Consider the following 72089-nt stretch of genomic DNA (forward strand, 5'->3'; position numbering starts at 1 on the left):
TTGACATTATTGATGCTTGTATTGTTGAAAGATTCAATGAGGTATTTTATATTACATATATTTAATGAAAAACATGTAAATTATTGTTTTAACATGTAGTTGTTTAATTTATTATATGTTTGAACTTGCAGATATTCACAGACACCTCATCATATGAAAAAGAGTCAATTGATCACATCCGACAACTTTGGGCTCAATTCTTTTTGCAAAAGGTTGAAGAGCAAGAGAACCAGGAAAAGAAAGATTTAATGACAAAACAGAAGCGATTAAAAAAAACTTATATATAGATATATTTTTGTTCCATGAATGATTTATTGGTACAAGTTACATGAACAAAGTGGTTGAATTTTTTTCTTACATGAATACAATTTTTGTTGATGTATGACTTGGTGCAAGATTCTAAAGATTAGAGAAATGTTTGTTTTGGTTATTTTTGTTTTTTATTGAATATCCAGGAATATATAAAAATATTTGGTTTAATGAAATTTCAAATAAAATATTTTTAAAAAAATTGAGATATTTTACACCCTTCATACACAAAATAGGGTGTAAATGTGTTAAAATTAAATGTAATTATAAGATATTTTACATTTGATATATCAAAAATAGGGTGTAAATATTTGTCACTTTACACCCGTTTGAATTATAATAGGGTGTAAATTCGTTTAACTTCAATGTATGTAGGTGACAATTTACACCCGTTTTATATTAAATAGGGTGTAAATGTCCTAAAATTCAATGTATATATCTACCAATTACACCTTTTTTTATCTAAAACAGGGTGTAATAGGTGACAATTTACACCCGTTTTATATTAAATAGGGTGTAAATGTCTTAAAATTTAATGTATATATCTACCAATTACACCCTTTTTTTAAATCTAAAATAGGGTGTAATATATTCTCTTTTTACACCCGTTTTAAAACGGGTGTAAATTCTTCATACATATCTCACCCTTTGAATTTACACCCTATCATAACGGGTGTAATATGTATAAAAAACGGGTGTAAAATCTTCTTTCTGCACTAGTGACACAACTGCCCTTCAAAAATAGGTGGCTTGGCTCACATGCCCTAAGCCTTGTGCCTTGCACATCCATGTGCCTCTAATTGACTATTGGTGTTTGTTTCTTTCTGCTTTGTCTGAAGTGGTATACTAACATCTGCTTGACTGTTTCAGGTGCTTTAGTTGCTTAGTTCCTTGTGAACTTTTTGCTTTGCTTTGCTTGTATAAGCAATTTGCACTGAGGTATGTCTCTTTTATTTCATGTAGTCTGGAAGACCTGGCCTGTTACTTGGCCAGGCAACTGTCTGAAGTCCTCCTTAAGAGGCAATGTTTGTGGATGTTTAATTTTGTCCTTGCATAGAGTCAAAGACCTCCTAAGTGAAGAGGCAATTGGTGGAAGGTAGGGATATGCAATCTATCCCCCACTATTCAGTGTGTCATCTGCTGTGCTCACACCACTGCGTTGATGCATTGCAGATACAAACCCAAGATCTTGTACAATTGTACAGTTGAGTCAGTTTTAAATGTGTAGAAGGGTTCCCACTTTCTGAACCCACACATTCTTGTCTTGAGCTCTCCCAGGCCAGGGATAAGAGCTGTGAAGTCTTACCTTCACTCACCTTTCATCTGCTTCACCTTAGCCCCTCAATGGCAAGGTTAAGAGCATATTCACCCAGTTCCAGAGGTTTGTTTGTTGAGGTTGATATGACCCCTTGACTAAAACCTAACCCTTGTTTGAGCCACTTGCTTGTGTATAGTGTGTGCTATCTGTGCTTGTAGGATTATTTGACTTGCTTCCTGTGCAAGTTAGGATTGTTTGACTTGCTTCCTGTGCAAGTTAGGATTAGTTTAGACTTGCTTCCTGTGCAAGTTAGGTTTTGCTTGGCTTGCTTCCTGTGCAAGTTAAGTGTGTGTGGCTTGCTTCCTGTGTGAGCCATGCTTAGGATAGGTTGGCCCTTGTGCCATTTAGCTAGAAACCATAACTTAGGGTTGATTTTGCATGACAACATCTAGGCTCGAGTCGTAGTCTCCCTAGTTGTGTCTCCCTCTGTTATCTGGTTAGGCTAGTCCTTTATCCCTGCGTAGGGGAACTACATCGCCCTGATCTTCATACCAGATGAAGTATGTAGGCAGGAGATTGAGCTGATCTCTCCGGGCGCCCTTTTTTCTTTTTTGTGTGTGTTTGACAGTTATAGGCTCGAGTCCCCGACTCCCTATTAACTTGTTGTGTTGTTGTGTGCTTGGAAGCTGATGTAAGTCCATCGAGTGGCATTTGGGTTCCAGTGTGCGTGTGTTTGGTTCGGATGCTGATATAAGTCCAGTGATTGGCATTCAGGCTCCATGTTTGCCTTCTTGAGTGCGTTTTGGTTCGGATGCTGATGTAAGTCCAGTGATTGGCATTCAGGCTCCACATTTGCCTTTGCCAGTGTTTGTTTGTGTGCGTGTCAGCCGAGCTACGAATGCTCTGATTCTTCTCTCGTCCGAGAAGATACGTATGCATAGGATGCGATATCCTAGCGAGCATGTGTCGTTTCCCCAGTCCAAACTACTTCGACTCTGATGTCTATGCCTGATAGACTAAGTAGGCCCAGGATGCGACATCCTGCCGAGTCAGTTTCAGTCAGTTTCTTTGTGTCTCTTTCAGCCAGTGCGTGTGAGTGTGAGCAGTGTTATAGCAACCAATATTCCTTCCTTTTGTGCGTGGATCCCGTAGAGTACTACGGATGCGTAGGGGTGCTAATACCTTCCCTCCGCATAACCGACTCCCGAACCCATACTCTTTGGTCGCGAGACCATGTTCTTTTCCCAGGTTTACTCTGAGCGTTTCCTTTCCCTCTTTTGGGATAAATAACGCACGGTGGCGGCTCTGTTGTTCTTGTTTTCCCGCCGGTTTTTCGCGTGATGCGACAGTAGGGGTTTGGAGTTCATCAGAACTTGGTTCAGTCAAGCAAAACCCTAGCAAAGTCAACTGAAGTCAACCTTGGTCAACTGTGCATTTAATCAGTGATTTGATGGTGGAAATTGGTCTGAGAGGTCTCATTCATGTCCATATAAGCCTCATATAACATGTCAAGCATCATCAGTGAAGAATTTGAAGTCAGACAAGAAATTTCCAAAAATAGAAAGTTGACCTGTAATTGGATTTTGCCAAAAATGGAAACTTCTTCTCCTCAACTTTACTTCATCATACAAGCTTCAAATGAATTTTTTCCCAACATGAAAGTTGAAGCTCTTGTTCTCCCATTTCCAAAAAGTCCAAGAACACTCATTTCTCATTTATGGTTGGCAAGTTATGATCAAATCATTCTCAAAAAGTTTTGAACTTCAAAGTGGCATATCTTCCAAACCATTTGGCCAAATTGGGTGGGGTTTTTTGCTACAAGTCCTATTTGATGTGCTCTATCGAAATATTTCATCACAATTCACCAAAAATATTCCAATCAAAATGGCATTTTTTAGTTGACTTGAATTAAAAAGGAAGGGTAAAAAAGTTGACTTTCAAAATAACCATTTCCAACCATTTCTACCAATTGAAATTGTTCAGAAAACATGTTTTGGATGTGTTCAAGGCCCAAATTCGTGAATGTACATGCACCCCCCATGCAACTTGAATGGATTTTAGCAAATGACCAAACACACTTCATTATGCAAATTCCAATTAACACTTCCATTAACCAACTTAAACCAATACTAAACAGACTATATATGGACATTTTCTGCAGAAACCCTAGCGGCCACTTTCACAAAAACAGATCAAAAACTCTTTTTCTCTCAAATTCTCATTTCTTCATTTTGAAACTTTTTTGAAAAATATTCAAAGAACACGAGCTAGGGTTGGGTGTTTCATAATCCACCATCACTTTGGAAGCATTTGTGAGCGTTATTTCTCAACTGTAAGCAAGGATACAGAACTGTTACTTCCAAGCATTTCCATGGCAGATTTCGATTTAAGTTGGAATTGAGGTTGCTGAGCTAAAACCCTTCTTCCATTCACCTCCTGGAGCATTGTAGTGCATCTGTTTCTACACATCACAGCCAAACAACATCTGAATCATCACTGTGCTCCAATTTTGGTAAGGTTTCGAATCTCTCTATTTCCAAAATCATGCCATGCTTTAGATAGGTCTTGCTTTGTTGGTCACAATGAGCTTTGAATCATTAAAAATGGTGGGGAATATTTTGAGAGTTACATTGATTTAAAGCTTGACACTCAAATATGTTTTTGCTTAGTTCTCTCATGATAGCTCGATTTAATGTTAATGGATGTTGTAATGTTGATGTGCATTGTTTGCTGAGTTGATTGATGTATTTGTTTCCCAATTCTGGAAAAAAATTCATTTCGATTTGATGATGATGATGAACAGTAAGCAAACCCTAAATGTTAAACCCAGGAACGCGTATTGGCTGTTGGAATTTCATTTTGCATGCTTTTTTACTGTTTGATTGCCATGAGCGTATCGCTGGCTGCCACGCAGTCTAAGTGGAACGCAGCGTTCCATTTAGATGTCCAATATTTACCAATTTGCCACCGGTCCCTTATTTAATTCATTAAATCATTTTATTTCTTCATTTTTATTTCATTTTGTGACACCAACTTACAAAAATCATAGCACACTCAATTTTGATCCAAATTTCATGAGATTTTTTGCAAAATGTTCATCTTGATCTCTAGTTTTTTATCATGATTTTTCCATATTTTTTTGCATGTATGGATTTTAAAATGTGCTAGGGTTTGTCATATGTGTCCATTTTATGTATGTCTCACCAAATCAATTGTGAAATGATGATACATTATCCAATGCTTCCCAAATGTTTTGTGCTTAAACTAGACATGTTCATGGTGATTTTGGTGTAGAGTTTGTGAATTTATCATTTCTGGTTGTGGAGTTATGATTTGTTGAATAGGGGTGTGACAATTTGTGTCACACCATTCATGTCCAACTTCATGATTTTTATTACCATGCTTCTTGAACTCAAATTGGTTTGAATTTTGGCATGAAGTTACTTGTGGATGCCTAGTTTACATGTGAATTTTTCTGGAATTATTGATGGCATTTCCTATTTGATTTGGATTTTCTCCCCTGTTTGGTCATATGGTAACTTTTTGTGACACATGTTCTCATATGATTTGTGAAATCCTCATGCATTATTGGATGGACTTGAAATTTGACATGTGATTAGTAGACATCTTAAGGTTAATCATGGTTTTAGTCCCATTCATTTCTCATATGATGTCACTGATTTATGATTTATTGAAGTTGGTGTATGTTTGGTTGACTTCTTTGAGCATGCTTGAACTTGCCTTGCCTTTCTGATTTTCATTGACCTACTTCCCTTGATCCAAATGAGCTGAAATTTGGTATGCTTATCATGTTATGGATGATGTTTGATCATGAATTATTTGAGAGTTTTTTGAAATGTTTGTGATTGGATTTGAGTTAAGTCTTTCTGTTGACTTCTTTGAGCTTCTATATGCCATGCTTTGACCTAATTTGCTTATGAAATGATGATGATGATTGATATGAACATGGAACCAATTGAGTTTGTTTCTTGATTGTTTGAACTTGATTTTGGACACTTGTCACTTGCTGTTTTGACTTTCTTATCTTTTTTTGACCCTAGGCTTGTCCTAGTGGTCATGTTGCTCATGTTTAAGTTTGTTGTTTCAGGTTAAGCAACAAATACCCAAAGAGATCAATACAAATTGATTGAGCTTGATTGATTATCATGACTAACTTGTTTGTTTTGTAGGTTGCTTGGCTCACATGCTTTGAGCCTTGTGCATTGCACATTTAACTGATTATGTTGACTGTTGATCCCTATCTTATTTTGGTTTGACTTTGAGTTGTGTACTGATTCTGTTTGACTGGTTTCAGGTACCCTTAGTTGCTTAGTTCTTTAAGAACTTGCTTTGCTTTGCTTTAATAGCAATTTGCATTGAGGTATAATTCCTTATCTTCATGTAGTCTGGAAGACCTGGCCTGTTACTTGGCCAGGCAACTGTCTGAAGTCCTCCTTAAGAGGCAACGCTTGTGTGTGTTTACATTTGTCCCAAGCAGGAAAAGTCCTTTGAATAAGGCAATTGGTAGAATCCAAGAGATATGTAACCTATCTCCTACTATTCTGTGAGTCACTCACCTTGCTCACACCACATGTGTTGATGCATAGTGAGTAAAAACCCAAGATCTATCGAGTCAATAATCTGTGGAGAGAGTTCCTACTTTCTGAACTCCCACACCTTCTGATATTCAAATGCTCTCCCTGGCCAGGGATAAGAGCAAGGAGGCACACCCCTCATATCCTTTCATCTGCTTCACCTTAGCCCCTCAATGGCAAGGTTAAGAGCACCATTAACCCAATTCCAGTTGGCTTCAATGCCTAACCCTTTGTGTGAGCCTGATTGTTTGGTTATAGTGTGTGCTGAATGACTTTGATTGATTGATTGCTCACTTCATATACACATGTTTATTTGTATGCTTTGTGCATTTATCATCATTAATTGCTCATTAGTGCATGATCATCTCATTTGTCTCTGTGACATATCTTTGTTGATTGCCCATTGAGGATAATTGTCAGACCATCCTTTGGCCATTGTTCCTATGATATGGAAGTGAGTATAAGACCATCTCATTGGCCACTCATCTTCTCTTTGCTTGATGCATTTGCATTTGTTGTATGTGAGGATGCAATTGTAAGTCCCTGCAAGTTGGCATTTGCTTTCCTATGATCATATGTTGGATATTGGTATAAGCCCAGACAGATTGGCATCCGGTATCCAAGTTTCGTTTTGTTTAGGGAGATTGGAATAAGTCCAGCTATTGGCTTCCGACATCCTTGTTTCTTTGTTTAGGAGATTGGTGTAAATCCATCTATTGGTATCCGGTATCCGCTTTTGTTTGTGAGATTGGAGTAAGACCATTGAGTGGCATCCGGTATCATTTGTTTGCTTATTTTGTTATTGCTCATTGCCTATTCCAAAGGACACACTTGAGTCATCTTCAATATGATTTCAAGAGGTGAACATTTTAGGAAGTTTTACAATCCATTTTCATCCATTCATACCCATTATGTCCTAAACCTTTTCACACATTACTTTCAAAACTTGAGATAGATATTGTGCAAACATCTTCATGCTTTTAAATTAAAAACCTGGACCCCCAGTCCTTGACTTTTTCAAACTCCATTTTCATAATACCTCTTTTGAATCAATCTTAATTATACTTTGACCCTACTTTCATAATCACAATCAATTAACTTCACCCATTCAATTGTTTTGGCTTTGTCCATTGTTAATCTTTTCACACATTAGCCATAGGTTTCAATTATCATTGTGGTTGATGTAAACCTCACCTTATCCTTAGTGAGTCGACTATAAGACTTCCGTACTGAAAACAGGGCTAACCCCTCTAGTACGTCGAAGCTATCCTCGCATGGTGGATGTTGGTCTTGGTCGAGTTTTCTCCCATTGATAATGAAAAGCCTCAAGTGCTATTGTTTAAAATTGAACTCACAAACCTTTTGGAAATCTTTTAGCCGAACTACGGCGTTTTGATCCTTACCTTTGATGGGAGGTACGTAGGCAACGGGTTCATCCGTTCGAACACAAAAACAATAAAAATTGTATATTCTTTTCTCATCATCCCAATCATGTTTGCACAATAAATATTTCATAACAAATAACAATTTTATACAACAAGTGTGAAAAGGGCTCCCTAGGAGTACCTAGGACGTGATGGGTGCCTAACACCTTCCCATTGCGTAATTTACCCCTTACCCAGACTCTCTGATCTTTTTATTAGTTTTCTACGCGTAAAACTTCTTAGGCTTTTGTTCGCTTTTTAGCCAGTCCTTTGGATAAATAAAAGTGCGGTGGCGACTCGAATTCATTGTATGCTTTGCTTATGGTTTAATCAATAAATCATATAGCGACGAATACACCGCTACAGAAAAGTGGCGACTCTGCTGGGGATAAATCCTTGGTGGTATTGCCTACTTTTCACCCTTGTTGTGTGATATATTGTTATTTGTTATATGACATATTTTTGTACCATTTGGGATAGCTGTATTGATTGTAATGTTTGAATTGCTTGATATACAATTGCTCTTTGCTTTGGTGATCTCTGTGAGATGAGTTCTATACCCGAACTCGAGTGCACTCTAGGATAGGAGAATGGCATAGTCTTGTTGACTGGTGTGGAGTATTCCTTAGCCAGTTGACTTGCGAGTCCATTCACTTGGTGGAGGTCATGTTGATTTAATAATGTCACACAAGTTATTTATGGTTAGGCATTATTCTTTCAATCATGTGCCGCAGAAGCCAAGGGCCATAGTTTACCAAACCCATCTTGGTCTATTTTTAGGAACGTAGTGCGGAGATCGTTCAGATGTAAGTTTTGATGCGATTGTTACGCGATACTACACTCATAAGAGTTTCTCTTGAGAATATTCTTGGAATACGAGTATTCGTTCCTCCGATAATATTCGAAAGATGGAACGATGATTATGGGAACCTCTGGTAGAACATGTCTGGCAGGTTTAAACCCTAGTACACTCCCTTTGGGCGGTTCTTAACCGAGACTCCATGCTCGTGACTCTCAACAAACCCGTGATTCGTGGTTGAGTCGTTCAGACAACCTTAATATCAATGGAACCTGGGCGTTGATCAGGTGTAAAACCTAAATCCCCCAAAAGGATGGTTGATATTAAGGATGTTCGAGCCGGTTCATGTACCGTTAATATCAATGGAACTTGGGTGTCGATAAGGTGAAAACCTAAATCCACCAAAATGGATGATTGATATTAGGGACACAATGAGCTTTCCCATGACCTTTGTTTGGTGTGACTTGCTTGATCCTTGAGTGTGTTTGTTGCATTCATGCATTCATGCATTCATCTACATCCATATCATCGGATAAAAAGAAAATTTTCAAGGAACTCAAAGGAGTTTATCTGCAAAAAATTTCAAACATGAAAAAACCGGGAAAATTTTTTCACCTGATATATCTGATGAGATATTCTCATATATGATCAAAATGTTGATATTTCAAAGTTTGCAAATAAAACCCTTGGGTTCCTTTGAAATAAAAACAAGCATATGCATAAACACTTCATGCATCATTTGCATAAGCGGGTGTTTTGTTCCGGTCTCCTGTCCTGTGGTCTGACCCTGCGATCTTCATTTATTTTGAAAACGCACTTCGCCGGTACTATACCAGAGCCAACTCTGCCAGATTGATGGATCATCCTGAGCAAGAGAATTGTGAACTCAGAGGAGATATTTGCAAGACTATGTACTGTTGATGGATTTATTCCTGGTTAACCGATCCCGGGCTGGCATTGGCTACTGTTCTGGGGCATGTAATGAGCAAGGTTTGTTCACAAGTGGAGGATTCATCCATGACGATCAACCTGAAGAAGAGGCTGCTGCTATCTTGGAAGAGGATGCAGAAGGCCTGAACAATTTCATCATTCCTGGTGGTGTCTGCCACAATTGGGTCGCTGTGGATGTTCCTACGGTCATTCATAAGTCAGCGTGATTTGTTCACTTTGTTCAAAACCCTTCTCCCATGCCAAAAGGAGAAGTGATGACATTGTTGGCAGCATTTAATACAATGATGTTTTCATTCAATTAATGCATTGTCAAATATTTGTTTTTCCATTTGTTTTCACTTTTTGCTTTTGCATGAAATCAGTGATCACAAAAAACCATGAAAAAACAAAAACAGCTTTTCATCTGCATAAATGATTTGCTTGTTTAAATTCAAAAGCTTTTCATTATCCAGAATCATTATGCAGGGATTTCTAAACCCATTGAACATAATGATCCAACGCCATCTCCCAATCTTGAATTCCTTGTATTTGAGGCAGAGGAAGATGATGTTGAAGGGGATTCCTGATGAGATTACCCGCCTTCTTGAGCACAAAAAGAAGCTCATTCAGCTGTATCATGAGGATCAGCAAAACAGTCAAACTGGGGCATTGCAAATGCAATCAAAAAACAAAAACAAAAAAAAACAAAAAAAAAGGAGAGGGTAAAAAAAAAGGATAAGGAAAAATCAAAAATCAGGAATTTTTTTTTTCAAGATTTCTTCAAAAGAAAAAAAAAGAAAAATTATACCCTCAAATCCCCAAGTTGACTGATGCTGAATGGATTCAGAGTCGTTATGACCAACTGAATTTGATTAAAGAGAAGCGATTAACTGCCATGTGTCATGGTCAGTTATATCAGCAGAGAATGAAGAAAGCATTCGATAAGAAGGTCAAGCCTCGTGTGTTCCGGGAAGGTGACCTCGTGCTCAAGAAAGTTTTGTCTTTCGCGCCCGATTCCAGGGGCAAGTGGACTCCAAACTACGAGGGTCCATATGTTGTTAAGAGAGCCTTTTCAGGCGGAGCTTTGATGCTTACAACAATGGATGGGGAGGATTTCAGTCGTCCTGTGAATTCAGATGCAGTCAAGAGATACTTTGCCTAAAAAAAAAGTATATGCAAATGAAAAAACAGAATAGCTCGCTAAGTTGAAAACCCGAAAGGGCGGCTTAGGCAAAAATGAGCGTCTCGGTGGAGAACCCGCAAGGGTAATCCAGGCAAAAATTAGAGACTTAAAAAGAAAAAAATAGAATATTTGCATCCCGCTAGATTGAGTACCTCACCCTGGGGCAATCTAGGCAAAAATTAGGGATTCGGCAAGTAACTGCATCCTGACAAGACTTTCTGTTCACCAGTCGTCATTTCGTCAGAAGATTCTCGATTCGTCGTCAACCGAAGCTTCGGATACATCGAGATTCAAATTGGTAGAGAAAGGATCATTATGTTCAATGTAGCCCTCTTCCAATATATATCATTGATTTCAAATTTGTACAGATCTATGGAGTCTTGCCATTTGCAGGCTACCATTCCATCAAATCAATTTGAGCTTTTTATCCAATTATTTGCACTCTTATTTGTTTCAATTCAACAAATGTTTTGCATGTTTTAAATTGATAAAATGTCATTGTTTTTAAACAAATCAAATTTTTCAAAATGGTTGTTTTAAGCAAAGTGAATATTCACAAGGTTGAAAGGATACTCAAGAATATCTCAGTGCTCTCCCGAGGGTGGCATGATTTCCAACAGGTAAGACATTTGTTCATATTCCTGGTTTGGTTGTATCTTCTTTCTTCAGATCTTTGTTGGGGTTTGTTCCTCAAACAGAGTTGTTGTTGGGGTTGTTCCCCAGTATAGTCGCAAGCAGAGTGTTGTTGAAGGCTTCGTTTTCTCCAGCAGCAGTTTTCCCCAGCATGGGTGCTCTTCTTGTAGAAGATTCGGCGATTGATGGTTTGTCATCTTGGTGCCCCGTCACTTTCTCCAGTGGGCCGACATCCCCAGACTTTATTTGTCTTCTCGGCACATTCGCGAGCAGAGTTGTTGTCACTCTCCCCAATGCAGTTGCCAGCAGAGTTATCTGTTTCCTCAGCACGGTCGTTTTCCTTTTGGAAGACTTGGTAAGTCGGCGGTTTGATACCCGGTACTTTACCTTTTCCCCGGCGAAGTCGTCTGTAGAGTTGTTGCTGTCTCTCTATCAGAGTATTTGTTCTCCTCAGCAGAGCAAGATTTATTTTCTTATTCAGTGTTTGATTGGGTTGACATCCCATTATTTCAACCATCTTTTCCTCAGCATAGTCTGCAGAACGTTTGTTGTGGCAGTTTCGCCTGTTGAATACTCCTTCAATCCCCAGTATGGTCGGATGATGGCTCTAGCATTCAGAGAGCGGATTGATTTCCTGACTGCTTGTGATCCCCAGTAGAGTGGCTTATATTGCAGAATCTACTTGTTGCGATTAGTTTGCTTTGTGTATTCTTCCCCAAGTAGAGTGGCTTGTTGCAGAATCTACTTGTGTGGTACATTCTCCCTCAGAGGGTTGTCCCCCAGCGGAGTTATGTGGAGTTGCTTCTACAGCAGTTCGTGCTTGTGCAATGCACCCTTTTGTTTCTCAGTTGACACTGGAATCCCCTGCAGATATCTTGGGTTTTCTCTTGTTCTCCAACAGATTCGTCTTGGTGCCTGTTTTGCCTGTTGTGACTTTCTGTGCCCTGATCGGTTTGTTTGCTGATCCGTCACTCGGAGATTTGGTTTCCTGATATCTCTGATTCTCTGCTTCCTCAGCAGTACCCGCAGATCTTTGTTTCTCAGCATATAGATCTCCAGCAGATTGGCTTTCCAATTGGTTTTCCCCTGGAAGTATAATACCGGGCGTTTGATTCCTGGACCTGTTTGTGTTAGAATTGTTTGTTTTGTCAGCATTCATCAAACATAAATCACGCATATTCATGCATAATCATAAACATTCAGATATTCATGTTGCATTTCTGGCCATATATCCTTTGTTTGTTGTGTTCCCTGCTATGGTGATACCGATCTTCTCTATAGATCTCCCCTATCAGATGTCGGGTGTCTAAATCTCTCCATATAGAGTCAGCCCCGTAAGCAGAAAGTGTCTGTTGTCTGTCCTTCTGCAGTTCCCCACTGAGATATATCCTCGTGGATGACGGTTTCTTCCGTTTCCTCCCAACACATATATTAGGACGGATTTTCCTATTTGAGTTACATCCTCATTAGGACATGTCTTGATTCAGTCTGTCTTTTCGGATTATTCCCGAACTGGCTATTTGTCAAAAGTCTTGTGCTTCCCAATGGGTTGTTCCCCAGCGAAGTAGTTTTGGTTTTTTACCTAACAATCGGTAGTTGTAAATCCTATTTTCCTGCTCTCCAGCAGTTTGTGGTTTGTTATAAGCCCTATTTTGGTTTCCCGTGCGGATTTGTGATTTGTTCTATCCCCACGCGGAGTTGTTGGTTTTCTACCCCGTATTCGGTAGATGTAAACCCTAATTTTGTGGTTATCCCCACCAGAGTTTAGCCCTCTGCCTACAAACCAGCAGTCGTAAGTCCTATCTTTGCGGTTTTTCTACCTACGAACCGGTAGTCATAAACCCTGTTTTCTCCACTTGCAGAGTTAATTTTGTTGTTCATCCCAACCGATGAAAATCCCCTCTTTGTGGTTATCTTCATTCAATACTTGATGTTGATCTTCCTTTCGCTTGGATAAGTTGCTCAGATAAGCACTTATATCCCTAGCAAGTCTTTTGTGGATAATTGTCGTATGCTAGCAATTTTATCCCCAGCGGGTCCTTTCACCTTTTGTCAGTGATTGTGTTCCCCGGATCATTGATTTTCATCAATGCATTCCCAGCGAGTCTTCTTTCATTTACCCTCTTGTTGGTAATGTCTGTTGCTCCCTTTGATTGGTCATCATTATATACCTAGTTTGGTACCTCGATGCCTTTCTTTTCGGATTTTTATCCTATAAACAACCTACAACCCGGTTAAGGATAATCTTCCATGCGAGGTTATTATTCACGTTTTGACGGCTATGAATAATATATCTCATGTACTCTTCAGTCGAAGCCTTTCGTGTTTCCCCGGTCGAGTAAGATTCGTTTTTTCCCTTTGCGGAATCGAATATTTCTTTGTTGTCGGATAATTGCCGGATGCTTGCCATTTATCCTTTGAGTTGTCTTTCGTTTACCCGTATGCTTGGTATCGATTATCTCTCTTTTTGGTTAGTCACCTATTATATACCTCGGTATCTCTGGTGTCTTTTCCTTCCGAGTATATTATTCACGGTCTGCCGGTAATGAACAATATGTCTCATGCGCTCTTTGGTTGGAGTCCTTTGTTGATCTTCCCCAGTCGAGTAAGATTCGTATTCCTTGTGGAATCGAATATCCGTCCTATAAACAAGTCTGCTTTCGCTTTCTTCAGGATGATGAGTGTTTTGGAACACAAACCAATTCACGTCTTCGGATTTTATCCTATAAACAACCTACAACCCGGTTCAGGATAATCTTCCATGTGAGTATTCTATCCACGTTCTGACGGCAATGGATATTATATCTCGTTCACTTTTGGGTCAATCTTTTGATTGTTTTCTCCGCAGAGTAAGTTTCGTATTCCTCGTGGAATCGAACGTCCGTCCTATAAACAAGTCTGCTGTTCTAGCTTATTTCAGGATGATGAGTGTTTTGGAACACAAACCAATTCACGATTTCGGATCTTATCCTATAAACAACCTACAACCCGGTTCAGGATTATTTTCCATGCGAGTACATTATCTACGTTTTGACAGCTATAGATAATATATCTCATGCACTCTTTTGTCGAACACTTTGTTTGTTTCCCCAACTGAGTAAGATTTGCATTCTTTATAGAATCAAATATCCATCCTATAAACAAGTTTGCTTTCGCTCTCTTCAGGATGATGAGTGTTTTGGAACACACACCAACTCACGCCTTGGTCGGTCACCTGTTTCATACCTACAACCCGGTATCCTTGGTGTTCCTTTCTTTCTGCTCCCTATTATGACCTCGGTCCCTTGTGGAGTCAGATTTTCCTGAGTTTATGTACCTTTTCCAGGTCTTTCTCAGATGTTTGTTTGATTGATATCTCTCACCCTTATACCGGTCTTAGATATTCTTTCTTCCTGAGTTTGTTACCCTTATATCGGTAACACCTCATTTCTTTGGTGCTTCCTCAGTGGAGTTTCCTATTGCTTCTCCCCAGGAGTCAGCTTGTGTCTCTCCAATGGATTTATTCTCCTTTGGAATTTTCTTTTCCCCAGTGTGAGTCCTTCACTCCCCAGTGAGGTCTCCAGTCTGATTTCTGTTACCCTAATCAGAGTCGTGTCTTGTTCACGCTGTGTCAGTTTTGTTTTTCCCCAACTTGAAGTCGTGTCCTGCTCACGCATTTCTTTTTCTTTTACTATCCCCAACAAGAGTCTTGTTAGAGTCTCTGTTCCTGGTGAGTGTATTACTCCGATGGATCGTCCTTTTCTTCTGTGTGAACTGTATCCCCACAGAGTTTGTGTCTTTTTCATGCATACATCTGCATCATGAGGTCTCTTAGGGACCAAAATTTGTCTCATTACTGTTATTTAAGCCCATTCTACCGCGTCAAGATGAAGATTTCTAAACTTCACTTCTCCGGCTAGAATGACCTTAAATAGGGGCATCTGTAAGACCCCAATTTTGTCCCCAAGATCCCTCATGGCCCATATCATATCATATCATGACCTCAAGGATCTTTGTGCACCTTAGCTTCCCTCCTAGTGGGTGGGTACCTTGTGAGTGTGGTTCTTGATCACCAAGCATGTTTTGCATTTGTATATCATTGCTTTTCATCTGTCTATTAACCAAAGGTACAAAAATATTGTTATCTAACCATGTTACTTGCAGATGAAGCAAACTAGGTCAAACAGTCAAAATCATTCATTGAGCAATGGATGGTGGCCATTCTTGAAGAATTTGGGCACCATGATCATTCATCAAGAGTTCATATAAGTTGTGACATCATGTTGGATCAAGATATCAAGTGGTAGGGGTTTGGAATTCATCAGAACTTGGTTCAGTCAAGCAAAACCCTAGCAAAGTCAACTGAAGTCAACCTTGGTCAACTGTGCATTTAATCAGTGATTTGATGGTGGAAATTGGTCTGAGAGGTCTCATTCATGTCCATATAAGCCTCATATAACATGTCAAGCATCATCAGTGAAGAATTTGAAGTCAGACAAGAAATTTCCAAAAATAGAAAGTTGACCTGTAATTGGATTTTGCCAAAAATGGAAACTTCTTCTCCTCAACTTTACTTCATCATACAAGCTTCAAATGAATTTTTTCCCAACATGAAAGTTGAAGATCTTGTTCTCCCATTTCCAAAAAGTCCAAGAACACTCATTTCTCATTTATGGTTGGCAAGTTATGATCAAATCATTCTCAAAAAATTTTGAACTTCAAAGTGGCATATCTTCCAAACCATTTGGCCAAATTGGGTGGGGTTTTTTGCTACAAGTCCTATTTGATGTGCTCTATCCAAATCTTTCATCACAATTCACCAAAAATATTCCAATCAAAATGGCATTTTTTAGTTGACTTGAATTAAAAAGGAAGGGTAAAAAAGTTGACTTTCAAAATAACCATTTCCAACCATTTCTACCAATTGAAATTGTTCAGAAAACATGTTTTGGATGTGTTCAAGGCCCAAATTCGTGCATGTACATGCACCCCCCATGCAACTTGAATGGATTTTAGCAAATGACCAAACACACTTCATTATGCAAATTCCAATTAACACTTCCATTAACCAACTTAAACCAATACTAAACAGACTATATATGGACATTTTCTGCAGAAACCCTAGCGGCCACTTTCACAAAAACATATCAAAAACTCTTTTTCTCTCAAATTCTCATTTCTTCATTTTGAAACTTTTCTGAAAAATATTCAAAGAACACGAGCTAGGGTTGGGTGTTTCATAATCCACCATCACTTTGGAAGCATTTGTGAGCGTTATTTCTCAACTGTAAGCAAGGATACAGCACTGTTACTTCCAAGCATTTCCATGGCAGATTTCGATTTAAGCTGGAATTGAGGTTGCTGAGCTAAAACCCTTCTTCCATTCACCTCCTGGAGCATTGTAGTGCATCTGTTTCTACACATCACAGCCAAACAACATCTGAATCATCACTGTGCTCCAATTTTGGTAAGGTTTCGAATCTCTCTATTTCCAAAATCATGCCATGCTTTAGATAGGTCTTGCTTTGCTGGTCACAATGAGCTTTGAATCATTAAAAATGGTGGAATATTTTGAGAGTTACATTGATTTAAAGCTTGACACTCAAATATGTTTTTGCTTAGTTCTCTCATGATAGCTCGATTTAATGTTAATGGATGTTGTAATGTTGATGTGCATTGTTTGCTGAGTTGATTGATGTATTTGTTTCCTAATTCTGGAAAAAAATTCATTTCGATTTGATGATGATGATGAACAGTAAGCAAACCCTAAATGTTAAACCCAGGAACGCGTATTGGCTGTTGGAATTTCATTTTGCATGTTTTTTTACTGTTTGATTGCCATGAGCGTATCGCTGGCTGCCACGCAGTCTAAGTGGAACGCAGCGTTCCATTTAGATGTCCAATATTTACCAATTTGCCACCGGTCCCTTATTTAATTCATTAAATCATTTTATTTCTTCATTTTTATTTCATTTTGTGACACCAACTTACAAAAATCATAGCACACTCAATTTTGATCCAAATTTCATGGGATTTTTTGCAAAATGTTCATCTTGATCTCTAGTTTTTTATCATGATTTTTCCAGATTTTTTTGCATGTATGGATTTTAAAATGTGCTAGGGTTTGTCATATGTGTCCATTTTATGTATGTCTCACCAAATCAATTGTGAAATGATGATACATTATCCAATGCTTCCCAAATGTTTTGTGCTTAAACTAGACATGCTCATGGTGATTTTGGTGTAGAGTTTGTGAATTTATCATTTCTGGTTGTGGAGTTATGATTTGTTGAATAGGGGTGTGACAATTTGTGTCACACCATTCATGTCCAACTTCATGATTTTTATTACCATGCTTCTTGAACTCAAAATGGTTTGAAGTTTTGCATGAAGTTACTTGTGTATGTCTAGTTTACATGTGAATTTGTCTGGAATTATTGATGGCATTTCCTATTTGATTTGGATTTTCTCCCCTGTTTGGTCATATGGTAACGTTTTGTGACACATGTTCTCATATGATTTGTGAAATCCTCATGCATTATTGGATGGACTTGAAATTTGACATGTGATTAGTAGACATCTTAAGGTTCATCATGGTTTTAGTCCCATTCATTTCTCATATGTTGTCACTGATTTATGATTTATTGAAGTTGGTGTATGTTTGGTTGACTTCTTTGAGCATGCTTGAACTTGCCTTGCCTTTCTGATTTTCATTGACCTACTTCCCTTGATCCAAATGAGCTGAAATTTGGTATGCTTATCATGTTATGGATGATGTTTGATCGTGAATTATTTGAGATTTTTTTGAAATGTTTGTGATTGGATTTGAGTTAAGTCTTTCTGTTGACTTCTTTGAGCTTCTATATGCCATGCTTTGACCTAATTTGCTTATGAAATGATGATGATGATTGATATGAACATGGAACCAATTGAGTTTGTTTCTTGATTGTTTGAACTTGATTTTGGACACTTGTCACTTGCTGTTTTGACTTTCTTATCTCTTTTTGACCCTAGGCTTGTCCTAGTGGTCATGTTGCTCATGTTTAAGTTTGTTGTTTCAGGTTAAGCAACAAATACCCAAAGAGATCAATACAAATTGATTGAGCTTGATTGATTATCATGACTAACTTGTTTGTTTTGTAGGTTGCTTGGCTCACATGCTTTGAGCCTTGTGCATTGCACATTTAACTGATTGTGTTGACTGTTGATCCCTATCTTATTTTGGTTTGACTTTGAGTTGTGTACTGATTCTGTTTGACTGGTTTCAGGTACCCTTAGTTGCTTAGTTCTTTAAGAACTTGCTTTGCTTTGCTTTAATAGCAATTTACATTGAGGTATAATTCCTTATCTTCATGTAGTCTAGAAGACCTGGCCTGTTACTTGGCCAGGCAACTGTCTGAAGTCCTCCTTAAGAGGCAATGCTTGTGTGTGTTTACATTTGTCCCAAGCAGGAAAAGTCCTTTGAATAAGGCAATTGGTAGAATCCAAGAGATATGTAACCTATCTCCTACTATTCTGTGAGTCACTCACCTTGCTCACACCACATGTGTTGATGCATAGTGAGTAAAAACCCAAGATCTATCGAGTCAATAATTTGTGGAGAGAGTTCCTACTTTCTGAACTCCCACACCTTCTGATATTCAAATGCTCTCCCTGGCCAGGGATAAGAGCAAGGAGGCACACCCGTCATATCCTTTCATCTGCTTCACCTTAGCCCCTCAATGGCAAGGTTAAGAGCACCATTAACCCAATTCCAGTTGGCTTCAATGCCTAACCCTTTGTGTGAGCCTGATTGTTTGGTTATAGTGTGTGCTGAATGACTTTGATTGATTGATTGCTCACGTCATATACACATGTTTATTTGTATGCTTTGTGCATTTATCATCATTAATTGCTCATTAGTGCATGATCATCTCATTTGTCTCTGTGACATATCTTTGTTGATTGCCCATTGAGGACAATTGTAAGACCATCCTTTGGCCATTGTTCCTATGATATGGAAGTGAGTATAAGACCATCTCATTGGCCACTCATCTTCTCTTTGCTTGATGCATTTGCATTTGTTGTATGTGAGGATGCAATTGTAAGTCCCTGCAAGTTGGCATTTGCTTTCCTATGATCATATGTTGGATATTGGTATAAGCCCAGACAGATTGGCATCCGGTATCCAAGTTTCGTTTTGTTTAGGGAGATTGGAATAAGTCCAGCTATTGGCTTCCGACATCCTTGTTTCTTTGTTTAGGAGATTGGTGTAAATCCATCTATTGGTATCCGGTATCCGCTTTTGTTTGTGAGATTGGAGTAAGACCATTGAGTGGCATCCGGTATCATTTGTTTGCTTATTTTGTTATTGCTCATTGCCTATTCCAAAGGACACACTTGAGTCATCTTCAATATGATTTCAAGAGGTGAACATTTTAGGAAGTTTTACAATCCATTTTCATCCATTCATACCCATTATGTCCTAAACCTTTTCACACATTACTTTCAAAACTTGAGATAGATATTGTGCAAACATCTTCATGCTTTTAAATTAAAAACCTGGACCCCCAGTCCTTGACTTTTTCAAACTCCATTTTCATAATACCTCTTTTGAATCAATCTTAATTATACTTTGACCCTACTTTCATAATCACAATCAATTAACTTCACCCATTCAATTGTTTTGGCTTTGTCCATTGTTAATCTTTTCACACATTAGCCATAGGTTTCAATTATCATTGTGGTTGATGTAAACCTCACCTTATCCTTAGTGAGTCGACTATAAGACTTCCGTACTGAAAACAGGGCTAACCCCTCTAGTACGTCGAAGCTATCCTCGCATGGTGGATGTTGGTCTTGGTCGAGTTTTCTCCCATTGATAATGAAAAGCCTCAAGTGCTATTGTTTAAAATTGAACTCACAAACCTTTTGGAAATCTTTTAGCCGAACTACGGCGTTTTGATCCTTACCTTTGATGGGAGGTACGTAGGCAATGGGTTCATCCGTTCGAACACAAAAACAATAAAAATTGTATATTCTTTTCTCATCATCCCAATCATGTTTGCACAATAAGTATTTCATAACAAATAACAATTTTATACAACAAGTGTGAAAAGGGCTCCCTAGGAGTACCTAGGACGTGATGGGTGCCTAACACCTTCCCATTGCGTAATTTACCCCTTACTCAGACTCTCTGATCTTTTTATTAGTTTTCTACGCGTAAAACTTCTTAGGCTTTTGTTCGCTTTTTAGCCAGTCCTTTGGATAAATAAAAGTGCGGTGGCGACTCGAATTCATTGTATGCTTTGCTTATGGTTTAATCAATAAATCATATAGCGACGAATACACCGCTACACATAGGTCAAAACAAGAACAATGCAAAAAGAACCACTTAATTTGGACTTTTGTTTTGAAAGTTATGCCCATTTGAACCTTCAAGTACACCTTGTCATGTTTTGATCATATCTCTTCAACCACACATGAGAATTGATGATCTTGGACTTTTTGGAAATGGGAGAGAAAGATCTTCAACTCTCATGTTGGACAAAATTTCATTTGAAGCTTTCTTGATGATGTAATCTTGAGTTTAAAACCTTTCCATTTTTGGCAATTTCAAATTACAGGTCACTTACTATTTTGGGCAAGTTTTGATCTGACCTCAAATCCTTCAATGTTGATGTTTGAAATGTCAAATGAGACTTATTCCCACCTGAATGAGGCATCTCTAACCATCTCCCACCTCCAAATCCACAGTTGAACTGACAGTTGACTTCTGTTGACTTTTTAGGGTTTCAGATGATTTGTACATTGACTGATGAGCTTTGAACCTTCAATCTTTGGCCAAACCACTTCAAAATGATCCTTGGAAAATGCACTTACTTGCTTGCACAGTTAAATCTCTTGACCAGTCTTGCCTGATGACTTGATGGACTATGCAATGGACAATGCAATGTTAATGACCTAACAATGAAATGAATGTACAAATGGGAGGTGCAAATTTGAGGTGCTACACTTATGACTGTTTCCTTTTGCTTCCCTGTGGTATAAATGAATAGTTGCTCAGTAATTAGCAATCATTCATATTATCCCCGGCGGAGTCTGTGGTTTTCTACCCTTATACCGGTAGTTGTAAACCCTATTCTTTTTCCCTTGCAGAGTTAACCCTTTGGTTCATCATAATCGATGACGGTTATTTTTCCGTGGTTTCCCACCCAGTATCCGGTAGGTATAATCCCCTCCTTGATGGTTATCTTCATCCAATATTCGGTGTTGATATTCCCTCTTTTGCCTGGATAGTTGCCCTGTTTATGCAATTTATCCCCCAGCAAGTTATCTCCCGTCTACCCTGTTGTTGGCAACGAGTGTTTCTCTCATGAATTGGTCATCATTATATACCTAGTTTCGGTATCCCGATGCCTTTTCTTTTCGGTCGATTTATCCTTTATTAGCCTAGTAACCGGTTGTGGATAATCTTCCATGTGAGTATATTTATCTACGTTCTGACGGTAATAGATAGTATATCTCATGCACTCTTTGGTTGAAGCCTTTTGTGCTTCCCCAGTCGAGTAAGATTCGTATCCCCTTTGCGGAATCGAATATCCATCCTATAATCGAGTTTGTTTTTAGCTCTCTTTTGGATGATGAGTGTCTTGGGAATATTCCCCAATTCACGCCTTGGTTGGACACCTATTATATACCCAGTAACCGGTATCCGTGGTGTTCCTTCCTTTCTGCTCCCTATTATGACTTTTGTCCCATGTGGAGTCAGATTTCCCTGAGTTGTAATATACCTTTTAGGTCTTCCTCAGATGTTTTGAAGTTTTGATATCTCTCACCCTTATACCGGTCTTAGATATTCATTTCTTCCTGAGCATGTTGTATCTCTCACCCTTATACCGGTGTTCAGATCACATATCTCGTTGAGCTTATTACCCAGTAACCAGTAATATCTCATCTCGCTGCTTCCCCAGAAGAGTCTTTTTAGACATCCCCGGTGAAGTCCCCTAGTGGATTGTTTTCGCCCGGATTTTTATTCGAAGTACCCGTTGTGGGTAGTTTTTGCTGTATTGGCATATTCCCCAATACATGCATCTTTGAGTCAGCCCGAGTTTGTCCATTGGTCTCTTCCCTTTGGAATTTTGCTCCCCAAGCTTTGAGTCGTGACCTGCTCACACATTTTATCCTTCTTCTATCCCCATAAGAGTCCCCAAGATCTTGGTCCCATTGAGTTGAATTACTCATATGGATTATCAGTGTCTTCTGATTTCTTTGCCTTTGTGGACGCATATCCCCACAAAGTTTTACCTTTTGCATGCATACATCTGCATCATGAGGTCTCTTAAGGACCAAAATTTGTCTCTTTGTTATTATTTAAGCCCATTCTACCTCGTCGAGACGAAGATTTTAACCTTCCCTTCTCCGGCTAGAATGACCTTAAATAGGGGCACCTGTAAGACCCCAATTTTGTCCCTAAGATCCCTCATGGCATCATAACATTGCATTGCATAGCCTCAAGGATCTTTAAGCATCTTGTTTACCCTTGCCTTTGGGTGGGACTCCTTGTGAGTGGTTTGAGATCACCAAGCATGCTTGAATTGTATATCATTGCTTTGCTCATTTTGTTTACTACCCAAAAGCACAAAAATATGTCACTAACATCTTTTGTTTGTATCTTGAGCAATCACAAGGTCAAAAGCTTCAAGGAGGTCATTAGTACAAAGGCATGGTCAAGAGGAGATGAAAGCAAGCATGGTAATGGTTACCAAAGCTCTCATCCATCAAATATGCCCCAAAATGTCTCAATTTATCATGTTTGACCAAAGTAAGTCAAAGGGTTTGAGGTTTGTTTCCCAGAGAAACCCTAATTCATCTGGGCACCACAATGCCTTGCTCATGAAGCAACCTCAGCCCATGGTCAAATATAATCAAGGGAAGTTATTTAATTCATCATTTCATGAATATTTGAACTTATTTGAGTATCCTCAATCATCAATTCATCAAGGTATGAGTCATGAACTTGAGAAGTAGATCAGTCAATTCATCTGACTATTTTGAAATACACTGAGACCTAACGTTTTATGTGTTGGTCAAATGGAGATGGTTCCAAAATCAAAAATGTTATTAAGGACAATATGAACAACTTTCATGTTCATCAAAAATTTATTTGAAGCTTGGAAGACCATCTGCCATTCCAATACATTATAGGTCATTTTGACTGAAACTCTAATTTTGGGTCAACTTCCCAAGGACATAACTCACTTATTTTTTATGATTTTGAGGTGGGACCAAATGTACTGGAAATCTTAACATGTCTACTTCAAATGTTATGTTGAACAAAATTTCAAAATCTCAAAGGAAATACATGTGATAATGCAAGACATTATAGGTCCTTTTGGGTCAAAGGCATTAAAAGTCAAACAAGTCCAATTTCAAGTGCCCATAACTCTTTCATCAAAAATCCAAAGGATGCAAAATTTAATTCGATTTTAATTGTCTTGAAAATATCTACAACTTTGATGCTGGAGGCTTTTTCATTTGAAGCTTGCATCATCAAAACAGAAGGGCTTGAAAGTTGGCCAATTTTAGAAACCTTGCCTTGACATGTTTTGCACATCACACTTTAAACTCAAATTTCATAAATTTTCACATTCCAAATGGATTTTTGACCAACATAACATTTATTCCTCATACAAAGACCTTTCCAACCATTACCCATATGCCTATCCTTGGATTTTCTAATTGGTATTTTCGAAGAGGTGAATGATTAGGTTCAATGGTGGAATTCATGTTGAAATCTTGTTGCACAAGCCAATTCAGAGCAAATTACACGTCCAAACCATTGGCATTTGAACTCAGCTTGCATTTGGCATTGCTTTTGGGTCTTGTGCATGATCATGCAAGCCCATGCAAGTGGTATCCAAATTCATGCACACGGATCATCTCACACTTTCCTTGCCAATTCCTCTATAAATAGAGCCTTCACTCCCTCCATTTTGGACACCCAATTCAACCTGAAATGCTGCAGAATTCGTTCCCCAACCATCACTAAATAAACAATTGCATTTTCTTCAAAAAAAAATCAGATCTAGAATCCAACTTCATCTGGTTGTATTCTTAGATCTAGTGCTTCTAGACCTTCATTATACACTCCATTGAACTTCTGTTTTGATAAAGCAAGCAAGGTTTCAAGCTCAAATCACCAGAACTCAAGCTTACATTCCAACTGGTATTTCCTTCGATTCTCCTCATCCTTTGACCTATTGGCTGTGATTTTGTGTTGGCTGAAGTCCTCTCAATAGAGGCATCATGTTTATGCTTTTAATTTTTGCAATTCATTAAGTTCATGATGAACACCAGAATTTTCAACTTCTGATTTCTCAAATCCTAGAGATCTAGAATGAAAATGGATGGTACAGGGATGATGTACATCATCCCAGCTTTCTATTGATGTATAGATCGCACATTTTGGTTAAGGTTTTAATTTCTGCAACTTGGCCGGAATCTGGAAGCTCGCCGGAGAAGACGGTGGCTCCGGTGGCTTCATCATTTGCAGTTTGAATCTTGGCCACACGATCATGTTTCCAGATCTAATCTGAACCGTTCCATGAAATGACTTTATTTAATGCATTCTACTTCTCAGTTGACTAATGACTATGGTACGCGCGCGCTCCTGATCCATTGAATGTTGCCACGTCAATTAATGAAGTCATCCAACGCTCCTCCTTTTTTTGCATTTTTCTTATTTCTGATTTTAATTTCTTTAATTCCTTTTATTTCAAAAAATCATATCTCTCTCATTTTTAATCCAAAAATCATGGGACCAATTGCATTATTTCCCAAATAATTTCTAGTTTCTATTTCTGATTTTGGATATTTTTTATTTCATCATTTGATATTTTTTGTGAACTTTCTCTTTTCTGGTTATTTTTAATTCATTTTAAATAGTTTTTGATATTCAAAAAATACAAAAATATTTTCCTAACCTATTTGAATGATGATGGATCTATGAAAAATATTCTCATCAATTTTTGAATTGATTTGAGATTTATTTGAGATTTTAGTTCAATTAGGTTATTTTTATTCATTTTTAATTGATTAAAAATAGTTTCTGACTTTTAAAAATGCTGAAATTTTTTGTCAAACTTTGTTTGACCTTGTTGAACTTAGGATAAATCACTTGGACCTTTCAAGGTTGATTTGAAGTGATTTTGAAGTTTGACCTTTCTTTAATATTTTAATTCAAGTTTATTTTTAATATTAAAAATGCCAAAAATATGTTATTCTTTTCTTGATTTCCAATCTTCATCTCACTTCTGTTTTTGATTGTTTGACCTTGACTTTCAATGTTATTGGTCAACATATGAGGATTGGTACATTTTATTCCATTTAATGCATTTTATTTTGTGAATTCCATTTTCTCTTATCCATCTTCTCCTTCTTCTTCTTCTACTTCTTTTCTTTTTGATCAATGAGTTGAAGGTTGATAAGTTAGCATTGATTAGGGAGATTTAACATTCCTTGATTCAAATCTAATTCATCTTGATCAATTGATCAAGTGAATGGCTTTGCATTAAGGATATGTTGTCTTCTAAATCATGCAAATGGCTTAAACCAATACAAGATCAATTCTCTTCTTCTTTTTGGCATGGCAAGTTGTTAGGACTTGGTTCACTAATCAAGACTCCTAACTTGTGTTTGTTGCCTACATTATTATTGACCGGCCTCAGATAGTTGTGATTTCTACATAAGTCCAATTACGATTGCTTAACATAGCGCTAAATTTTGCCTTATGGCACACTAACTATTAACCACTAACAACTAACATTTATTTTATGCACTTTACTTTTATGCAATTTACTATTCTTGCACATATTATTCATTTGCTTTTTTCCTTTGCTAATTGGAGCACATGTTTATGTTAATTCCATTTGCCTTTTGCCCACTTGGGTACATAATTGTGTATATATCTTTTGTGCTTGTGTTTGTCTGTTTGTTGTGAACAAAATGCCAAGAATTGGACAAAATGGACTTAGAATTTAGGACTTTACCCAAGCAATTGGAATTTGAAGAGAAACTAGGCATTGGGCCTTTAGAGTGCTATAAAAGTCAAAGAGCAACTAGGCATTGGGCCTTTAGAGTGCTATAAAAATTAAAGAGAACTTTGAAAGGACCATATTCTAAACTCCCTCTTGTCCATTCTTTGTTTGTATTATAGAACTTTTTGATGTGTGTTTTCTTTGTGCTAGGGATTCCAACATTGAGTAACTTTGAGGAACCATTACCATGAGCATCCAAAGTGTGAGATACAAAAGCCATTGGAGGATTCATGAAGCATTCTTTGCTTGATTGATTGCTTGAAATATTTGCTTGTGATTGCTTATTCCAAAGGATGGGAGCTACTTGGATCATCAATATGATCTCAAGAGAGGAACTCCTAGTGTGGTTCATTTTCTTATCCCTCACCTTTTTGTTTCACTTAGGACCTAGCCCTTCTTCTTCTTTCCACTCTAACCCATGCCAAAACTTTTTGTGCAAACATTTCACTTGTTTTCAACATTAGAAACCTAAGCCTTATGCTTCTGATTTTCAAACTTTCTTTTCATAATACTTATTTTGAATTGAACCTTTTAATCCACTTTGACCATTTTTATATATACTTCTAATTGGTAAATATAACCCATTCAAATGTGCTTTTGTGGTTTCAATGGCCACCTTCTTAATCAAATTTTCCATAACCTTTAACTATTAGGTTTGAGTTATCTTTGTGGTAGATGTAATACTCACCTATATCCTTAGTGATGGACAATGAGTCCTCCATGCTTATTATAGGGTTAACCCCTCACTAGCATGTTGAAGCTATCCTCACATGGTGGATTTGTGGTTTGGTTGAGTTTTCTCCCTTTGATAACAAAAGACCTTAAGGCTTTTGGACCAATCAATTCATCGATTCATTTTGAGATTTTTACCCTGAACTACGAGGTTTTGATCCTAATCTTTTTTAAGATGGTACGTAGGCAATGGGTTAATCCATTCAAACATAAAAAAATGTAAATAAACTTGTATATTCTCTTCTCATCTCTTCAATCATGTTTGCACAAACAAAATTTCACAAAACAACACCCCTTACAACAAGTATGAAAAGGGCTCCCTAGGAGTACCTAGGATGTTTTGGGTGCCTAACACCTTCCCATTACATAACCAACCCCCTTACCCAGATCTCTGTTTCTTTTACTAGTTTTTGTTAAAACTATTAGGTTTTTGTTCGCTTTCTAACCATTCATTTGGATAAATAGAAGTGCGGTGGCGACTCGACTTGTATGATTTACCTTGGATTTAATCAATATCTCTAATGGTAACGAATACCCCGCTACAGGTTCCTAACCCCGTTGAATACAATGATCCTTCTCCTTCTCCAAATTTTGAATTCAATGTGTTTGAAGCCGAAGAGGAAAGTGATGTAGAAGTGAGTGATGAGTTGTCTCGTCTTCTTGAGCAAGATGAAAAGACCATTCAACTGTTCGAAGATCATATTGAGCTAGTCAACTTGGGTTCCGAAGATGATGTGAAGGAAGTCAAGATTGTGTCTCGGCTGTGTCCAGATGTTAAGAAATGGTTGATTGATCTTCTTCGAGAATATTCAGACGTGTTTGCTTGGTCCTATCAAGACATGCCTAGTTTGGATTCTGAGATTGTGGATCATAGATTGCCGTTGAAGCCAAAATGCCCTCCAGTCAAGCAAAAGTTGAGAAGAACGCATCCTGATATGGCTGTGAAGATCAAAGAGGAAGTGCAGAAGCAGATTGATGTCGGTTTCCTTGTAACTGCTAAGTATCCATAATGGGTGGCCAATATTGTGCTTGTGCCGAAGAAATATGGAAAAGTTCGCATGTGTGTTGACTATAGAGATTTGAATAAAGCCAGTCTGAAAGATGATTTCCCTCTGCCACACATTGATATGTTGGTAGACAATACTGCTAAATTCAAAGTCTTTTTGTTTATGGATGGATTTCCCGGATATAATCAGATCAAGATGGCACCCGAAGATATGGAGAAGACCACATTCATTACGCCTTGGGGAATATTCTGTTATAGAGTGATGCCTTTCGGTTTAAAGAATGCTGGTGTAACTTACCAAAGAGCAATGACTACTCTTTTTCATGATATGATGCATAAAGAGATTGAAGTGTATGTCAATGACATGATTGCTAAATCGATTGATAAAGAGGAACATGTTGAGCATTTGTTGAAGTTATTCCAACGTTTGAGGAAGTACAAACTCCGCTTGAATCCTAATAAGTGTACTTTTGGTGTTCGTTCTGGTAAGTTGTTGGGCTTTATTGTTAGTGAGAAAGGTATTGAAGTTGGTCCTGCCAAGGTCAAAGCAATACAAGAGATGCTTGCACCAAAAACTGAGAAGCAAGTTAGAGGTTTTCTTGGTCGCTTGAATTATATCTCCAGATTCATTTTCCACATGACTGCCACATGTGCGCCTATATTCAAGCTACTTCGGAAAGATCAGTCTTGTGATTGGACCGAAGACTGCCAGAAAGCTTTTGACAGTATCAAAAAATATTTGCTTGAACCTCCGATTTTGTCTCCGCCTGTTGAAGGAAGACAGTTGATCATGTATTTGACTGTGCTTGAAGATAGTATGGGTTGTGTTCTTAGTCAGCAAGATGAGACTGGAAAGAAAGAATTTGCAATTTACTACCTCAGTAAGAGGTTCACCGGCTGTAAGACTCGGTATTCTATGCTTGAGAAGACTTGTTGCGTATTGGCTTGGGCTGCTAAGCGTCTGCACCAATTGTAAGACCCCAATTTTTTCCCTAAGATCCCTCATGGCATTATAACATTGCATTTGCATAGCCTCAAGGATCATAAGCATCTTGGTTCCCATTGCCTTTGGGTGGGACTCCTTGTGAGTGGTTTGAGATCACCAAGCATGTTTGAATTGTACATCATTGCTTTTCTTATTTTGTTTACTAACCAAAAGCACAAAAATATGTCACTAACATCTTTTGTTTGCAGCTTGAGCAATCACAAGGTTCAAAGCTTCTAGGAGATCATCTGTGCAATGACATGGCCAAGAGAAAATGAAAGCAAGCATGGTAATGGTTACCAAAGCTCTCATCCATCAAATATGCCTCCCTAGCATCTCAATTCATCATTTTGATCAAATCAAGTCAAAGGGTTTGAGGTCTTGTTCTTCAAGGAAACCCTAATTCATCTGTGTACAACAATGCCTTGCTCATGAAGCAACCTCAACCCATGGTCAAATACAATCAAGGGAAGTTATTTAATTCATCATTTCATGCATATTTGAACTTATTTGAGCATCCTCAATCATCAATTTACCAAGGTATGAGTTGTGGACTTGAGAACTTGATCAGTCAATTCATCTGACTATTTTGAAATGCCCTGAGACCTAACTTTTGATGTGTTAGTCAAATGGAGATGATTCCAAAAGAAACGATTTTCTTAAGGACAATATGAACAACTTTCAATTTTATCAAAAATTGAGTTGAAGCTTGGAAGGTCATCACCCATTCCAAGACATTATAGGTCATTTTGACTGAAACCCTAATTTTAGGTCAACTTCCCAAGAACATAACTCATTCATTTTTTTATGATTTTGAGGTGGTATCAAATGCATTGGAAAGCTTAAGATGTCTGCTTCAAATGTTATGTTGAACAAAATTTCAAAATCTCAAAGAAAATACATGTGATAATGCAAGACATTATAGGTCCTTTTGGACCAAAGGCATTAAAAGGCAAAAAAGTCCAGCTTCAAGTGCCCATAACTCTTTCATAAAAAATCCAAATGATGAAAATTTTAAGTCCATTTTGAGTGTCCTGAAAAGGTATACAACTTTGATGTTCGAGGGTTTTCCATTTGAGGCTTGCATCATCAAAACATAGGGGCTTGAACATTGGCCAAATTTGGAAACCTTGCCTTCACATGTCATGCACCTTACACTTTAAACTCAAATTTCATAAATTTCCACATTTCTAATGGATTTTTTCCCAACATAACAATTGTTCCTTACATCAAAACCTTTCCAACCATTACTCACATGCCTATGTTTGGACTTTCTAAATGGGACTTTTGGAGAAGGGAACATTTAGGTCCAAATATGGAATTCACATGAAATCTTGATACACAAGCAAATGTCATTCAAATTACACGTCCAATTCAACTTGGTTTGTAGTTAGAATTCATTTGCATCAGCTTTTGGGCCTCACATGCGCCTGTACAGGCCCATGCATGGAGGACCCAATTCTCATGCACACGAGTATTGCCTTGCATTGCTTCAAGTTCAGCTATAAATACATGCTCCTCTTCATTCAATTCTCAACCTAATGGCGCCATAAATGCTGCACAACTGAATCCAAACCTCACCAAAGAAGCTATTTCAATTTTTCTTCAAATTTTTCAGATCCAAAATTCAACTACATCTGGTTGAATCCTTGGATCTAAAGCTTCTAAACCTTCATCCTTCAGCTCATTGATCTTTTGTTTTGGCAAAGAAAGCAAGGAATCGAGCTCAAGTTTCCAGAAATCAAGTTTGTTCTTCAACTGGTATTTCCTTCGAAACTCATCATATATAGACCTATTTGCTTGGATCTTGTGTTGGCTGAAGTCCTCTCAATAGAGGCATCATGATTGTGCATTTAATTTTTGAAATCCATTAAGTTCATGATGAACACCACAAAACTTTCATCTCTGATTTCTCTTAATATAGAGATCTAGAGTGGAATTGAGTGGCACAGGGATGATGTACATCATCCCAACTTTCCAAAGATGTATAGATCGTGTATTTTGGTTAAGATTTGGTTGTCTGGAATTTTGGCCGGAAAACGCATGCTCACCGGAGAAAAAGGTGGCTCAGGTGGCCGTCCCTCTCCAGTTTGAATCTGAGCCATTGGATTGAGTTGTCCAAATCTAATATTGGCCTTTGTTTCTTATGACTTGTTTTAATGCTGCGTGTGTGTCGCAACCTGAAAAATACAGTGCGCGAAAAAACAACCGGCGAAAGAAAATGACAGAAGAGTCGCCACCGTGCGTTAGTCATCCCAAAGGAGGGAAAGGAAATGCTCGAAGTAAACCTGAAAAAGGAAAGGACAAGACGGGGTCTCGCAACCAAATCTTGGGTTTGGGAGTCGGTTATGCGAAGGGAAGGTATTAGCACCCCTACGCATCCGTAGTACTCTACGGGATCCACTTTTGTGGTTTTCGTCTAAAGGGTGTGAGTTTATCTTGTGTTGTTTACCAAAAAAAAAAGGGTTAAATGAAAATGACTCGCGCGGATGTCGCATCCACTGCATACGTATCTCATCTGAATATGAGAATCAGAGTCTTCGTAGCTCGGCTGACCTATGGGTTGGGGGATGTGTGCTCGCTAAGACATCGCGTCTTATGCCTACGTATCTCATCTGGCCTGAGAATCAGAGCAAAACGTAGTTCGGCTAACTACGGGGTTATGGATTGGGTTTTGGACGAACGACGTCACTACGCAATCTACCGGATGCTCGACCTTTGGAGACTTACTCGCCTGTAGTAGAAGGAGTTAACGTGTTGCTTTGGGTTTTAGGGTTTGGGATGCTCAAGGGCAAAAAGGCAGTCCTTGACGAAGGAACTGCGCTACCTGCAGGGATACGAACACATACAAAACAAACATGTATAAAGTAAATGTGCCAACAAGGGGCTCAGAAGTAAATAAACAAAAGAAAACAAATGCCTCCTATTGAGGTCTTCCAGCTAAGAAAGCGATAAAATGCGGAAAAGAGGTAAAAGTACCACACGGATAAAGATCCGAAGTAACAGCAATTAAAGGAGTAAGAAACCCAGGGATCTCCCAAGCTAATGCCATCAAAGAAAGGTGAGTTAGTACAGGTAATCAGAATGAACCTCCAGGGGGTATCCCATAAATAAAGTGGGAAAACCACGCAAGTTATCCCTGCAAAAGTCATGTGCCTTCACAAAAACTCAACAAAAGGGTTAGTGAAACACCATAAGCATTTTTTTCATGGATAACAGTATGGTTTCAGAAACCTCAAACCCTGTGGCATACATTTCAGCAATCATGTGATTAAACATTCAAGGCATAGGTTTCACCCATTCATGCATAATTAAACCCGTGGGCAAAAACATAATGAAATTCATCCATCATACCTCATACATTCAGATGATCCAAATTAAGAGCATAAAATCATGGGAATGAGGCAAACCTGATGGGAGAGACCAGTTGAAATTGAGTTGCACCTGTGAGGCCCATCAGGGTTTGGAGGCTGCTCTGAGTTCTCTGTCAGGTTTCTCTTCAGGTTTTGTCCAGGGTTTTGTTCCAAGGAAACCTCAGAGTATTTTGCTTCTCTTCCTTTTTCTCAAGTGAAGCCTTGGTATTTATAGACTGAATTTCATGGTTTTGTGGGCTCAAATGAGAGAGACCCAAGTCCAAAATTTTTTATTATTTTTTATTTATTTTTTATTATTATTTTTATTTATTTATATATTTTTATTTATTTTATTTTATTTCGTTTTTTTTCCATATATTTTTTTTTGTTTTTTTTTCTTTTTGTTTTTTCGTTTTTCCATTTTTTTTTTCCGGATCTAATTCTGATTGACATGATGAAATGCAATATGAAATGCTAAATGAATGCATGAATGAGGAGGGCAAATTTTGGGGTGTTACAGCTGCCCCTATTCAATCATCAGCTAAACCGAGTAGGATGAAAGCGAACAGCTTATCAGACAAACGGGGTGAGCTGTGATTGAATACCAAAGATAGACCGAAAATTTGCGCTCCGAGAACACCACAAAAACGCGGAAATACACCGTGCTGTTTATTTTTCTTCCGATCCTCTGGCTTAATCTGGAGTTTCGATCCTCTAGCTGAACCTATACTCAATTTAGTCCTCTGGTTGGATATTAATTTTGATCCTCGGGCTGGATACGATTTTGATCTTCTGGCTAGATCTCCTCCGTTTCGATTCTCTGGCTGAATCTATTTCCTTTGATTCTCTGGCTGAATCTACTTCGATCTTCTGGCTAGATCTGAATTGTTTCGATTCTCTGGCTGAATCTATTTCCGGTCTTCGGGCTAGACCTGACTTCGATCTTCTGGCTAGATCTTCTTCGATCTTCTGGCTAGATCTCCTTTGTTTCGATTCTCTGGCTGAATCTATTTCGATCTTCTGGCTAGATCTGGATTGTTTTGATGATAAATTCCCATCATTAGGATCCCGCATCTGAGGCATGCGCTGGTTGACCCTCTTTTGAAATCTACACCCAACCTTCATATTAGATATGCAGCTTCGAGAATATTCTACTTTTGGGCTTCGTACATATTCTTCGGGCTAGAACATGTTGTAACGACTCCTCAATTAGACTTGGGCTTGCTGGGGAAATAAAGCTTGTAGGCGACTTCACTGGGGAATCTTCAAATTGAGCCTTAGGCTGGCTCACTGGAACACGATTCTCAGGCTGAATCTTCGAAATGACCCTCAGGCTGGATCACTAGAACACGATTCTCAGGATGAATCTTTGAAATGACCCTCAGGCTGGATCACTGGAACACGATTCTCAGGCTGAATCTTTGAAATGACCCTCAGGTTGGATCACTGGAACACGATTCTCAGGATGAATCTTCAAAATGACCCTCAGGCTGGATCACTGGAACACGATTCTCAGGCTGAATCTTCAAAATGACCCTCAGGCTAGATCACTCACGCTTGATCCTCTGGCTGGATCTCATGACCTTGGTTGTAAAGTAATTCTTCAGTCTGCTTGGAAGAACCTGTTTATCAGCTTATGTGTATGCTTGATATGATATGCATGCAAATGCAAATGTTATGCATGGTGTAAAAAAGAAATCTTCTAGGGGAAGCAAACTCCGGTAGGGAACAGATCGTTGTATCAATCCTTGAATGCTCTGTGGGGAATGATCCGTCTGCCGGGACCAATGAGCCACCAAAAATAAATTGGCTGCTTGAAAAGTTGACCTTGCGGGGGGAGTATCAACTATGGAAACTTTGTTCGGCGAGGCTCTGTGAGGAGAGTCTGTGGGGAAAACACTTCCTGAGGAAATGTCGTAGGAAACGACCTTTGCTGGGGATATGAACTTGCTAATCGTCCTCAAGCTGGGGATTAGAACAAATCTGCTAAAAATAATCTGCTGGGGATGAGATCAACACTGGGAACACCACCCTCTTGTCCGTTGGGTATGCAACCACTCAGCTGTTGCTAGGAAGATACAGTCTGACACTGTCAACTCCGCTGGGGATATATAGTCTGGATACTGTCAACTCTACTGGGGATAGACAGTCTGGATACTGTCAACTCTGTTGGGGAACATGCTCTGCTGAGGAGAGACTTTGTCAACCGCTTGGGGATGAGGATTCATGACTTGGCATCCGGTTCCTGTGACCTGCAACCAAAAATACACGTATGCCTCGGGGGAATTACTCGGTTTGAATTCACCGTTCGGGATTAAGCACATTCAAAGCAATTTTAAATGTTTTCCTGTGCAAATCATCTGCAAAAGCCACCATTATGTTCATATGCAATATGTTTTATCAAAAATTCGGACATTTTTGCAAACAAACTGATAAATGAAAAATAAAGAGGCTCTTTAACTGAATTATTCGACTCTTACTGGGGAGAAAATTTGTGCCAGGAATAGGCGAGGGTATCAGGAAGCTGATCCCTGAAAAGAGGTGATCGCTATAAAAAGAGAACTATCCTAATGGTAATGGGGATACGGGGTCCCACCGAGTTTCGACTCTGCTATGGCTCGTATGTCCTCAAGACGCTCTGCTCATCTTGCTTTCTGAAGTGGATGATTAGTCGATCTTTAACCTTCGAAGATTGCCGGATTGAATGAAACGGTGATATAACACTGATGAACTCAAATCACAGTCATTCGCTTATTCCCTAACTTTTGCCTGGATCGCCCCCTTTTCGGGTTTTCAATCCATCGGGATACCCATTTTTGCCTGAGCCGCCCTTTTGGGTTTTCGACTCACCGGGTGTACTCTTTTTTTATATCCCTAATTTTTGCCCGAACCTCTTTATTCTCTTTTTTTTTTGGTTCGTCGGGATGCCCTTTTTTTTGTCTGGACTATTCTTTTTATCGTCCAGCGGGTCTATTTTATGCGAAGTATTTTTTTTTAACTGCGTCTGAGTTAATAGGGGACGGGAATCCTTCGCCATCCATGGTTGTTAGCATCAAAGCTCCGCCATATAAAATCCTCTTAACCACGTACGGACCCTCATAGTTCGGTGTCCATTTGCCCCTGTGATCTGTGTTGGGAGGAAGAAATCTTTTGAGTACCAATTCACCGACTTGATACCCCCGAGGGCGCACTTTCTGACCAAATGCTTTCTTCATTCGTCTCTGACCGAGATACGTCAATTCTGGGTACGTAGTTCCAGCATAGCACCATTTCCCGTTGGTTTGATTGATGACCAAAGCTGAATCCCCGTATACATCCAGGGTTTTAATCTGTATATTGACGGCTTCCTCAAGTCTTAGGATACAAGCTTCGTATTCGACTTCATTGTTGGTGCAGGGAAAAGTTATTCTGGCACCAAATGGCATATGAACCCCCTTCCGGTGTGATCAACACTATACCAACTCCGCGACCAATGACGTGGACCGCCCCATCAAACATCATAACCCATTTGGATTCAGGGTCAGGCCCCTCCTCCGGGAGTGGTTCCTCTCAATCTTTTGATTTGAGAAACATGATGTCCTCATCAGGAAAGTCAAACCTCATAGGTTGGTAATCATCAATCGGTTGCTCTGCAAGATAGTCTGACAAGACACTTCCCTTGATGGCTTTTTGTGAAGTGTATTGGATGTCATACTCTGTCAGTATCATTTGTCACCTAGTAACCTTTCCGGTAAGTGATGGCTTTTCAAAAATATACTTGACTGGATCCATTTTTGACATCAATAGAGTCGTGTGAGTCAACATATACTGTCTTAGTCGGCGAGCAGCCCATGCCAAAGCGCGGCAAGTTTTCTCGAGCAATGAGTATCTTTGTTCACAGTCGGTAAACTTTTGCTAAGGTAGTATATTGCATGCTCTTTTCGACCTGACTCGTCATGCTGACCGAGCACACAACCCATTGACCTTTCTAACACAGTCAAGTACATGATCAACGGTCTTTCCTCTCGGCCTGTAGACTGGCCCCGATCTTGATCTCTTTCTTGTCGTCTTTGGTACCAACGTTGATGGTCTCAACCACCTCCTGATAAGGTGTAATAGCTCGGTCCTCCTGTTTCAACAATCTGGCTAACCCTTCAGGCAATTCACAATCTTCCTCAGCCCCTTCTTCGGCTTGATAGATAGGATTGTCGAAGTCATACTTGGCCATAGCAGTGTCGTTAGCAGTGAGATCCGAGTGGTCGGCTCTGCATGATGGAGGATCATGCTTTACCTTAGAATGAGAGATTTTTTTTTGAAAGAAAGGAAAAACGAAAAAAGAAACATTGCCATTTTTTTTGTAAAAAGTAAAAAAAACTGAAAGAAAGAGAACACAAAATTGTTTGCAAAAGCCGTCCTTTATTGATGATAAAAATAATTGCGAAACGTAACTAAATGGATGGCCCTACAAATGAGCCGTTACACCTTGGGCAAAGTGTAAGACTTTATTATGCATGTAATAAAGGAAAACAATAAAAATCACTCTTTCAGCAGAGTAACCCGGACGGTTTTTTCAGACGACCAATTGTCGAGCTTTTCTCCCGGGACACACGGGCGAATCCAGCTATCTAAGTCACAGTCGCTGTCAGCCTTGTCTTCATCTGCAGCATTGACGATGTGGGGAGAAACCAAACCCCCGTTGGAGAAAGTACCGACTTCATTCTTCTGAGACCCCGGAGTATACCCCAATCCAAACTTGTCTTCTTTGATGACTGGCTCCACAAATTTTCCCCAGCCTTGGGCATTACCAGCTTTAACCACTTCGACAGCTTGCTTGTATAAAGAGATACAAGTCCCGACCTTCTCAAACTCAGGTGAAAAGACAGCTTCGGGCGCGACCTCATTGATGTTTGTAGTTTCGAAGCCCTGACACAGCATCTCATGCATCTCGCCATCCATCTCTACATACTTAAATGTAGACAGGTGGCTAACAAAAATATCCTCTTCACCACATACAATGACGATCTGACGTTCTAGTTCATATTTGAGCTTCTGGTGGAGGGTAGAAGTAACAACACCGGCAGCATGAATCCAAGGCCGACCTAGCAGACAACTGTAGGTAGGCTGGATATCCATCACATAAAAGGTACTCTTGAATACCTGCGGTCCAATCTTAACTGGCAACTCAACTTCGCCAAAGACAGCTCTCTTAGAGCCATCAAAAGCCCTCACAACTAAGTTACTTGGCCTCGGGATGGTGTCATCGCAATCCAACTTCGTTAAGGCTTTCTTTGGAAGAACATTCAGAGAAGAGCCTGTATCAACCAAAACATGGGAAAGCATCACCCCTTTGCACTCCATTGTGATATACAGGGCTTTGTTGTGATTCCTGCCCTCAGGTGTCAGGTCATTATCGGTGAAACCTAGCCCCCGGCTAGCGTTTACATTGGAAACTACCGACTCCAGCTGGTTAACAGTTATCTCCGTTGGAACATAGGCCATATTCAGTACTTTCAACAAGGTTGCTCTGTGCGCCTCAGAGCACAACAATAGTGAGAGAATGGAGATCTTTGAGGGTGTCTGATTTAGCTGGTCGACTACCTTGTAGTCACTTTTGTTGATAATCCTCATAAACTCACCCACTTCCTTCTCGAATGCGGTCTTAGGAGGATCTTCCTCAGTAGTAACCTCTTCGGTGGATACCTGTTTCCCTTTAGCCTTGGCAGCTGTCTCGGCTTCAGTATTCGCGCATAATGTTGATGGTGCAAATAGGCGTCCACTGCGAGTGAAGCCACCAACCCCTCCAACATTGTCTACAGCGGAGCTACCAATGTCAATGTCTTCTTCGTTAACTTTCTGCCCCTGGCAGTAGATATCAGCCCCATAGTGCCACGGGATAGCACTGTCTTTCTCATACGGAATAGGTCCTGGTACCGTGATGGTGATTGGACTAACCAAAGTCGGTTGAGGGTTGTCAGAGTAAATTGCGACAGGTGCTGAACTTTCGATGTTCACCGCTGTTGGTTCTGTACTTTCTGGGAAATATATTGTTGTCGGAGCGAGTCTCTCGGGAACATATATTTCTTCAGGAGTGAAATAAAACGTCACCGTCGATACATCATTCTTCACCGGACGGGCCTGATCGAACTGAAGACAACCTTCATCTATCAGCTGCTGAATACCCCTTCTCAAACTGTCACATCCGTTTTCGGCAGCTTGACAATTTCTGCATTCTTCCCCACGGCCCGGGAAAATCTGTCCTTTCAAAAGTCGGTCTTTAACCACCGATAGCGAAGTCTTCACCTTAGTCACATCAGAAACCAAATTCAAAGTTTCCCCACTATCAACAGCATTAATACTCTGCCCGCCGTGAGCCGGCATCGGGTTCTGGATAACATTAGGCACCGAAGCAAAATTGATAGCCTGGGCATTTCTCAAATCTTGTACCTTTAACTGGAGAGCCTTGCAATTATTTGTAGTATGGCCAGGTGTGTTGGAGTGAAAAGCACATCTGGCGTTGACATCATAACCTCTAGGCAAATTATTGGGATCGATTGGTGGGGCCAGAGTTCTCAACGTAACCAGATTCATGTCAATCAGCTTGGGAAGTAATACTGAATAAGGCATTGGGATTGGCTCGATGATCCGGTCCGTCTGCCTTGGACGTTGTTGATAGTGTCTCTGCTGACCCAGATTACCTCCTTGTTGTTGATTGTTGTACCTGGGTTGTTGTTGCGGATGATATTGCGGTTGAGGAACAGGTGTTGGAATAGTGACTGCGGCCACTTGATCTTGATAATAATTAGGGCGTCCTTTACTCCTGCCTCTGTTGGCAGACACAACGCTTGCCTCGCCTTCTTTTCTTCGCTGACCGTTACCAGCAAACGGTCTCTTGGGACCTGATGAGTAGGAAGCACTATTGTCTTGAATTCGGCCCATCTTCAACAGACTCTCGATTCTTTCTCCAGCAATTACTATCTCTGCAAAGCTGATTGACGGGCAAGCAGCCAATCTCTCAATATAATTGCCTTGAAGAGTGTTCATGAACTTGTCCGCCATCTCCCTTTCAGACATAGGGGGTTGGACGGACGCAAAAATCTGTCTCCAACGCTGAGCATACTCTCTAAAGGTTTCCTTGGCAGTCTGAGACATACCTTGCAACAAGGTCTGATTTGGAGCCATGTCCAATTTGTATTGATATTGCTTGACAAAAGCCTCTGCCAAGTCTTTCCAGCTCTTGATGGTATTACGAGACAAATGAGAATACCATTCACGAGAAGCTCCAGTTAGACTGTCTTCAAAATAGTACATCCACAGCTTTTCATCTTCCGTGTGAGCTCCCAACCTTCCCAGATAAGATTGGAGATGAGTGCGTGGGCAAGAAGCCCCGTTGTATTTCTCAAAAGTAGGGGGTTTGAACTTGTGAGGAATCCTTACTCCCTGAACCAGACCAAGATTTGTGACATCAAAGCCTAAGGAATTTTGAGACTCCAAAGATTTGAGCTTCTCAGCAAGCTCATCCATATGGCGAGTGGTCTCGAGGGCCTCGTCGTGCAAAGAAAATTGATCATACTGATAATCTTCAGTAACGGGGCGCCCGTTAATCCGGATTCCTTGATTCACATTGTACCTTCCGCCAATACCATTTCCAACATTTCCCATGTTGCCAACATTACCCGGGTTTCCATCAGCATTTGCGTTACCCGCGTTACTAGTGTTCATAGGGTTATCAGCGTTCCCAGGGTTACCAGGGTTTCCCTCAGCATTTGGTATCTCCACTTCCGGATCGGGTCTCGGTTGCTCAACCAATTCCCTCAGCTTTTCTTGACCTGCTGCCATACCAGTCATCAATGTCATGAACTGATCCATCCTTTCACGCATATCAGCCAGCTCTTTCTGTACTTGGTCCATCGCTAGTCGTGGACGGTTTTCCTTTGTCGGGTATCTGTGAACTCGCTTGGGACCAATAACTGCCTGATACAGGGAACAAACATTAGACACTGCGGTGACACCTGCAAAACAGACAAGGGTTAATATGCATGGTATGCAATGCACTGCTTGTTCAGTTTTAAGGCACCCCCGTTTTGAAAGGGAATACCCTGCAAATGAATAAGCATGAGATGTTGGATGCAAATATGCAGATGATGTTATGCAATGAAAAGGCATGTCAATCAGAATTGATGGATCCGCTTGAACATCTGTCAGGTTGCACTGCCTGGAGAGAAATTCACTGAGGAATATAATACAAGACCAAAACTCTGCTCCAGAAAACCGGGTTGGTTGGAGGTTAAGGTTTCCTGAATTTAGCCCACCCCTCACTGGTAGGTTCTAAGAACAGAAGTTCGTCAGCTTCAGCCCTTCAGTCGCGAATAATACGTTTACCACTGAAGGTTTGGCATTATTACGGGATAAAAGACCTCCACTGACTCCCCTCAACAGGACATCCTAAAGCAAGTTCCCAGTCTCGGGTTCCTCGGATTGATCAGCGAGAATGCGCCCACCAGAGCTAACATAATCACGTCTCGGAGGAGAGGCCTCGACTGAGTTCTCGGGAAATGGTCACCAGAGTCGACGATTTCTAAAGGAACACCATGTCGTTACGGAACATCCGTAGGACATAATATATCCAAAAGAAACCTCGTTTGGGTGTGGTTCTTCACGAACGACTTAACGTAGCAACATGCCACGCAAGCCTCATGATCATCCACTCTAAAACCTGTGTGTACACTCAAGCCTGGGTAATGGGCTTATCTCTCATAGAACATCCCATCCCAACAAACAAACAACAGCTTCAACAGATACAGCAGATGAATGCAAGCAAGTAAGTAAATAAAGGTACAAAAGCATGAACACCCAATAAACAGACAACCTACAAAAGCTAGGAGGGACTCGCTTAGGGAAGATGGACCAGCAAGAGGTCAACTTCTTAGTAGTCCCCAGCAGAGTCGCCAGATGTCGCAACCTGAAAAATACAGTGCGCAAAAAAACAACCGGCGAAAGAAAATGACAGAAGAGTCGCCACCGTGCGTTATTCATCCCAAAGGAGGGAAAGGAAACGCTCGAAGTAAACCTGAAAAAGGAAAGGACAAGACGAGGTCTCGCAACCAAATCTTGGGTTCGGGAGTCGGTTATGCGAAGGGAAGGTATTAGCACCCCTACGCATCCGTAGTACTCTACGGGATCCACTTTTGTGGTTTTCGTCTAAAGGGTGTGAGTTTATCTTGTGCTGTTTACCAAAAAAAAAGGGTTAAATGAAAATGACTCGCGCGGATGTCGCATCCACTGCATACGTATCTCATATGAATATGAGAATCAGAGTCTTCGTAGCTCGGCTGACCTATGGGTTGGGGGATGTGTGCTCGCTAAGACATCGCGTCTTATGCCTACGCATCTCATCTGGCCTGAGAATCAGAGCAAAACGTAGTTCGGCTAACTACGGGGTTATGGATTGGGTTTTGGACGAACGACGTCACTACGCAATCTACCGGATGCTCGACCTTTGGAGACTTACTCGCCTGTAGTAGAAGGAGTTAACGTGTTGCTTTGGGTTTTAGGGTTTGGGATGCTCAAGGGCAAAAAGGCAGTCCTTGACGAAGGAACCGCGCTACCTGCAGGGATACGAACACATACAAAACAAACATGTATAAAGTAAATGTGCCAACAAGGGGCTCAGAAGTAAATAAACAAAAGAAAACAAATGCCTCCTATCGAGGTCTTCCAGCTAAGAAAGCGATAAAATGCGGAAAAGAGGTAAAAGTACCACACGGATAAAGATCCGAAGTAACAGCAATTAAAGGAGTAAGAAACCCAGGGATCTCCCAAGCTAATACCATCAAAGAAAGGTGAGTTAGTACAGGTAATCAGAATGAACCTCCAGGGGGTATCCCACAAATAAAGTGGGAAAACCACGCAAGTTATCCCTGCAAAAGTCATGTGCCTTCACAAAAACTCAACAAAAGGGTTAGTGAAACACCATAAGCATTTTTTTCATGGATAACAGTATGGTTTCAGAAACCTCAAACCCTGTGGCATACATTTCAGCAATCATGTGATTAAACATTCAAGGCATAGGTTTCACCCATTCATGCATAATTAAACCCGTGGGCAAAAACATAATGAAATTCATCCATCATACCTCATACATTCAGATGATCCAAATTAAGAGCATAAAATCATGGGAATGAGGCAAACCTGATGGGAGAGACCGGTTGAAATTGAGTTGCACCCGTGAGGCCCTTCAGGGTTTGGAGGCTGCTCTGAGTTCTCTGTCAGGTTTCTCTTCAGGTTTTGTCCAGGATTTTGTTCCAAGGAAACCTCAGAGTATTTTGCTTCTCTTCCTTTTTCTCAAGTGAAGCCTTGGTATTTATAGACTGAATTTCATGGTTTTGTGGGCTCAAATGAGAGAGACCCAAGTCCAAAATTTTTTATTATATTTTATTTATTTATTTATTTTTTATTATTATTTATTTTATTTTTTGTAAAAAATTATTTATTTATTTATTATTATTTTTTTTTCGTTTTTGTTTTTTTTTTTCCTTTTTTTTCCATTTTTTTTTCCGGATCTAATTCTGATTGACATGATGAAATGCAATATGAAATGCTAAATGAATGCATGAATGAGGAGGGCAAATTTTGGGGTGTTACAGTGTGGTTCAGTTGACCAAGGCGTATGGTGGGAGCGTGCTTTTGGAGCGTGTGATCTGCCAGCTCAATTAATGAGCTCAGATCTAACGCTCCTTGTTTTTTTGAATTTCCTATTTTCTGATTTTATTTCTTTTATTTCCATTGTCTTCAAAAATTCATATCTTCTTCATTTTAAATCCAAAAACTATGGGATCAATTGCATTAGTCTCCAAATAATTTCTAGTTTCTTAAAATGATTTTTATTAATTTTTATTTTGTCATTTGATATTTTTTATGAATTTTCTCTTTTTTCTGGTTGTTTTTAATTCATTTTAAATAGTTTTGGATATTCAAAAAATACAAAAATATTTTCCTAACCTATTTGAATGATGATGAATCTACGAAAAATATTCTCATCAATTTTTTAATTTATTTGAGATTTATTTGAGATTTTAGTTCAATTAAGTTATTTTTATTCATTTTTAATTGATTAAAAATAGTTTCTGACTTTTAAAAATGCTGAAATTTTTTGTCAAACTTTGTTTGACCTTGTTAAACTTAGGATAAATCACTTGGACTTTTCAAAGTTGATTTGAAGTGATTTTAAAGTTTGACCTTTCTTTATTTTTAATTCAAGTTTAATGTTAAATATTAAAAATGCTAAAAATAGTTTGTTCATTTCTTGACTTCCAATCTTCATCTCACTTCTGTTTTTGATTGTTTGACTTTGACTTTCAATGTTATTGGTCAACATATGATGATTGGTACATGTTATTTCATTTAATGCATTTGTATTTTTTGCCATTTTTATTTCCATTATTCATCTCTTTCTTCTTCTTCTTCTTTTTTCTTTTTGATCAATCAGTTGAAGGTTGATAAGTTGGCATTGATTAGGGAGACTTAACCTTCCTTGATTCAAATCTAATTCATCTTGATCAATTGATCAAATGAATGGCTTTGCATTAAGGATAGGTTGTTTCCTAAATTATGCAAAAGGCTTAAACCAATACAAGATCAATTTTCTTCTTCTTTTTGGCATGACAAGTTGTTGGAACTTGGTTCACTAATCAAGACTTCTAACTTGTGTTGTTGCCTACATTATTATTGACCGGCCTCAGATAGTTGTGACTTCTACATAAGTCCAATTACGATTGCTTAACATAGCGCTAAATTTGCCTTATGACAACACTAACTATTAACCACTAACAATTAACATTTATTTTATGCAGTTTACTTTTATGCAATTTACTATTCTTGCACATATTATTCATTTGCTTTTTCCTTTGCTCATTGAAGCACATGTTTATGTTAATGCCATTTGCCTTTTGCCCACTTGGGTATATAATTGTGTATATATCTTTTGTGCTTGTGTTTGTCTGTTTGTTGTGAATCAAATACAAATATATGGACAAAATGGACTTAGAATTTAGGACCTTACCCTAACAAAATGGAATTTGAAGAGAAACTAGGCATTGGGCCTTTAGAATGCTATAAATGTCAAAGAGCAACTAGGCCTCCTGCCTTTAGAATGCTTAAAGCTTAAGGATGAACTTTGAAAGGACCATATTCTAAACTCTCTCTTGTCCATTCTTTGATTGTTAATAAAACCTTTTGATGTGTGTGCTTTCTTGTGCTAGGGATTCTAACTTGATCCAAAATTGAGGAACCATTACCATGAGCTCCTAAGAAAGAAAGATCCAAGAGACCTTGAGGAGCCTTATCCAAGAACTCATTGATTATTGATTTGCTTGAGTCTATGCTTGTTATTGCTTATTCCAAAGGATGGGAGCTACTTGGAACATCAATATGATCTCAAGAGAGGAACTCATTGTGTGGTTTTGTTCTCTTTTCCCTTACCTCTTGTATGTTTAGGATCTTAGCCATTCTTCTTCTTCTCTCCACTCTAACCCAAGCCAAAACTTTTTTGTGCAAACATTTAACACTTGTTTTTCAATATTAGAAACCTAAGCCTTATGCTTTTAATTTTCAAACTTTCTTTTCATAATACTTATTTTGAATTGAATCTTTTAATCCATTTTGACCATTTTTGTATATACTTTTCATTGGTAAATATAACCCATCTAAATACTTTTGTGGTTTCAATGGCTACTTTCATTAAGCAAAATTTTCCATAACCTTTAGCTATTAGGTTTGAGTTATCCTTGAGGTAGATGTAATACTCACCTATATCCTTAGTGATGGACAATGAGTCTTCCATGCTTATTATAGGGTTAACCCCTCACTAGCATGTTGAAGCTATCCTCACATGGTGGATTTGTGGTTTTAGGTTGAGTTTTCTCCCTTGGATAACAAAAGACCTTAAGGCTTTTGGACCAATCAATTCACCAACTTATTTTTGAGATTTTTTCCTCGAACTACGAGTTTTTGATCCTAATCTTTTTTAAGATGGTACGTAGGTAATGGGTTCATCCATCCAAACACAAAATGTAAATAAACTTGTATATTCTTTCCTCATCTCTTCAATCATGTTTGCACAAATAAACTTTCACAAAATACCAACCTTACAACAAATGTGAAAAGGGCTCCCTAGGAGTACCTAGGATGTTTTGGGTGCCTAACACCTTTCCATTGCATAACCAACCCCCTTACCCAGATCTCTGACTCTCTTTTACTAGTTTTTGTTAAAACTTTTAGGTTTTTGTTCGCTTTCTAACCATTCCTTTGGATAAATAGAAGTGCGGTGGCGACTCGACTTGTACGATTTACCTTGGATTTAGTCAATATTTCTAATGGTAACGAATACCCCGCTACAGAAAAGTGGCGACTCTGTTGGGGATCATTTGCCTAGTGGGTTTTGCCTACTTTTCATATTTGTTGTATTGTATTGTATATTTGTTTTGTGACATATTTTTGTGCAATTTGGGATGACTGTATTGTATGTAATGATTGAATTGCTTGAATATTAATTCCTTGTATGCTTGGTGATCTTTGTGAGATGAGTTCTATACCCGGACTCGAGTGCACTTAGGATAGGAGAATGGCATAGTCTTGTTGGCTTGTTTGGAGTTATTCCTTAGCAAGTTGACTTGCAAGTCCATTCACTTGGTGGAGGTCATGTTGGGATTAATAATGTCACAAAAGTAGTTGTGGTTAGACATTAATCTTTCCAATATAGACACTAGAAGCCAAGGACCTTAGTTTACCAAGCCCATCTTGGCCTATTCTTAGGATGTAGTGCGAAAGTCGTTCAAGTGTAAGATTTGATACGATTGTTACGCGATACTACGCTCATAAGAGTCTCTCTTGAGAATACTTTTGGAATACGAGTAGTCGTTTCTCCGATAATATCCGAAGGATGGGATGATGACTATGGGAACCTTTTGTAGAACATGTTCGGCAGGTTTAAACCCTAGTACACTCCCTTTGGGTGGTTCTTAACCGAGACTCCATGCTCGTGACTTGCAACAAACCCTTGATTCGTGGTCGATCTGTTCATGTATCCTTAATATCAATGGAACTTGGGTGTTGATAAGGTGTAAACCATAATCCACCAAAATGGATGATTGATATTAAGGATAATATGATCCATCACATGACCTTTGTTTGGTGTGCTTTGCTTGATCCTTGAGTGTGATTGTTGCATTCATGCATTCATGCACCCATTTGCATCCATATCATCAAAATAATAAGAAAAGTTTCAAGGAACTTAAGAGGTCTATTTGCAAATTTTCAGACATGGAAAGACAAAGAAGGAATACAAAGAAGTACAGTTTCAGACAACCAGATTTGAAAGAGTTAAGGAATCTGACATCTTATGTATTGGATCCCTTGGGTTTCAAGGCTCGTTTTGGGAAGCTTCTTCCTCTTCTGACTACTCAGGTGGACGAAGGATTGATGAGTGTATTGGTGCAGTTTTATGACCCTCTGTACCATTGCTTCACGTTTCCGGATTTCCAGCTTTTTACTACACTTGAGGAGTATGCTTATCTTGTGGGTATACCTATTCTGGATCAGGTGCCGTTCAGTGGCTTGGAGAGTATTCCTACTCCTCAAGAGATAGCAGACATGTTACACATAGATGAATGTCTGGTTGGTGCTCATATGACTACCAAAGGTGTAATTCAAGGTCTCCCTTCTGAGTTCCTCATCGTTCAAGCTACTATGTATGGGAAGGCCATGAGTGAGGACGCCTTTAAGGCCATATTTGTACTTCTCATCTATGGGTTAGTGTTGTTCCCCAACATCGACAAGTTTGTGGATGTGAACGCTATTAGGATCTTCTCTACTCTTAATCCCGTTCCTACTCTGTTGGGCGATGCTTATTTCTCTTTGCATATGAGGAATGCAAAGGGTGGTGGCGCCATTGTGTGTTGTTTTCCTCTATTATATAAGTGGTTCATTTCTCACTTACCTCAGACGGTCGCTTTCAAGGAGAACAAGGGATGTCTACGATGGTCTACGAGACTTATGTCTCTCACTAATGATGATATCTTTTGGTACAATCGTGTGTATGGTGTGCAAATTATTGACTCTTGTGGTGAGTTCTCCAATGTACCTCTTCTTGGTACATGTGGTGGGATTAACTACAACCCTGTTTTGGCACGCCGTCAGCTTGGGTTCCCCCTAAAGGATAAACCCAATAACATTCTGTTAGAGGGTGTGTTCTTTCAGGAGGGTAAAGATCCCCAAAACCTGAAGAGTAGGATGGTCCGCGCTTGGCGTAAGATTCATAGGAAAGGAAGGAAGGAGTTGGGTCCTAAGAATTGCATCGCTTTGGAGCCTTACACTGCCTGGGTGAGGAAGAGAGCGTCAGAGTATCTCATGGCTTACGAGTATCCGAGACCTACACCTATGATTATGGCTGGGCCTTCTACCCTCCCTAATCAAGGAGTTGAGAGACGAAGACCATTCACGTGCTTGGATCCGTGAACGTGAAGAGTTGCTTCAGCAGATTAAGGAGAAGGATGCTTTGATTGAGTTTCTCGAGCATCAGGTTATTGATGATCCAGATGATGCATGGAATTCTCTACTTCCTCAGTCCTCTAGGTTTTGAAAGAGGAAGTACGATCGACTCGCCAAGGAGAAGGCAGATATGGAGGCAGCCTATGAGGAAGAGGTGAAGAGGCTTCGTGCATCTTATCTTCCAGTATCCCGAGCTTTAGACGATTGTTTCTAGGGATCCATAGGATGATCATTTTCCTTTTCTCTGGTATTATATCTTGGTTACCAATGTTGTACTTCTTTGGTGTAAAAATATTTTCCAGATATCATTGATGAGATGTTTTCATATGTGATACAAATATAATATTTCCCGAAATTTGCAAATAGAACTCTAAAAATTCCTCTGAAATAAAGAACAAATCATGTGCACAAGTGTTACATGCATCATGTGCATAAGCAGGTTTTGTTCTCGGCTTCTTGTCCTGTGGTCTAACCCTGTGTTCTTCATTTATTTTGAAGACAAGCTGACTCACCGGTATTACACTAGAGCCAACATCTCAAGACTAATGGATCATCTGGAACAAGATAATCGCGAGCTGAAAGAGGAAGTGGCCAGATTGACTGCCCTAATGGAGTCATTCATGGCTGCCCAGAGCCAGTCTTCTCCAACACCTTCAACTCCTCCCCAGAGGACAGTTATCTCTGAGATTGTCTCCTCTACTGTGCCTGCAGCCAGTGCACACTTTGCTCCGACAGCCATGCCAACCGGATTCCCGTGGGGGATGCCTCCCAATTTCAAGCCCGAGGGTCCTGCTCCCACCTTTGCTTCTATGCCAACATCCAGCCCGGTCCTTGCTGTTCCTCCTCCTGTCGTGCATACTCTGCCCAGAGTAGATGACACCATCTATCATTCTGAGCCGTCTGAGGTCCCCGATGTCTATGAGAAGATGGATGCTATGAACGATCAATTTCTTGAGATTCGCAAGGAATTGAAGACTCTCAGAGGAAAAGATCTTTTTGGCAAGTCTGCGGCCGAACTCTGCTTGGTTCCTAATGTGAAGATCCCTGTGAAATTCAAGGTCCCTGACTTTGAAAAATACAAGGGAAATACTTGCCCTCTCAACCACCTGGTCATGTATGCCAGGAAAATGTCAACCCAAACCGATAATGACCAACTACTCATCCACTACTTTCAGGACAGTTTATCTGGTACTGCTCTGTGTTGGTACATGGGTCTAGACAGTGCGAACATCCGATCCTTCAACGATCTTGGCGAAGCCTTCATCAAACAATACAAGTACAATGTGGATATGGCTCCCGATAAGGACCAATTGAGGGCCATGTCCCAGAAGGACAAAGAAACATTCAAAGAGTAAGCCCAGAGGTGGCGAGAGGTGGCAGCACAGATCGTGCCCCCGCTAGAAGAGAAAGAGATGACTAAGATCTTTTTGAAGACCTTAAGTTCTTTTTATTATGAGCGGATGATTGCTAGCGCTCCTTCTGACTTCACCGAGATGGTGAATATGGGGATGCGTCTAGAAGAAGGGGTCAGAGAAGGGCGTCTGACCAAAGAAGAAGGCTCTTCTGCCAAACGTTATGGGGCATTTGTGAAGAAGAAGGATGGAGAGGCACATACTGTGACCTCCCATGTGAAACCAAGAAGACCCTCTGTGAGGAGGAAGACCATGCGTCCCACCGGTAACCAGCACCAGGTGGCTCATATAGCACCTGTCTTCAGAGATAATCAACAGTACCAACAACATAACAACAATCAGCAACCACATCAGCAATATCAACAACAACAGCACCGTCCGCAACAGCAGGCCTACCAGCCTCGAAACAGTTATCAAACCAGCACGAGTCACGAGAGGAAAAGGGTCACCTTCGATCCTATTCCGATGACGTATGCAGAGTTATATCCCTCTTTGATAGAGAGGAAGTTGATTACTCCGCGAGACCCACCGGCTATACCTGCTAACCCCCAGTGGTGGTATAAGCCCGAATTACACTGTGTTTACCATTCTGGTGCTCCCGGCCACGACGTGGAGAATTGCTACCTTTTGAAGACCAAGGTTCAAGACCTTGTGAGGTGTGGTATTTTGTGTTTCGAGGACGTAGGTCCTAATGTGAAGAAGAACCCATTGCCCGAGCATGAGAAATCTGTCAACATGGTCCAGGGTTGCCCTGGAAAATACAAAGTCAAATATGTCAGTCACATTCGACAATCGCTGGTCGAGATGCATCGTTTGTTATGTGACTACAGTCATTATGAGCATGACCATGATAGATGTCGAGTCTGTTCTGTTAATCGAATGGGTTGTCTCCAGGTGCGCAAGGATGTTCAGGAAATGCTGGATGAAGGAGTCATTGAGATCCTTCAGAACAGAAATGTTGATGAAGATGAGCCCGAAGTCAATGTGATTTCCCCGATATTCCGGATACCCGAGCCTGTTATCATCAAGTATGATGGTAGCAAGCAGAAGGTTTCTCCTGCTCTGATCATTAAGCTTGCCGATCCTGTGCCATACTCTTATGAAAAGGAAGTTCCCTATCGCTACAATGTTGTGGCAATGGAAAATGGGAAAGAAGTGTCCTTACCTTCTTCGTCTGGTGTGAATATTTCCGATGTTAGCGGTCTGACACGTAGTGGTCGTGTATTTTCAGTACCACCAAAGCCCCAAGCTAATGCTGATTTTGTTGAACGCCCGATTGGGAATGCGGTGAGCACTCCGAATCCGGCACTTGCTGTTAAGCCCTCCTCTGCATTGAAAACTCCTACTTCTGTTGGCCCTAGTGGCAATACGAAAGAAGACTGTGATGAGATGCTGAGGCTCATCAAAAGGAGCGAATACAATGTTGTAGACCAGCTTCTACAAACGCCATCCAAAATATCTGTGTTATCCTTACTCTTAAATTCAGAACCACACCGAGAGGCTCTGCAGAAGGTGTTGGATGTGGCATATGTGGATCACGATGTCACGATAGAGCGGTTTGATAGCATTGTTACAAACATTACTGCTTGTAACAACTTGAGCTTTTGTGACTCTGATCTCCCCGAGGAGGGAAGAGACCACAACTTGGCATTTCATATATCTATGGGCTGTAAAGACGATGCCATGTCCAATGTGCTGGTGGATAATGGGTCATCACTGAACGTATTGCCAAAATCCACTCTCTCAAAACTATCATATCAGGGGCCTCCCATGAGGCAGAGTGGAGTAGTTGTGAAGGCTTTCGATGGGTCTCGCAAGGCTGTGACTGGGGAAGTTGATCTCCCAATCAAGATTGGACCAAGTGATTTCCAGATAACCTTCCAGGTTATGGACATTCACCCATCGTATAGCTGTCTCTTAGGCAGACCATGGATTCACGAGGCTGGCACCGTGACATCCACCCTACACCAGAAACTGAAATTTGTCAAGGACAAGAAGCTGGTGGTGGTAGGGGGAGAAAAGGCTCTCCTGATTAGCCATCTGTCTTCCTTCTCTTATATAGATGCTGAGGATGAAGTTGGAACTCCTTTCCAAGCTTTATCTATTACTGAGCCTATTGAGAAGAGAACTCCTTCATTTGCTTCCTACAAAGATGCAAAGTTGGCCATTGAGCGTGGTACAACCGCTGGTTTGGGGAAAATGATTGAGTTGGAAGACAACAAGTCTAGGGCTGGCATAGGCTTTTCTTTTGGGGTCTTCAATAAGCAAGGGTTATTCAAGAGTGGAGGTTTTATCCACACCGGTCAAGCCGAGGAGGCTGCTGCTGTTTTAGAAGAAGATATAGAGGATTCTGGCAATTTCGTCATCCCTGGAGGGGTCTGCAACAATTGGGTCGCTGTGGATATTCCAACAGTTATCTATAAGTCAAAGTAATGCTCATTGTGTTTGAAAACCCTTCTCCCATGTCCAAAGGAGGAGTGATGACATTGTTGGCACATAAATACAATGATATCTTCATTCAATAAATTCATGTTAAATGTTTGTTTTTCCAATTATTTTCCCTTTTCGCTTTTTTTTGCATGAAATTGGTGATCACATAAAACCCTAAAAAATAGAATAAAATCAATCTTTTCATCTACATAATGATTTGCCTTGTTTGAATTCTAAAGCTTTTTCATATCCAAAATCATTATGCAGGTTGATTTCTAGACCCATTGAACATAATGACCCAACATCATCTCCCAACTTTGAATTCCCTGTATTTGAAGCAGAAGAAGATGATGTTGAAGAGATTCCTAGTGAGATTACCCGGCTACTCGAGCATGAAGAGAAGATCATTCAGCCGCATCTTGAGAATCTGGAAACAGTCAACTTGGGGTCTAAGGATTGTGTGCGAGGAGTGAAGATTGGGGAACTCCTGGAAGAATCTGTTAAGAAGGGGTTGATTGAATTGCTACGAGAATATGTTGATGTCTTCGCCTGGTCATATGAAGACATGCCTGGTCTAGATAGTGATATTGTGCAACATTTCCTACCTTTGAAGCCTGAGTGCGTGCCTGTAAAGCAGAAGCTCAGAAGAACTCATCCTGATATGGCAGTGAAGATCAAAGAGGAAGTTCAGAAGCAAATTGATGCGGGGTTTCTGGTGACTTCTACATATCCTCAATGGGTGGCCAATATAGTTCCCGTGCCTAAGAAAGATGGAAAAGTCCGGATGTGTGTCGACTATAGAGACTTGAATAAAGCCAGTCCGAAAGATGATTTCCCTCTACCACACATTGATATGTTGGTAGATAATACAGCTAAATTCAAAGTCTTCTCATTTATGGATGGATTTTCCGGATATAATCAGATCAAAATGGCACCCGAGGATATGGAGAAGACAACATTCATCACACCTTGGGGAACATTCTGTTATCGAGTGATGCCCTTCGGTTTGAAGAACGCCGGAGCCACGTATCAACAAGCTATGACTACCTTGTTTCATGATATGATGCACAAAGAGATCGAGGTATATGTCGATGATATGATTGCTAAGTCAAGAACGGAGGTTGAACATGTAGAGCACCTGTTGAAGCTTTTTCAGCGCTTGAGGAAGTATAAGCTTCATCTGAATCCCAACAAGTGTACATTTGGAGTCCGTTCTGGCAAGTTATTGGGCTTCATTGTCAGCGAAAGGGGTATTAAGGTTGATCCTACAAAGGTCAAAGCAATACAAGAGATGCCTGCGCCCAAAACTGAGAAGCAAGTCCGAGGTTTTCTTGGCCGCTTGAATTACATTTCCAGGTTCATATCCCACATGACTGCCACATGTGCGCCAATATTCAAGCTCCTCCAGAAAGATCAGTCTCATGACTGGACCGAGGATTGCCAAAAAGCCTTTGACAATATCAAAGAGTATCTGTCTGAGCCTCCGATTCTGTCTCCACTCGTGGAAGGGAGACCCTTGATTATGTATCTGACTGTTCTTGAAGATTCTATGGGTTGTGTCCTCGATCAGCAGGATGAATCAGGAAAGAAAGAATACGCTATTTACTACTTAAGTAAGAAGTTCACTGATTGTGAGTCTCGATATTCAATGCTTGAGAAAACATGTTGTGCTTTGGCTTGGGCTGCTAAGCGTTTACGCCAGTATATGTTAAATCATACGACTTGGTTGATATCTAGAATGGATCCAATCAAGTATATTTTTGAGAAGCCTTCCTTAACAGGGAGGATTGCCCGTTGGCAGATGTTGTTATCTGAGTATGATATTGAGTATCAAGCTCAAAAGGCCATTAAAGGTAGTATCTTGGCTGACCACTTGGCACATAAGCCGATTGAGGATTATCAGTCAGTTCAGTATGACTTCTCAGATGAGGAAATTTTGTATTTGAAAATAAAAGATTGCGATGAACCTACACTCGATGAAGGGCCAGAGCTTGGTTCCAGATGGAGTATGGTATTTGATGGCGCTGTAAATCAATATGGAAACGGTATTGGGGCAGTAATCATTACTCCTCAGGGCACACATATTCCTTTTACACCAAGGCTAAATTTCAAATGCACGAATAATATGGCTGAGTATGAGGCCTGTATTATGGGATTGGAGGAATGCATTGATCTTAGAATCAAGCATCTTGATGTTTATGGTGATTCGGCCCTCATTGTTAATCAGATTAAGGGTGAATGGGAAACGAATCAGCCTGGTCTCATTCCATATAGGGATTATGCGAGGAGGATCTCAACGTTTTTTACTAAGGTTGACTTCCATCATATTCCTCGAGATGAGAATCGGATGGCAGATGCTCTTGCTACACTTGCTTCGATGATTGTGGTCAGACTTTGGAATGAAGTTCCCAATATCACTGTGATGCGTCTGGACAGACCAACTCATGTGTTTGCGGTTGAAGAAGTGAAAGATGACAAACCATGGTATTATGATATCAAGTGTTTCCTTCAAAACCAGATTTACCCGCCTGGGGCATCTGTGAAAGATAGGAAGACTTTGAGGAGACTATCTGGCAGTTTCTACCTCAACGGTGATGTACTTTACAAGATAAATTTTGACATGGTTCTGCTTAGATGTGTGGGTAGACACGAAGCAAACATGTTAATGACTGAGGTCCATGAGGGTTCATTTGGTACTCATTCCAATGGACATACCATGGCCAGAAAGATGTTGAGAGCAGGCTACTATTGGCTGACAATGGAGTCTGACTGCTGCAAGTATGTGAAGAAATGCCATAAGTGTCAGATTTATGCGGATAAGATTCATATTCCCCCGACACTTCTGAATGTGATTTCATCACCATGGCCTTTCTCCATGTGGGGAATTGACATGATTGGCATGATAGAGCCGAAAGCGTCCAACGGACACAGATTCATTCTCGTAGCAATTGATTACTTCACCAAGTGGGTTGAAGCTGCATCATATGCAAATGTGACCAGGCAGGTGGTCGTGAAGTTTATCAAGAATCAACTCATATGCCGATATGGTGTGCCAGATAAGATCATTACTGATAATGGATCTAACTTGAACAACAAGATGATGAAAGAGTTGTGTAGTGAGTTCAAGATTGCTCATCATAATTCTTCTCCTTACAGACCCAAGATGAATGGGGCTGTTGAAGCTGCTAATAAGAATATCAAGAAAATTATCCAGAAGATGGTTGTTACGTACAAAGATTGGCATGAGATGCTGTCATTCGCTTAACACGGATTTCTTACATCTGTCCGCACTTCAACAGGGGCAACCCCTTTCTCTCTTATTTATCACATGGAGGCTGTACTCCCAGTACAGGTGGAGATCCCATCAATGAGAGTCTTGATGGAAGCCAAGTTGAGTGATGCTGAATGGTTTCAGAGTCGTTATGACCAACTGAATTTGATTGAAGAGAAGAGATTGACTACCATGTGCCATGGCCAATTATATCAACAAAGGATGAAGAAAGCTTTCGATAAGTTGGTCAAGCCTCGTGTGTTTCGATAAGGTGACCTTGTGCTCAAGAAAGTCTTGTCTTTTGCACCCGATTCCAGGGGCAAGTGGACTCCAAACTATGAAGGTTCATATGTTGTTAAGAGAGCCTTTTCAGGAGGTGCTTTGATACTTACAACTATGGATGGGGAGGATTTCACTCTTCATGTGAATTCAGATGCAGTCAAGAAATACTTCGCCTAAAAATAAAAACAGAATAGCTCGCTAAGTTGAAAACCCGAAAGGGCGGCTTACGCAAAAATGAGCGTCTCGGTGGATTGAAAACCCGAAAGGGCGATCCAGGCAAAAGTTAGAGACATAAAATAAAAAAATATATATATATGTATCCCGCTAGATTGAGTACCTCATCCTGGGGAAATCTAGGCAAAAATTAGGGATTTGGCGAGTAATTGCATCCTAACAAGACCTTGTTCTACGACTGTCATCCATCAGAGACTCTTGCTCATTCGTCATCAACTAAAGCTTCAAATACATCGGATTCAAAATTGGTGGAGAAATGGTCATTATGTTCAATGTAGCCCTTTTCCAATATATATCACCAATTTCGAATTTTGTAAAGATCTACGGAGTCTTGCCATTTGCAGACTACCATTCCATCAAATAAATTTGAGCCTTTTATCCGATTACTTGCACTCTTATTTGTTTCTATTCAACAAACATTTTGCATGTTTTAATTGAGAAAATATCATTGTTTTAAACAATCAAATTTTTCATAATTTATTTTTAAACAAATTGAACATTTGCAATGACGAAAGGATGCTTAGGAGATCTTCAGTTCTATCCCGAGGATGGTATGATCCCTAACAGGGTAAGACTTTTGGTCATATTCTTGGCACTGTTTGTATCCTATTCTACCAGGTCCTTTTGTGGCTTTTTTACCGAGCAAAGTGTGTGGTAAGACATCTTCCTTCCTCAGCAGATGTGATCTCTTTGGTAAGAGAGGTATTTGGCGGTTGGTCCCCAGAATTCCTTTATCTCCTCGGATAGACTCCCCAGTAGAGTTGCTTGTGTGGTGGATTTTATCCGTGCAATAACTCTTGTCCCCAGCTGGAATGACTAATGATCTTCACTTCCCAGTATCACTTGCCCTCAGTGGACCTGGCTTTCTCTCTTGAGATGTAGTACCGGTTGTTTGCGTCCTTCGGAGCTGTTTGTGTTAGAAATGTCTGTTTGTCAGCATTCATCATACATAAACCACGTATGTGTGCATATAACATTTCTGAAATTCCGGTGTAGTCAGAGTTCAGATGTTCTATCCCAAGTCATGACATCTGATCCAACATTGTTACTAAAAAAGCAAGACAGTTATACAATTTAAAACCCGGTACTCATATGCACACATTCACAGATGTCACAACATCTGCTACTATATCACCATAGAATGGAAGAACACCCAGTTTTGTCCATCTGGTACAAAGGCACAACAGAGATCAAACATAGCACTTACTTCTTTTGATCCTGCACAGTTATCAGCACGATGTCTCAACATTGATTTGAACATCACCTGTTCCAGCATTACAGTTTGATGTACTGTAAAAGACCAACCAATCTATACTTCAGTACCAACTGTCAATGATGAATGTCATAACATTCTATTTGGCATTCAGACAGGAAGCTATGTTCCAGGTCTGTTATTTCCTTGATAAACAGACTGAAACACATACTGAGTTATAACAGACAGGATTATAACATGCAGAAGGTAAAAACATAAGTAATTGTTAACCCAGTTCGGTACAACATTACCTACTCTGGGGGCATACCAAGCCAGGAAGAAGATCCACTATCAGCAGTATTAATTCAGAGTTAAACTCCCCAGTTTACAACTCTTCACTTAATCCCTACCCAATGCAATCTATACCTAGGAACTCCTAGATAGAAACCTCCAGTTTCCATTCCTATCACTACAATTACAATGTAATGCTAAACAACTTGAACTTGCTTCACAACTTTGTTCAAGATCATAACAACTCTTACCTACAGGCTTTGAGTTACAGATAATCTCATGCTTTTTAGCACTGAGAAGCACCTGGTAACCTTCCCATAGGTTGGGAGGTTTACCTCACACACACCCCTAATTTTACATTATTTTAGGCTTTCAAAACCTAGGTTACAATCTGTTATTTGAAACCTAACCACCCAACTGGATTTGGGCCTTCAGAAATCGCAGCAAGCTTCTCCTTTGCTGTTACAAAGCTGGCAGAAAACTTCTGCTACAATCAAGGTCTTCAATCTTTTAGTTCCTAAAATATCCTAACATATCTTCATATTTAGAAACTGTATATTCACCAAATATTCTGATTGAGTCTTCAAGATCTCCACATAGAAGTTAGGATATTCACCAAATATCCTAACTAATCCCAGAATATTAAATTAGTTAACACATGCCAGAATTAACTAATTCAGTTTTATACACCTGTGTGATGTCACAGTCACGATGTCGTGACATCGTACGTGACATGTTGGTCCAAATGTTGAACTTCTTCAACCCAACATATTAAAACAACAGAGGTGATTACATTATTTTTTTTACAAAATTAATGCCAATCCTAAGGTACTAACAATCTCCCCCTTTGGCAAATTTTAGCTAAAACAAATAAACATTACCCTAGACACCACATCCCAATTTGGGCCTGCACTTCCTCTTTGTCATTGACAGCCCCATTACCAACACCACTTTTGGTGTACATGAGGAAGAAGCTGTACAAGAATCAACTTCATCACAACCCTTCCCTTCAACACTGGAGCTTCCTGAAGAATATGTAATGCTGAGTACATAGTTAATGTAACTCAGATCACAAAACACAACTGTCCTCTTAACTCAGACCATACGACACAAGTGATATACCCAGTTAGTGACTTTTGTGCGTGAACCCAACTTCTTCTTGCTACCACATTTTGCTTGCTTCTGGTACATCCTCAGGACAATTTTTCTCTCCCCCTTTTTAGCTAAACATTTAAAACTGAAACCTTCACAAAACCAGATCCAGGCGCAGTATGCCCAAATCTTAACAAACCCCATGGTTTAGAGGAAAAGGAATGTCGCTCTTGTGATAAGAGGAGTGCTGATACATCCTTTAAATAGGCCAGACCATGCTTAGGAATTAACGGTAGAAGTAAATACTTGGTCAAGATCCATAAATATATGCTTAGGAATTAACGGTATGAGTAAATACTTGGTTAAGATCCATAAATATTTGCTGAGAATCAGTCAGAGAATCACCACCAATATCCCAGACTATCTTTGAATACCTTTTATAGCTCTTTACTGTTTGTTTCCAGAAACAACAGTTCCAAGACTATTCCATAAATGTTGTCAGACACGTTGCAAGCTATGTCTTAACACTGCTTTTTTTTTGCATTCTTCATATATTCTCCCTATCACCATTTCCTAAAATCACTTTCTCACCTCCAGTGGTAGCTTGACATCTAGCATCACACATCCACATTTCCTTATATAACTTCCAGTAGGTACATAGGATATCTTATGTTAAGACATCACATATGACATCTTATGAACATTTTGTCCTTTTTGTTCACAAGGAAAACTATCATCAGTTAAACAACTTATCAGAATTTTAAACAGCATAACAGTAGTTTAATCAGCAGCAGAAGCAAAACAATTACTAGCTATGGCTACTAGTAATACACACATGCACAAGGGTACTTCTCCTCCCCCTAAATCTGTGCAACAAACAGAATTACTAGTTATGGATGCAACTAGTAAGACACACAAATTGTCCAAGGCAATGTCATGACATCTGGTCAGACATTCTTCTGCTCACTCAGCCTTGACACACACCACATCATCCCACTAACCAACAAGGTGCCATACCCTTGTTATCTGAGAGCACATAGACCACAAGCTTGATGATTACTTGCAGTGCAAAGACAGAACTCCCCCTGTCATGAACAACCAACTCTCCTCTTGAAACTTGGAGATCACACATGAACATATCCAACACCTCAAAGTTGGACCTTCACATACTTCCTGATTCAAAGAGAACCCAGACAACTTGATTAATGGAAAACATAAGACGCATCTTCATGTCTTCAAGAGCACACCCTCTGTTCAACCCTCTTGGCTGAACACATCCACACTCTATGTCAATCTCTCTTCTAACCAGAACAGAAAACTATTTCACAAAATGTTCTAACATAAGTTAGGACATTCTTCCCAACATAACTAAACACAACATCTGATAATCTTTAGATATCACTGAGTCACTAGCTTGATCCAAAAGAAACCAGACACAAATTGGGACATATACATTCTCATCCCATTACAAGAGATAATCTTCCATAGATAGCTCATAACTCCTACCACAAGCTCCAAGAGATGAATAGAAAACACCTCATTTTGTCTTCAACTTACTACTTTTCTGCTCAAAAGTAACTTGTCTCAGACTCTCCTCGAGAATAATCAGCTGCCATATGTTGATTATCTTGATTCTTCGAACTCACTTCTGAGATAGACCAAATACCACTGGTTGATTACCTCCTTCATGAATCCTCATAGGAAAAAGTCAAATGCCACTTTTTGACCTCTCCACGTTTATCAGACTTCTCCCAAAGATATTTTGACCTTCCAAGGGAGACTTGAACTTCAAGCTACATGTTAAACAAGACTTAGATTCTCTAAGACATGAACATGTACCATCCTCTCCATCCAGCAACTCCAAAGTACTGCAATGAGAACGATCTTTTTGAAGTACCCAATCTTCAACTCTGTAGACCCTTCTATCTTAAGTTGATGTACCACTTCACCAACTAAGATTCTGATGTTGAACCAAATGTCACAACATTATGTTTTAACATCTAGCTGTTGAATTCAGCTCCTTCTTCTGCCACTTGAAAGAACTTCCTCCCTTTACAGATCCAAAGTTCAACGTTCTCATAGACTTGATTGTGGAACCAAGTTTGAGTAAACGACCTCCATCCTGCAGGTTTGCAGTTAAGTCATCCAAGCTCACACCTTGATGAATCCCTGCTTCTTCTCTAAAGACATCAGACACTCTGATGCATGAGTCTTCAGAAGGACCAGTTAGAAACTATCCCTTCAGCTATACAAAGGATTCCACTTCCTAAAGCAAGGCTGTTTCCATGTTGTCAAGAATGCTGCCACTTATTCTTAACTCCATAGTGTGCATTAGCCAATGCACTTCCTTACCTAGATCAAAAGTAAACTGATCCAAGTAACCACCATCAGGACTATGATGTTTTCTTCTTCTTGTACACACCAAGGCTGAACATGTTTCTTGCCAGGAAACCTTTTCAGAGATCATATGCTTTTGCTGCCACCAAAGTGATAGATCATAAACCAATGTACTATCCTTCCTGTGATTCTGCACAGGATCTTGAAGACGAGATGTTCCAACATCTTTCAAAACATCAGTTATCTTGAGCTCCAAGGATAATCAATTAAATACTTGTACTTGGCACAAGTAGACATTGATCTTAAATCCTTTCCCAATTTTCCTTTCAGATACTTCCACCATAAGAATACTTTGAAAATACTCTTCTTGTGTCAACATCTTCTGCTTGCAAGCACCTCAACAGTTTTGAGACTCTTTCCAAATTAGATTCACCCTTAGGGATGAGAGATATGAATCCTTCCTTGCAAATGTGGCACACAACAACCAGAACCCATGTGATACAGGTCAACAGCCACCCAGATCCTAGGTTGACCAAACGTGAGGAGGTTAACAAAAACTCCCCCTCAAATTAACAATCATGGAAACTCCACACCAATATCCATGCATTGTACACGAATGTCTCAACATGACATACATCATCCCTACCAGTGGCAACTAACTCTATGAGTTATACTTATACATACTCCAATCACACCAATCAGACTCCAGCTGACCATAAGTACTAGTGAAAGAAAACAACACCAGTCAATAGTAGATATGCATTGCCAGAGCATACTACATCAACCAACCTCTAATTCTTCATATTCTCACTCCTTGAAAGAACTGCCACTTCTGAGCGTGGTGTTTGAATAACAAGATTCATGGTCCCAATCCTCTTCAATGAAATAGCAATCAGGTTACCCCATTATTGACTTCTAACATCCAGGGAACTTGTCTTCCAACATAACATAGTACTTCAGGGAACAACTATCCAACCCTGATCAATCTACAGGGATAAGACAAACAACAGGAATTTTCACAATGTCACATCTCAACCAGCGCCACTTCTAGGGATCAGACTTCTAAAAGTGACCTTCTTGAGCACACACATAGATGACCCTACCCTTGTCAACTTAGCACACACAGATGTCTCCTCTTCCAGGTCAGGAGTAGGTTCCAAACAAAAGTATCCCTTTGTTTGACACCTAAAAACATCTGCTCTTCAACCAGTAGTTGCATACTTGTTGAACAACATGTTCTAACATCACATAGAACATTAGTTCCACCTCCTTGGAACAAACCCTCCTTGAAAGTCTTCAAGGTCTTCATATACACTACCCAAGAGAGTAAAACGAATCAGTGATCAGGTGATTCTTACCATCCTGAAGTGAGAACGTCATGATGAGTAGACTTGAGGAGACTCAAGTATCTATGACATCTTCAGTAGATTATGATGAAATCTTGAATACAGCAGCCTTTCATCCACATGAGGGGAAACTACATCAGAGTTTGAGTTTTGCCAGGTATTATGCAGCGGAAATCATAATACAACTCAACCTATGACCACACACTTTGCCAGATCAGCCTCCAAGAACATACCAAGTTTGAATATGTTTCAATACAAGCACAACTGTCCCACACAAAGGCCAATTGCCAAACTCTAGAGACAGGTACACACAGTTGCTGTCATGAATAGTCCATCCACCTACTTCAAGGGACCATTCAGGGAAATCACAGAACCTTCCACAGGTTCCAACATCAGTACTAACATAAATCCTTGCAAGATACCAGAAAGTATCACCTATGGATCTCATCCAGACACAGAACAGGATGCCTGCTCTGATACCAATTGAAATTCGGGTGTACTCAGAGTTCAGATGTTCTATCCCAAGTCATGACATCTGATCCAACATTGTTACTAATAAAGCAAGACAGTTGTACAATTTAAAACCCAGTACTCATATGCACACATTCACAGATGTCACAACATCTGCTACTATATCACCATAGAATGGAAGAACACCCAGTTTTGTCCATCTGGTACAAAGGCACAGCAGAGATCAAACATAGCACTTACTTCTTTTGATCCTGCACAGTTATCAGCACGATGTCTCAACATTGATTTGAACATCATCTGTTCCAGCATTACAGTTTGATGTACTGTAAAAGACCAACCAGTCTATACTTCGGTACCAGCTGTCAATGATGAATGTCATAACATTCTATTTGGCATTCAGACAGGAAGCTATGTGCCAGGTCTGTTATTTCCTTGATAAATAGACTGAAACACATACTGAGTTATAATAGACAGGATTATAACGTGCAAAAGGTAAAAACACAAGTAATTGTTAACCCAGTTCGGTACAACATTACCTACTATGGGGGCATACCAAGCCAGGAAGAAGATCCACTATCAGCAGTATTAATTCAGAGTTAAACTCCCCAATTTACAACTCTTCACTTAATCCCTACCCAATGCAATCTATACCTAGGAACTCCTAGATAGAAACCTCCAGTTTCCATTCCTATCACTACAATTACAATGTAATGCTAAACAACTTGAACTTGCTTCACAACTTTGTTCAAGATCATAACAACTCTTACCTACAGGCTTTGAGTTACAAATAATCTCATGCTTTTTAGCACTGAGAAGCACCTGGTAACCTTCCCACAGGTTGGGAGGTTTACCTCACACACACACCTAATTTTACATTATTTTAGGCTTTCAAAACCTAGGTTACAATCTGTTATTTATAACCTAACCACCCAACTGGATTTGGGCCTTTAGAAATCACAGCAAGCTTCTCCTTTGCTTGTACAAAGCTGGCAGAAAACTTCTGCTACAATCAAGGTCTTCAATCTTTTAGTTCCTAAAATATCCTAACATATCTTCATATTTAGAAACTGTATATTCACCAAATATTCTGATTGAGTCTTCAAGATCTCCACATAGAAGTTAGGATATTCACCAAATATTCTAACTAATCCCAGAATATTAAATTAGTTAACACATGCCAGAATTAATTAATTCAGTTTTATACACCTGCGTGATGTCACAGTCACGATGTCGTGACATCGTACCTGACATGTTGGTCCAGATGTTGAACTTCTTCAACCCAACATATTAAAACAACAGAGGTGATTACATTATTTGTTTTACAAAATTAATGTCAATCCTAAGGTACTAATAATTTCAAACATTCAGATATTCATGATTGCATTCTTTGCCATATATCGTTGTTTGTTGTCTCCTGCTATTTGGTGATATATATCTCCCCAAGCAGATGTGTGTGTCTGATCTCTCCATATAGAGTCAGCTCCATAGGCAGAAAACGTCTATCCTTTCTTCCACATTCCCCACCGAGTTATGTCCTCGTGGGTGATGGTTATTTCTGTTCCTTCCCAACACATATATTGGGATGGATTTCCCTATTGAGTTATATCTTCATTGGGACAAGTCTTGATTCGGTGTGCCTACCTAGTTTGATCCTAGATTGGCCTCTTGAGATTATTTCTTGCTTCCCTGTGGTATAAATGAATAATTGCTCAGTGATTAGTAATCATTCATATTATCCCCGGCGGAGTCTGTGGTTTTCTACCCTTATACCGGTAGTCGTAAACCCTATTTCTTTCCCTTACAGAGTTAACCTTTTGTTCATCATAATCGATGACGGTTGCTTTTTCGTGTTTTCCTACCCAGTATCCGGTAGGTGTAATCCCCTCCTTGGCAGTTATCATTATCCAATATTCGGAGTTGATATTCCCCCATTTTCTCGGATAATTGCTCTGATCATGCAATTTATCCCCAGCGAGTCATCTCTCGTCTACCCTTTTGTTGTTGGTAACGATTGTTTCTCTCCTGAATTGGTCATCATTATATACCTAGTTTCGGTATCCCGATGCCTTTCCTTGTCGGTTGATTTATCCTTTATTAACCCAGTAACCGGTTGTGGATAATCTTCCATGCGAGTATATTATCTACGTTCTGATGGTAATAGATAATGTATCTCATGCACTCTTTGGTTAAAACCTTTTGTTCTTCCCCAGTTGAGTAAGGTTCGTATTTCCTTTTGGGAATCGAATGTCCATCCTGTAATCGAGTTTGCTTTTAGCCCTCTGTTGGATGATGAGTGCCTTGGGAATATTCCCCAATTCACGTTTTGGTTGGTCACCTATTATATGCCTAGTAACCGGCATCCCTGGTGTTCCCTCCTTCTGCTCCCTATTATGACTTTTAGTCCCCTATGGAGTCAGAATCCCTGAGTTAAAATGTACCTTTTAGGTCTTCCTCAGAAATTTTGGAGTTTTGATATCTCTCACCCTTATACCGGTCTTAGATATTCATTCTCCCAGAACATGTTTTTTCCACACCCTGACCGATGGAATCACATGATTTCTTTTTTGAGCTTATTACCCAGTAACCGGTAATACCTCATCCCGCTGCTTCCCTAGCGAAGTCCCTTAGTGGATTGTCCCCATCTTAGTCCGGATTTTTATCCGAAGTATTCGTTGCGGATAGTTTTTGCCGTATTGGCATATTCCCCAATACGCGCATCTTCGAGTCAGCTTGAGTCTTTTCATTGATTTATTCCATGGATTCTCTCTGTATCTCTCAGTATGTTTCAAGTCGTGACCTGCTCACGCATTTTTTTCCTTTTTACTCCCCGGTAGAGTCTCTGCCCCATAGAATGAATTATTCATAGGCATTGTCAATTTTTCTCCTGACCTTTGTTTTTGTGGACGCATTCCCCACAAAGTGTTACCATTTTGCATACATACATTTGCATCATGAGGTCTCTTAGGGACCAAAATTCGTCTCTTTGTTATTATTTAAGCTCATTCTTCCACGTCGAGATGAAGATTTTAACCTTCACTTCTTCGGCTAGAATGACCTTAAATAGGGTCATCTGTAAGACCCCAATTTTTTCCCTAAGATCCCTCATGGCATCATAACATTGCATTTGCATAGCCTCAAGGATCATAAGCATCTTGGTTCCCCTTGCCTTTGTGTGGGACTCCTTGTGAGTGGTTTGAGATCACCAAGCATGTTTGAATTATACATCATTGCTTTTCTTATTTTGTTTACTAACCAAAAGCACAAAAATATGTCACTAACATCTTTTGTTTGCAGCTTGAGCAATCACAAGGTTCAAAGCTTCTAGGAGATCATCTGTGCAATGACATAGCCAAGAGAAGATGAAAGCAAGCATGGTAATGGTTCCCAAATATCTCATCCATCAAATATGCCTCCCTAGCATCTCAATTCATCATTTTGATCAAATCAAGTCAAAGGGTTTGAGGTCTTGTTCTTCAAGGAAACCCTAATTCATCTGTGTACAACAAAGCCTTGCTCATGAAGCAACCTCAGCCCATGGTCAAATAAAATCAAGTTAATTTCTTTAATTCATCATTTCATGCATATTTGAACTTATTTGAGCATCCTCAATCATCAATTCACCAAGGTATGAGTTGTGGACTTGAGAAGTTGATCAGTCAATTCATCTGACTATTTTGAAATGCCCTGAGACCTACCTTTTGATGTGTTGGTCAAATGGAGATGATTCCAAAAGCAAAGATGTTCTTAAGGACAATATGAACAAACTTAAGGTCATCATCCATTCCAAGACATTATAGGTCATTTTGACTGAAACCCTAATTTTAGGTCAACTTCCCAAGAACATAACTCATTCATTTTTTATGATTTTGAGGTGGGATCAAATGCATTGGAACGCTTAAGATGGCTACTTAAAATGTTATATTTAACAAAATTTCAAAATCTCAAATAAAATACATGTGATAATGCAAGACATTGTAGGTCCTTTTGGACCAAAGGTATTAAAAGGCAAAAAAGTCCAGCTTCAAGTGCCCATAACTCTTTCATCAAAAATCCAAATGATGCAAAATTTAAGTCCATTTTGAGTGGCTTGAAACTATCTACAACTTTAATGTTGGAGGTTTTTCCATTTAATGCTTGCATCATCAAAACAGAGGGGCTTGAACATTGGCCAAATTTGGAAACCTTGCCTTCACATGTCATGCACCTTACACTTTAAACTCAAATTTCATAAATTTCCACACTTCAAATGGATTTTTTTCCCAACATAACAATTGTTCCTTACATCAAAACCTTTCCAACCATTACTAACATGCCTATATTTGGACTTTCTAAATGGGACTTTCGAAGAAGGGAACATTTAAGTCCAAATATGGAATTCACATGAAATCTTGATACACAAGCAAATGTCATTCAAATTACACGTCCAATTCAACTTGGTTTGTAGTCAGCATTCATTTGCATCAGCTTTTGGGCCTCACGTGCGCCTGTACAGGCCCATGCATGGAGGACCCAATTCTCATGCACACGAGTATTGCCTTGCATTGCTTCAAGTTCAGCTATAAATACATGCTCCTCTTCATTCAATTCTCAACCTCCTGGCGCCAAAAATGCTGCACAACTGAATCCAAACCTCACCAAAGAAGCTATTTCAATTTTTCTTCAAATTTTTCAGATCCAAAATTCAACTACATCTGGTTGAATCCTTGGATCTAAAGCTTCTAAACCTTCATCCTTCAGCTCATTGATCTTTTGTTTTAGCAAAGAAAGCAAGGAATCGAGCTCAAGTTTCTAGAAATCAAGTTTGTTCTTCAATTGGTATTTCCTTTGAAACTCATCATATATAGACCTATTTGCATGGATCTTGTGTTGGCTGAAGTCCTCTCAATAGAGGCATCATGATTGTGCATTTATTTTTTGAAATCCATTAAGTTCATGATGAACACCACAGAACTTCCATCTCTGATTTCTCTCAATTTAGAGATCTAGAGTGGAATTGAGTGGCACAGGGATGATGTACATCATCCCAGCTTTCCAAAGATGTATAGATCGTGTATTTTGGTTAAGATTTGGTTGTCTGCAATTTTGGTCAGAAAACGCATGCTCACCGGAGAAGAAGGTGGCTTTGGTGGCCGTCCCTCTCCAGTTTGAATCTGAGCCATTGGATTGAGTTGTCCAGATCTAATCCTGGCCTTTGTTTCTTATGACTTGTTTTAATGTTGCGTGTGGTTCAGTTGACCAAGGCGTATGGTGGGAGCATGCTTCTGGAGCGTGTGATCTGCCAGCTCAATTAATGAGCTCAGATCTAACGCTCCTTGTTTTTTTGAATTTCTTATTTTCTGATTTTATTTCTTTTATTTCCATTGTTTTCAAAAATTCATATCTTCTTCATTTTAAATCCAAAAAATATGGGATCAATTGCATTAGTCTCCAAATAATTTCTAGTTTCTTAAAATGATTTTTAATAATTTTTATTTTGTGATTTGATATTTTTTATGAATTTTCTCTTTTCTGGTTGTTTTTAATTCATTTTAAATAGTTTTGGATATTCAAAAAATACAAAAATATTTTCCTAACCTATTTGAATGATGTTGAATCTATGAAAAATATTCTCATCAATTTTTTAATTGATTTGAGATTTATTTGAGATTTTAGTTCAATTAGGTTATTTTTATTCATTTTTAATTGATTAAAAATAGTTTCTGACTTTTAAAAATGCTGAAATTTTTTGTCAAACTTTGTTTGAACTTGTTGAACTTAGGATAAATCACTTGGACTTTTCAAAGTTGATTTAAAGTGATTTTGAAGTTTGACCTTTCTTTATTTTTAATTCAAGTTTAATGTTAAATATTAAAAATGCCAAAAATATTTTGTTCATTTCTTGACTTCCAATCTTCATCTCACTTCTGTTTTTGATTGTTTGACTTTGACTTTCAATGTTATTGGTCAACATATGATGATTGGTACATGTTATTTCATTTAATGCATTTGTATTTTTTGCCATTTTTATTTCCATTATTCATCTCTTTCTTCTTCTTCTTCTTTTTTCTTTTTGATCAATGAGTTGAAGGTTGATAAGTTAGCATTGATTAGGGAGACTTAACCTTCCTTGATTCAAATCTAATTCATCTTGATCAGTTGATCAAATGAATGGCTTTGCATTAAGGATAGGTTGTTTCCTAAATTATGCAAAAGGCTTAAACCAATACAAGATCAATTTTCTTCTTCTTTTTGGCATGGCAAGTTGTTGGAACTTGGTTCACTAATAAAGACTTCTAACTTGTGTTGTTGCCTACATTATTATTGACCGGCCTCAGATAGTTGTGACTTCTACATAAGTCCAATTACGATTGCTTAACATAGCGCTAAATTTGCCTTATGGCACACTAACTATTAACCACTAACAAATAACATTTATTTTATCCACTTTACTTTTATGAAATTTACTATTCTTGCACATATTATTCATTTGCTTTTTCCTTTGCTCATTAGAGCACATGTTTATGTTAATGCCATTTGCCTTTTGCCCACTTGGGTATATAATTGTGTATATATCTTTTGTGCTTGTGTTTGTCTGTTTGTTGTGAATCAAATACAAATAATTGGACAAAATGGACTTAGAATTTAGGACCTTACCCTAGCAAAATGGAATTTGAAGAGCAACTAGGCATTGGGCCTTTAAAATGCTATAAATGTCAAAGAGCAACTAGGCCTCCTACCTTTAGAATGCTTAAAGCTTAAGGATGAGCTTTGAAAGAACCGTATTCTAAACTCTCTCTTGTCCATTCTTTGATTGTTAATAGAACCTTTTGATGTGTGTGCTTTCTTGTGCTAGGGATTCTAACTTGATCCAAAATTGAGGAACCATTACCATGAGCTCCTAAAAAACAAAGATCCAAGAGACCTTGAGGAGCCTTATCCAAGAACTCATTGATTATTGATTTGCTTGAGTCTATGCTTGTGATTGCTTATTCCAAAGGATGGGAGCTACTTAGATCATCAATATGATCTCAAGAGAGGAACTCCTTGTGTGGTTTTGTTCTCTTTTCCCTTACCTCTTGTATGTTTAGGATCTTAGCCATTCTTCTTCTTCTCTCCACTCTAACCCAAGCCAAAACTTTTTTGTGCAAACATTTAACACTTGTTTTTCAATATTAGAAACCTAAGCCTTATGCTTTTGATTTTCAAACTTTATTTTCATAATACTTATTTTGAATTGAATCTTTTAATCCATTTTGACCATTTTTGTATATACTTTTCATTGGTAAATATAACCCATCCAAATACTTTTGTGGTTTCAATGGCCACTTTCATTAAGAAACTTTTTCCATAACCTTTAGCTATTAGGTTTGAGTTATCCTTGAGGTAGATGTCATACTCACCTATATCCTTAGTGATGGACAATGAGTCTTCCATGCTTATTATAGGGTTAACCCCTCACTAGCATGTTGAAGCTATCCTCACATGGTGGATTTGTGGTTTTAGGTTGAGTTTTCTCCCTTGGATAACAAAATACCTTAAGGCTTTTGGACCAATCAATTCACCAACTTGTTTTTGAGATTTTTACCCCGAACTACGAGGTTTTGATCCTAATATTTTTTAAGATGGTACGTAGGCAATGGGTTCATCCATCCAAACACAAAATGTAAATAAACTTGTATATTCTTTCCTCATCTCTTCAATCATGTTTGCACAAATAAACTTTCACAAAATACCGACCTTATAAAAAATGTGAAAAGGGCTCCCTAGGAGTACCTAGGATGTTTTGGGTGCCTAACACCTTCCCATTGCATAACCAACCCCCTTACCCAGATCTCTGACTCTCTTTTACTATTTTTTGGTAAAACTTTTAGGTTTTTGTTCGCTTTCTAACCATTCCTTTGGATAAATAGAAGTGCGGTGGCGACTCGACTTGTATGATTTACCTTGGATTTAGTCAATATTTCCAATGGTAACGAATACCCCGCTACACCAATATATGTTGAATCATACCACTTGGTTGATATCCAAAATAAATCCAATCAAGTATATATTTGAGAAGCCTGCTTTAACTGGGAGGATTGCCTATTGGCAGATATTGTTATCAGAGTATGATATAGAATACGGATCTCAAAAAGCAATCAAGGGTAGTATCTTGGATGACCATTTGGCTCACCAACCAATTGAAGATTATCAGTCAGTGCAATATGATTTTCCTGATGAAGAGATTTTGTACTTGAAAATGAAAGATTGTGATGAACCATTGCTTGAAGAAGGGCCAGAACCTGGTTCCTGTTAGGGCATGGTATTTGATGGAGTTGTTAATCAATATGGAAATGGCATTGGGGCAGTGATTATTACTCCTCAAGGCACGCATCTACCATTTATAGCTAGATTGACTTTCAAGTGTACAAACAACATGGCAGAATATGAAACTTGCATTATGAGGCTTGAAGAGGCCATGAATCTCAGAATCAAGTGTTTGGATGTCTTTGGAGACTCGACTTTGGTTGTGAATCAAATCAAAGGTGAATGAGAGATAAATCAACCCGGTTTGATACCATATAGAGATTATGCGAGGAGGATTTCAACTTTCTTTACAAAGGTTGAGTTTCATCATATTCCTTGAGATGAGAACCAGATGGAAGATGCTCTTGCAACGTTGGTGTCAATGATTGTAGTGAAGTATTGGAATGAAGTTCCCAATTTGTATGTGATGTGTCTTGATAGACCAACTCATGTATTTGTTGTTGAAGAGATCAAAGACGGGAAGTCGTGGTATTACAACATCAAATGTTTCCTCCAAAGTAAGATTTACCCGCCTGGGGCATCTTTGAAAGATAAGAAGACTTTGAGAAGATTAGCCGGTAATTTCTACTTGAATGGTGGTATACTATACAATGGATAGACACGAAGCAGACTTGTTGATGAATGAAGTGCATGAAGGTTCCTTTGGTACTCATTCCAATGGACATGCAATGGCAAAGAAGATGTTGCGAGCAGGTTACTATTGGCTGACAATGGAATCTGACTGTTGCAAGTTTGTGAAGAAGTGTCACAAGTGTCAAATTTATGCTAATAAGATTCATGCTCCTCCGACACTATTGAATGTTATTTCTTCCACATGGCCCTTCTGTAGCGGGAAATTCATGATCATCAAGCTATTGACAAGCTAGAGGTCAAATAACAAGAGTCGCCACCGTGCTTTTATTGTTTCCAAGGGAAAAGGGAAAAAGTACGAACAAAACCCAAAAAGTAAGAAGTTTTCAACTAAAAACTAATAAAAGTCAGAGGTCATAGGTAAGGGGGGTGGTTACACAAAGGGAAGGTGTTAGCACCCAAAGTGTCCTAGGTACTCCTAGGGATCCCTTTTTGTGTGCATATGTATTTTGTACAAAGTGATGTTTACAAACAAATGGAATGGGGGATGAGAAAAGAATTCATTAATTATATTTTTGTGTTTGACAAGACCTTCGGACTTGTGCCTACGTACCAACATAAAAATGAGGGATCAAAACCTCGTAATTCGTGATACAAATTTCAAAAATGGGTGTGTTGATTTTAACAAAATTTAAGTTTGAAAGACACAAAGGCCTAAAAATGGTTTGAATGAGTTAGTTCTTTTTGGCTTTTTGAAAGTTTAAGTCAAGTATAGTTAAGTTTATTTACAAGTTTGATTTAAGAAAAGAAGTTTGAAAATGCAATGGCATAAGGCCAAAGTTTCTATCTTTTTTGGAAAAGTGGTCAAAGTTCAGAACAAAAGTAGTTCACACGAAGAAGATTTTGAAAAAAAATGGAGGGAGAGATTTTGAAATTAAAGAAATGGGGAGAAGATGAAGAGACTATCCTATGTAAAAAAATTAAATGTTTAGAGTTGAAAAGATTTGACCAAATGGGTAGCAATCCAATAGACAAGTATGTCAATAGAAACCCAGAATTCCCTTGGATTCTTAGAATCAAACAACACACA

Source organism: Lathyrus oleraceus, chromosome 5 (assembly GCF_024323335.1).
Source record: "Lathyrus oleraceus cultivar Zhongwan6 chromosome 5, CAAS_Psat_ZW6_1.0, whole genome shotgun sequence".
Taxonomy (NCBI): Eukaryota; Viridiplantae; Streptophyta; class Magnoliopsida; order Fabales; family Fabaceae; genus Lathyrus; species Lathyrus oleraceus.